The sequence below is a fragment of the Eschrichtius robustus genome, chromosome 4 (genome assembly GCF_028021215.1).
Source record: "Eschrichtius robustus isolate mEscRob2 chromosome 4, mEscRob2.pri, whole genome shotgun sequence".
Lineage (NCBI taxonomy): Eukaryota > Metazoa > Chordata > Mammalia > Artiodactyla > Eschrichtiidae > Eschrichtius > Eschrichtius robustus.
This window is the reverse complement of record NC_090827.1, coordinates 43,065,553-43,126,500: the sequence shown is the minus strand read 5'-3', so window position 1 is coordinate 43,126,500 and position 60,948 is coordinate 43,065,553. Positions and strand designations below refer to the sequence as shown.

Below are 60,948 nucleotides of genomic sequence, written 5' to 3'. Positions count from 1 at the left end.
CCCTATTTCGAGTGCTCAGCAGCCTATGTGGCTAATGGCTACTGTATCGGACCTCTCAGATTCAGAACATTTCCATCATGTCAGAAAGTTCTACCGGAGAGCGCTGCTCTAGACTCCAGGCAGCCCTGGAGGCTGACCTGGGGACTGAGGATCAATAAAATCACAAATCGAGACCCGACCCCCAGTCCCAGATTCTGAATGACATCTGAGCAACGGACACTGCTTCCACGGGGACAATGTCAAAAGATGGAGGCCCACGCGGGGCCGAGACGGAAAAGGGCTTGAGAGGCGTGTTAACTAAATCAATGCTTGAAGAGCAACTTCTCTTTGGCAATTCTTGCTGGTCTGACAGGCTCCTGCCGAATTACATCACTTCCTAAAAAACAGGCAAACACCTCTCCTTCAAGTCAGCACCGACCCAAACAAGCAGGAAACAGGAAACGTTCACGTTTCTGCGGGGCTGAAAGTGCGCGCGGCATCACGATGCCGGGGCGCGCGGATCCCGAGGCTCCCCGCGCCGCCCTCATCTTCGCCCTGCTCATCGCGTTCCTCCCCACCCGCCAGGCGCAGGGTAAGCACCCCTAGGCTTTCCACTCCAGGCGAGGAGGAAAATGAACGCTTGTCTCGTGCCGAGGCTACAGAACTCTGCCGGGGAGGGTAACATCCAGAAAACTCTAAGCCTTCCTGTGAAAAAAGTGGAGAAATGTCGAACTGTCTTTTTTGGGGGAAGGAGGGAGGAGGGACTTGGCTTCGTTTGCAGCCGGCTAATCCAGCTCCAGCTCACTCCCTGAATTTACCCTTCCCGCAGTCTTTGTTTTCTAAGATGTAATTTACCGGTCCCAGTCATTTACTGGCTTTAATGGGCATATTAAGAAAATGATCAACTCTTTGGCAGTTCCTGTAAAAGAACGTTTCAGTCAGCTGAAACAGAGAAATTATGAATTTACTTTTAATAATGTGGGCTGAGAAGTCTGCTGGTTCCAAAAATTCCTGGAAAACTGGGGTATGGAAATTTACTACTGGAAAGTAGACTAAAGAAACACCATAATTTAAAAAAAAAAAAAAAAGTAAACAGGAAATTATCTGAGGAATTACCAGGCATCCACTGTAACTTATTAAATCTTTCTTCTGCTTTCCTTTGATCTTGTTACTTTGGGAGAGATTTTCTTTGCATTGATTGCGACTAATGAAGCTTTGTTTTAAAAAGTAATGTGACTGTAGTGAATCAAAGGTACCAGAAAAGACAAAATATTAAATCTCATAATTCTGAGCTAAGAGCAGCAATTGATTTATACCCTGGCAACAAGTACAATCACCCTCCATTGCCTCTTACAGCTGTGTGGATTTGCCCTTGGGTAAATAAGCTAGTTGCCTGTGGTTCCTGTCAGTGGACACCGCCTGCTGCTAGTGTAGAGCTGTACTGGGGGTGCAGCTATACTGAGTGTACAGCTGTTCTGGGGGTGCAGATGAAGAAACTGAGGTGGAGGAAGGTGAGACCCACCGACAGTCAGCTCTCCTGATTTGGACTCCAGGGTCTCCCCTCTCGCCGCAGCGGATCGACCACGCCCCCTGCCTGGACCTCTGGACCATATTCCTTTCCGAGGGGCGTCCCTCAGCACCCACGGGAGCAGGGCCCAGCCATCCCTCTTCACCTCTTTTAACTCTCACAGCTACCACACTTGCCTCAAACACGCTCCTGAGAATGACATTTAACCTGCCTGAGTAGTTTCTTGAGCATCTGAAAATGATTGACTCAAAGTGTCTGCAATTCAGGAGGTGCAAAGGACTCAGTGAAAGGTGTCCGTCTGAGACCCGTATCTGATCAGTGACTCTTCCCCTGAAAGAGCTCCGGTGGGTCCTCATTTATGGCCCCTGGCCTCTCACTGCAACCTCCTTTCCACGGCATCTCCTTCTGTCTCCCTCCTGCTCCCCAGCTGCAGCCCCTCAGTCACGGTACAGAGCGTGTGCTCCAGGCTGCTGGGGCTCTGGCCACAAGTGATGACAAGTTTCCTTTTTTTCTACTGAATGGGTGCCTATGTAACCTTAAAAGGCTCAGACTGAATGTTACCTCTTCTTTGGTGTCTCTCTCACTGCCCCTTCCCTGGCACGCTGCCTGTTATACCCCCAGAGACCTAAACTTCTGTAAACCCAGCTAACCACCTGGAATCATAACTGTGTCTACGTCCATGCCTCCCACCAGGCTGTGAGCACCTCCAGGGAAAAGAAAATCCCCTTTTGTTCATCTTTGATTTCCCCAAATCTTGTAAAGGGTCAGCATAAATTAGGAACTCAGTTATTCTTGATAAGTACTAAAATCGTCCTAGAATGTATATGAGACTGATCACTAAAGACTGATGAGCTCCTGAGAGCAGGTAGTGTTAGGATGTCAGGAGAAGTGGAAGATGAAAAGCTGCATTTCAGGGGAGAACAGGGATTATCTGAATCATCCCACACACTCACCTGTCTCCATTCCCAGTGCCTGAAAATGCAAAAATGCCCACTTGCAAGCAGCTGTATAATCAAAGCCTATTACTTTGAGATTAGCCAAGGGAAAGGCTGTTCTAAATTAAGGATTGAATATATATTGTAAAATTAAGTAAGGTATATCCTTTTGAGCTAATGGTGCCTAAGACTTTAGGATGTGAGTTCGTTTAAAGGTGTCACAGTTGTATCTATTTCCTTGAATTCTTCAAAAAATACCTTGGAGATGTTTGGTAAAAGAATCCGATCTACTGAACAGCCTGATTCTCCTTTGCAAGCATAATCCAGGTTTATCTCAAGTCAAGCCTTTATTAACCACAAATAGGCAACATTATTTAATAACTGCAGTTACCTGAGACCAGCATCATTATGGTTGAGTCAGCATCTGTTTTGCTTTATGTAGATAGAGAGTCTGGTGCAGAACTGATTACTATCACAAGTGAAATAATCCACTTAGAAGTGAGAGAAATGAGAAAATAGCTTTTCTGGGATTTTGACAAAACAGATGAGAATAATTAAAGAGAAGCTCTGGGCCTAGGTATCTTGGCCAGTGTAGGATGCCAAGAAAGTTCAGACTCAAGGCAACATTCTGCCTGTGGAATGAAGGGCCACCTCATTCCTTACCCTGTGCCCTCTCAATGTCAGCTTAACACTATCAGAAAGCTAAAAGCAACTTCCAGATACCAGAAGCACAGGATTTATTAGCTGCTAAAAGCAGAACGGTCTGTAGAAAAAAGAGCAAAAAGTCACAAGGCAGAAATAAGCCCTCTGTAACTGTTTTGGTGACCAGAGTTAAACACTGAATTTGACAGAGAGGACTAGGAGGTTTTTCTGGGCTGTTTCAGAACAGTAAGGATCATATAATTATTGGACGAACCTTCAGAAGGAGAGAAAGAAGAAAATAATGGTTGCAAAGTTGAAACTGCATTTTCTGATACTGTTCTTATTTCAATGAATGTGACTACCACCTGCTATTTCCTGGGACAGTCCCCATTTCAAGTGGTAAAAATGCTGATGGCCAACATAGATAGTGCTCAGTATATGCCTGTTCTGAACACTTTATATCTACCAACTCATTTAATTCTCATAACAAACCTTATACAGTGGCTACTATTATTCCTATTTTACAGATGAGAAAACAGGCACAGAGGGGTTAACTGACTTGCCAAGGTCACACAGCTAAGTAGTGGATCTAAGTAAGATTCAGCCTCAGGAGTCCACGCTCTAACAATACACTGTGTTACCTCTGGGTGTTCAGGCTCTGCCAGGCTACGTGTCTAGTTTTAGGTTTGGAAAAGTATGCCTTCCTGACTGTGTAGGTGTATCACACAAACTCTTGGCTGGGCTGTAAGTTTATCACATGTTCATAAAGGAGCTGTATTTGTTTGATTGGGTCAGAGACTGGCTGACAGGAAAAGGGATAGTGGAGTTGGGTTAAACTTTGGCCTGTGGAGGGGAAGGGAGAGGCTGAAAGGTACAGAGTGAGCGACAGAGAATCTGGGGATTAGCATAGTTAAGACCAGAAAGCAGGAAAAACAGAATGTTGAAGTCACTGGGTAAGAGGCTTTGGGGTGTGGGAACCAGGGAGAGAAAGCCCAGCCTTCTGTCAGGCAGAGTCACACCGTGGGAGAGCCCTGCTGAGAACTGACCCCAAGGACCAAACAGCCCTCAGGGGCAAAAAGAAAAGAAAAAAAAAAACAAACAAGCAGAGAGGGTTTTATTAAGGCTTAAAGTTCTTCCGTGTCTAAAAGGCTGACCCAGGAAAACAGAAGAGGGCAGGACTTTGGCTGGGATAGGCTCAGTTCTGTAAAGAAACAGTGCAACCTGTAATTTGCCTACCTGTGTATAGTTTGCACCTCCCTCAACTGTTGGCAAAGATGTGGAGAGACAGGAACCTGGCACCGCCCATGGGAGGGCAGATCAGTGCAATCCTCTAGTGTCTCCTGCCGCTGAACCCATGCACTGGGCTTTGAATTTAAGTTACCATATTTTTCATTTCTAGAAAATCCTAGAATACAGAATATCGTACAATATATAGAGAGAGTCTTGGTTTTATTTTTCCTTATTTGTTCCTTCTTTTATGTCTTTAAGCATACTATTCACTATTTGATAATTTTTATCTGAAGTTTATGTAGATCGAATCTTGTTGCTTCTTGTATCTGTCACCTCCCATCATGATAAAAATCTTGGGGGAATTAGGGCCAAACCCAGCACACAGAGCATGGCCCACCCTATTTAACAGAACCCCAAATTTTCTGATCCTGTCACCAAGCTACTGTAAATACTTTCCCAGTGCAGCCTCAGTCCTGTCACCACAAAATAGGCTTTGGAAGAAACTCAGATAGGGGTGTGCTCTGGGCTTGAGGAGAGCAGGTGCTTGGACCTCAGGCTTAAACCCCAGCCTTGGGATGGGGAGAGGGAGACCTCAGGGATCAGCCTCCAAGAGCTGCGTGAGGTACCAAAACTTCATTAGAGGTGCAGGCCAGCAGAGGCAAGCCGGTAACCAGAAGCAGGTGACCAAAGAGACCAAAGTGACTGCCAAGGAGAAAGAAGCAGACAAAACCAAATTCAAAACCAGGCCGTGGGTCAGGGGCCCACAGTGTCAGGATGATGATGAGGTCAGCCTGGGGGAAGTGCACCTGACTTTGAACTTTGCCAGAATCATTGCAGCTGCTTTTCTTTTTTCTTTCTTTCTTTTTTAAAACCATGAACCGGTGTTTTAACTTTCACTTGTGACCCAGTAGGTGGACAGGAACGCCTGAAAGTACTATATAGCTTCTCATATCCTGTGGGATTCGGGCAATTCCCCATAGGTGGGTAGGTATGGCTCTGAATTTAAATTTCCTCTACAAGTTTTTTTTTTTCTTTCTCCATATTTTCTGGGCCCTGGGGATTTCCTTGCTTTTTTGTGATTTCTTTATACATTTAAGAAGTTGTTTCTTCTATTTCATCTAATATTTCTAGGTGCTGCATACTGGGTGAATTTTTCAGATTACTAACTATATGAGGTTATTGGAAAAGGAATATTTTTTGATACAACCATTCTGGAGAACAATCTGGAAATATTTAGTCAACTGGAGATGTTCATACCCTACAACTACAACAATTCACTGTCAGATCACTCACAAATGTACGACGGCAAAGAGTCATGGCCAAGGATGTGGATTGTAGCACTGTTTGTAAAAATGGGAAAAATAGAAACAATCTAAATATCTATTAACAAAAGAAAAATACATGAAACTTGGTATAGTCACAGAATGAGATATCATAGAGCAGGTAAACTTAATGAACTACAGCCAAATGTATTAAGATAAATCAGTCTCAAATGTAATGTTGACCAAAAAACCAGTGGAAGATTATTATGCGCAGAATAATTACATTTATTTAAAGTTTTTAAAACACTCCAAATTCTGCTTCTATTGCTTAGGGACACGGGCGTATTTGGAAAGTGTGGGACTGATACGTGCTAATTGAGAAGAGCGGTTAACTTGAAAGAGATTGGGGGAAGGAGGGCTTCAGCTGTATTTACAATGTTGTGTTTCTTTCAGAAAAAAACATGGTGGTCCAGGGTCAGCAAACCAAGAATCATGGGCCAAACTCAGCCAGCTTCCTGCTTTTTTCCAACACTTGAGCTAAGAATGGTTTTTATATTTTTAATGGTTACATAAAAACAGATAATAGCCTGTATTTTGCCTCTTGGCCCACAAGATCTAAAACAGTTACTCTCTGGCCTGTTAAGAAAAAGTTTGCCAACCCCTGCTCTAGTCATTATGGGGAAATAGAAGATAATTAGGGTGGGTCCCCTGTTATTTGTTACATTCGTCTCTATTCCCTTTGGTAGGTATACGTTCATAATGAAAAGTGAGGGAGCCTGTGAGTTCTTTTCCAGCTCTCCTGAGTCCCCGCGAGCTCTCCTCCCTCTTCCCTTTCTATAACTCCCAGTCTCTTTGAAAGACAGCCAACACATCTTCATTTTCACTCGCCGTTCACTTCTCAACCCCCTGCGATCTGGCTGCCGTGTCAAGCACGGCACTCAAATGGCTCTGTCTGGGTCACCAGTGCCTTCTAATAGCCGAACCCAAAGGACCCATTACCGTCTTTATCTTCTGTTTTTCTCTGTAGCACTTAACATAATCAATTATTGAAACCCTCCTCTTCCTTGGGTCTTATGAGGCCATTTTCTTCTTGGTCTCCTATGACTCTGATTGTTCCTTTCCAGTTTGGGGTTATGAATCTTTCTCTTCCACCTGTTCCTTTTGTATTTATCTTTTCTTTTCTCACTCCTTACATCATCTCAGGGTCATGACACACTTTCATCGTTTCTATCTCCCTCCTAGGCTGACGGTTCCCCAAATCACTCCAATCAGGGATGTCTGCCTAGCTCTAGCCCTACATATTCATCGTCTGTCCTCCTAGGAGACGTCCCAGGGGCCCTGGGCTCAGCCTGGCCAAAACGGAACTCTTTCCCTGCTCCCTACTGGTTTAGGCCCTTCTTAGCTCTCACCTAGGTTACTTCATTAACTTCTTAACTAGTCTCTTTGCCTTTAGTCTCCTCTCCAACCCAATTTCACATAACCTCCAGAGTGATGGTTCTCTAACAAAACTGTGATTATTTTTCTCTTGTTTTCACCCCTTCAGTGGTTTTTCATTTCCTTCGGATAGATTCCAGCCCCCTCAGCCTCATTACGAGGCCCCTCGTAAGCTTGTGCTGTGTTCCTTTCCTACTAGACACTTCCCACCATGCATCCTATGATAAGTACTTGAATGTGCCAACCTCTGTCGGGCCACGGAGCTTTCCATAGCTGTGCTTCAGCTGCAGTGCCTTCCTTGCCATCGTTGCTTGACGAAGTCCTGAGATTCAATTCAGTGGTCACCTCCTCTGGGAAGTTCTCCTGAATCCTCCACCCCGGATGCAATGAATGCCTTCCCCTCCCATGTCTTCATGATGCTCTGTGCCCAAACATATTATGACTTTTATGAAACTGTAATGTAATTATTGATTTGTATGCCATTGTCCCTACTTACCAGTCACTTCCCAGGGAGGTTGGGGCCTGGTCTCATTCACCCTTATGTCTCTAGAATAGTTCCTGGTACATGACAGGCACACAACTCACTGACTAAAGGAATGAATGACATGAAATTTATTCTATAGCCCAAGACTTACTTGTGTTTGTGACAAAATTATAATCATTTCAATAATGCAATGAAACTGTGGTGATACCTGGATAAATATGATTTTTCATTAATCCAGTTTTATTTTGTTCTGAAATGTTAAAAGTCTCCCAGATCATTTTGTGTGTGAATAGTTCAGTTCTGGCTCCTCAAACCAAACAGGAAACAGCTATATCTCGCTCTCTTGTAGAGAAAGCTACATGGCTGCACCTATGAGTAGTTCTGAGAGAGCCTTCTGTCCATCTCCCTCTCAGAATATAAAGGGAAGTTCAGACCCAGAAGATAGGCATTGAGCAGCATGACAATTTGCAGAAAAGCCAGGTAGTTACAGACATTTTGGGGAAGTACTTTTTTTTTTTTTTACATATTTATTTATTTGGCCATGCCCCGCGGCATGCTGGATCTTAATTCCCCGACCAGGGATTGAACATGTGTCCCCTGCAATGGAAGCACAGGGTCCTTACCACTGAACCACCAGGGAAGTCCCTGGGGAAGTATTTTTGAAAAAAAAAAAGGGGAATATAAGTTTCATAGACATGAAATTTCAAGCCAGTAAGAGCTGATTTGAAAACTTGAAAAAAAAGTTATGTAACATAAAAAGAATAGAAAAGTCTGCCTCTGGTGCTAAAGACAGCATAGAAGCATTTCCTGAGAAATTAGAGGAGGTGGTTGGAAAGGAGAGCTATCCACCACAGCAGGATCTGATGGGTGGTGGTGTTTTGTGTTTGCTTCCTTAAAACAAAACCAGCAAATCTAGGTTTTTTTTTTGCAATCTGTATTTTTTTCTATGTTTCTATATTTTATATGAGTTAAAATGATCTTTATTATTTCTTATTTCCCCACCCCATTGTGGCTTTCAGAAACAGGAGCCCAGTTGTTAGGAGGGTTTGTTGACACTTTTTTCCCCTGACAACACTGTTTATTAATTTAAAAATCTATTTATTGTTTTCTAAAAATTATGCTTATTTATTTGTCTATGATTCAGATGGCCGGATTTAGCAAATAATATAAAACACTCAGATAAATGTAAATTTCCAATAAACCAAAATTTTTTAGTATAACTATTGTACATCCCATGCAATTTAATGTAAGTATACATAAAATATTGCATGGGATACATTTATACTAAAACATTATTTGTGGTTTACCTGATACTCAAATTTAACAGGTGTCCTGTATTTTATCTAGTAACTCTATTTATGATTATGATGACCTTTTGCCAGGCAAAGACCATCCCTGTATTGGTGCATCACTAAGACCAGAGACATTTTGGCTATGTAGCCAGTTAACAAATATTAGAATATTTAAGTTGAGTCCTAAATCAGTCATTCAAATAACAAGGAATTATCACTAAAAAATAAACAAACAAACAAACCCCTGGTGATTAAGTAGACTAAAACTAGGAATCCAAGAGTGGATCAACTTTAGAGAATCTATTCATGTAATTTGTCACATCAAAAACTAAATGAGAGGGACTTCCCTGGTGGCGCAGTGGTTAAGAATCTGCCTGCCAATGCAGGGGACACGGGTTCGATCCCTGGTCCAGGAAGATCCCATGTGCCACGGAGCAGCTGAGCCCGTGCACCACAACTACTGAAGTCCACGTGCCTAGAGCCCGTGCTCCGCGGCAAGGGAAGCCACCACAATGAGAAGCCCACACATCGCGACCGAGAGTAGCCCCCGCTCAGCTCACCGCAACTAGAGAAAGCCCATGCGCAGCAACCAAGACCCAACACAGCCAAAAATAAAATTAATTAATTAATTAATTAATTTAAAAAAACTAAATGGGAAAAAAGTCATGGGATTGTATTAATAAACGCAGAAAAGAGGTTGACAAAAGAGAGTGAGAATAGCTCATCAGAAGCTCAAGCTGCGATACTGAAATTCTGAGGACTTGGATGGATGGGCAAGGATCTTGGATGGAAGGGCAGGACTGATTCTCTTTGGAGGTAAAATACGATCACAAGCCAGGCCAGACTTAGAGACCTGCTAAGTGGCTTTGCTGACCCTAGAAAATCCCATCCACCATTTTCTCCCCTCAGATGCCACTTGGAAGACCTCACGAACTTGCTTCCTTCTTGAGCCTCCTGTAAGAAAACTTCCAACAGCAAACACACTCTGGCCCTCTGCTGCCCCAAAGGCTGGCATGGAGAACTTTTGGTTATACCCTCCCCCCTGCCCTCCTGCAGCTCCTTGTGAAGGCACATCAGCCACTGAGCTGGGCGCCCACATCTCCTTCCCCTGCCTTCCTCTTCTCTGATGATCACAGGCATACATCTACCGCTTAGGTTTTGGTTTGTCTCTCCTGCAGTGGCTTCAGGTAACTCTGAGCTTGTGCTGACCTGAGCAAGGAGGCCAGGCCAGCACAGAGACCTGTGTGACCTGCACCAGAGTTTCCCTCATTTATCCACCCAGAGGGAGGCTGACACAGCAGCCAGGGAGGGCAGGACAGGTCGAGGAGCATTTGTTTTCATGTTACTCTTTTACATTGTAATTTTGAAATTGGCTTCAAAAGAGAGGTAGAAATATAATAAAAGCAGTAATTATCATTGCTAACCTGAATAATTTTCTATCACTTAATAATCTTTCTTTTTTCATTTTAAAGTATTTTTCACACTACTATATATAAAATAATCAACAAGGACCTACTGTATAGCACAGGGAACTGTACTCAATACTCTGTAATAACCTATATGGGAAAGAATCTGAAAAAGAATAGATATATGTGTATGTATAACTGAACCACTTTGCTCTACACCTGAAACTAACACAACACTGTAAATCAACTATACTCCAATATAAAATAAAAATTAAGAAAAATAAAGTACTTTTGTATCTATCATCCCACTGATGGTAGGAAGAAATTTTAAATGTTAAAAGTGTATTCTGTGTCATAAAAATATATACATTTCTTAAAACTGCCAGGTACTGACAGGCCAAGATAGGATTCCAGTGTTTGAAAACGTACTCAGATGGTCAAAAATGCAGCTTCCCCAGGTGAGTAACTTCAAACCAGAGACAGCCTTAGGGTCTGGGCAAGTCTGCTTAGAAACAAGCAAGCTTTCTCTGAAAAAGACACCAAATAAAAAGTATAAAATGAAAAATGCATCTGAGCATTGTGGGCCTCCATGGTGGGACATGTTTTCCTTCCTTTTCTTTGTTTTTAATGTTATTGGAGTATAGTTGATTTAAAATGTTGTGTCAATTTCAGGTGTACAGCAAAGTGATTCAGTTATACCTAAACATATATCCAGTCTTTTTAAGATTCTTTTCCCATATATGTTATTACAGAGTATTGAGTAGAGTTCCCTGTGCTATACAGTAGGTCCTTGTTGGTTATCTACTTCATATATAGTAGTATGTGTATGTTAATCCCAAGCTCCTGATTTCTCCCTCCCCACCACGTTTCCCCTTTGGTAACCATAAGTTTGTTTTCAGTATCTGTAAGTCTGTTTCTGTTTTGTAAATAAGTTCATTTGTATCATTTTTAAAAATTAGATTCCACATATGAGTGATATCATATGATAGGCATGTTGTAATCTGATAGTAAATTGCAATTGCAGGGTGCTTCTCAAGGCAATGGGGTAAAACACAATGGTGCTTCACAGGTGCTTTCCAGAGCAGACTATTGTATGAAAGCCTTTTATCAGATGACCCTGCTCAAAATAAGCAAAAGAGACATTTCTTAATAATCTTTCTACATAAGGCATTGTCACCTTTCGTCATCTGATGGCTGAAGAGAAAGGGTATATGAAACACAGGCACCACTTTACCTAAACTGCCCTTCAGTGCTTACCATCTGCCACTAACCTTTGCTGATTTTGCACTGAGCCTGTTCCCCCAACTATTTATTCGTCTTCAAGTATAATGTCAGAGAGAACGTACTAAGTGAACATATTCACTAAATAAAAAAGGTCAGCTGCATAGTACACCAGAGCTTACAGAGGAAACAGCAGTCCCTCCACCCCGGCTAGTCCTGCTCCCCAGAGAGAGTTCAGGTGCCTGGGCTATACACGTGGGGAGCCCTGTGACACACCTGATTCCAAAACCGAAACCAAAACCAGCAAACAGAAAGAAAACCCAAAAAGCTAGAAACGTGAAATTTCATCATTAGAGATGCTTATCTTTTCACTAAACAATTCCTCTCATTTCCCAGTGTTTTCTTTAAAATTCAGATAAGTTTTTGAGAAAACCACCGTAGATCCCTTTTCTCTCCGTGACTAAGAACACACGGTGTGTGTTCCTGGAAGGGGGTTCGGTTGCCTGAGGGAGGAAGATATCGGTCTCTTGATAGAAAGGCGAGAGGCCTATCTAGCCCTTTACCTCTGGCTCATCTGGCCTTTTTCCTAAATAGCTGTCCAGTGAAGAGCAACCGTACAGCAGACACGGTTCCCGGGGCTGGAGATAGATACAGAGCAGAGCAAAGGAGGACACAGGCAATAAGCAAATAGGTACAGGGAGGAAATCATGTCAGGTAATTAACAGCTCATAGTACTGTTTCAAAACCAAGTAAACTAGAGAAAGCGCAGAACCCTTCAGAGCTCCCCCTGTGCCTTACGCAGGATGGTGTCCCAGTGGCACCGTCTGGTCCACGCCAGCACCCCAGCGCCGAGGAGGTGGTCCATCCCCTCGGCGTTAGTGCCCCCTGCATCAGCACAGTCATCCTCCTGCAGCCCAGCTGGGGCCTGGGGGGTCGGGTAACGTCATGCGTTCCTGTTGTATTCCTGGCTTACCCCTGGCCACATCACAGTCAGGTGTCACAGATACTGAACAACCGATTTTTTAAAAAAGATGTCAGAGTTGAAGAGATAGACTACTTGACAGGTACATGCACCTATTTTTGTTGTTGTTGTTGTTAAAGTATACTTGATTTACATTATTATATTAGTTTCAGGTGTACAGCATAATGATTCAGTATTTTTGTAGATTATACTCCATTACAAGTTATTACAAGATAATGGCTATAATTCCCCGTGTTGTACAATATATCTTTGCTGCTTATCTATTTTATACATAGTGGTTTTCATCTCTTAATCCCATATCCCTAATTTGCCCCTCCCCCCTTCCTTCTCCTCACTGGTAACCACTAGTTTGTTTTCTGTATCTGTGAGTCTGTTTCTGTTTTGCATGTAGATTCATTTGTATTATTTTTTAGATTCCACATATAAGTGATCTCATACAGTATTTGTCTTTCTCTGTCTGACTTATTTCACTAAGCATAATATTGTCTAGGTGATTCCATGTTGCTGCAAATGGCAGAATTTCATTCTTTTTTATGGCTGAGTAGTATTCCATTGTATATATTGGGTGGGCCAAAAACTGCCTTCAGTTTTTTAAGTAAAAACAAAAGACACATTTTTCATTTTCACCAAGAACTTTATTGAACAATGTATTTACCCTTTTGTTCCACTACCTTCTGCCATTTTCCAGGCAACTTCATAATTCCATCTTCCCAAAACTTTTTATCTTTTTGAGCAAAGAACTGTTCCTGGTGCCTTTTACAGTCTTCCAGGGAATTGAAATTTTTTCCATTCAAAGAATTTTGTAAAGACTGAAATAAATGGAAATCCGAAGGTGCGATGTCTGATGAATATGGTGGATGAATCAGAACTTCCCAGCCAAGCTGTAACAGTTTTCACCTGGTCATCAAACAAACATGCGGTCTTGCATTATCCTGATGGAAGATTTTGCGTTTTCTGTTGACTAATTCTGGACGCTTTTCATCGAGTGCTGCTTTCAGTTGGTCTAATTGGGAGTAGCACTTACTGGAATTAATCATTTGGTTTTCCAGAAGGAGTTCATAATAGAGGACTCCCTTCCAGTCCCACCATACACACAACATCACCTTCTTTGGATGAAGATCGGCCTTTGGTGTGGTTGGTGGTTGTTCATTTTGCTTGCCCCACAATCTCTTCCATTCCACGTTATTGTTCAGTATCCACTTTTCATCGCCCAGCACAACTTGTTTTAAAAACAGAACGTTTTCATTACTTTTCAGTGGAGAATCGCATGCGGAAACATGGTCAAGAAGGTTTTCTTCGCTTCACTTATGTGGAACCCAAACATCAAAGGAATTCACATAACCAAGCTGGTGCAAATGATTTTCAATGCTTGATTTGGATATTTTGAGTATATCAGCTATCTCCTGCGTGGTATAACGTTGATTGTTGTTAATCATTGTTTTGATTTGATCGCTGTCAACTTCAACTGGTCTACCCAACCGTGGAGCATTGTCCAGCAACAAATCTCTAGCATGAAACTTTGCAAACCACTTATGACATGTTCGATCAGTCACAGCACTTTCTGCATACACCGCACAAATCTTTTTGTGTGTTTCAGTTACATTTTTACCTTTCTTGAAATAATAAAGCATAATATGCCGAAAATGTTGCTTTTTTCTTCCATCTTCAATATTAAAATGGCTACACAAAAATTCACCAATTTTGATAAGTCTTTTTTTAAATGCACGCTGATATGACAGCTGTCACTATACAATCTAACAAAATTGTTGCGAATGAAGTTAAAGACATCCAAGTGCTACTAGAGCCATGTTGAGGAAAAATCTGAATGAACCTTTTGGCCCCCCCAATATATACCACACCTTCTTTATCCATTCATCTGTTGATGGACACTTGGGTTGCTTCCCTATCTTGGCTATTGTAAAATAGTGCTGCTGTGAAGATTGGGATACATGTATCTTTTTGAATTAGGATTTTCATTTTTTCTGGATACATACCCAGGATTGGAATTGCTGGATCATGTGGTAGTTCTATTTTTAGTTTTTTGAGAAACCTCCAGACTGTTTTCCACAGTGGCTGTACCAATTTACATTCTCACCAATAGTGTAGGAGGGTTCCCTTTTCTCTACACCCTCTTCAACATTTGTTATTTGTAGACTTTTTGATGATGGCCATCTGACAGGTGTGAGGTGATATCTCATTGTGATTTTGATTTGCATTTCTCTAATAATTAGTGATATTGAGCATCTTTTCATGTGCCTGTTGGCCATGTCTATGTCTTCTTTGGAAAAATGTCTGTTCAGGTCCTCTGCCCATTTTTGGACTGGGTTATTTGCTTTTTGATATTGAGTTGTATGAGCTGTTTATGTATTTTGGATATTAACCACTTGTCATCCATATCATTTGCAAATACTTTCTCCCATTCCATAGGTTGTGCTTTCGTTTTGTAGGTGGTTTCCTTTGCTGTGCAAAAGCTTTTTGTAATTAGGTCCCATTTGTTTATTTTTGCTTTTATTTCTTTTGTATTAGGAGACAGATCTAAAAATATATTGCTATAATTTATGTCAAACAGTATTCTGCCTATGTTCTCTCCTAGGACTTTTACGGTTTTAGGTCTTACATTTAGGTCTTTAAACCATTTTGACCTTATTTTTGTATATGATGTGAGGGAATGTTTTAATTTCATTCTTTTACATGTAGCTGTCCAGTTTTCCCAGCACCACTTATTGAAGAGACTGTCTTTTCTCCATGGTATATTCTTGCCTCCTCATAGATTAATTGACCATAGGTGCTTGGGTTTATTTCTAGGCTCTCTATTCTCTTCCACTGATCTATGTGTCTCTTTTTGTGCCAATACTATGTTTCTATTATTCTGGCTTTGTAGTATAGTCTGAAGTCTGGGAGGGTTATGCTTCCAGCTTTGTTCTTTTTCTTCAGGATTGCTTTGGCAATTCTGGGTCTTTTCTGGTTCCATATGAATTGTAGGATTAGTTGTTCTAGTTCTGTGAAAAATGTCACGGGTATTTTGAGAGGGATTGCATTAAACCTGTAGATTGCTTTAGGCAGTATTAATTCTTCCAATCCAAGAGGATGGGATATCTTTCCATTTCTTTGTATCATCTTCAATTTCCTTCATCAATGTTTTATAGTTTTCAGAGTATAGGTCTTTCACCTCCTTGGTTAAGTTTATTCTGAGGTATTTTCTTCTTTCTGACGCAATTTTAAACAGCATTTTTAAAAACTTTCTCTTTCTGATAGTTCATTATTAATGTATAGAAATGTAACAGATTTCTGTATATTAATCTTGTATCCTGCAACTTTGCTGAATTCATTTATTAGTTCTAATAGTCTGGGGGTGGAGACTTTAGGGTTTTCTATATAAAGTATCATGTGATCTGCAAATAGTGACAGTTTTACTCTTTACTTCCAATTTCAATGCCAAAATACACCTTATTAATTTTGCTCCCAAATGCTTCTTTCTGTGTAGGATTCTCCAGTCATCTTTGAAGCTAATAGGACTATCTTCATGAATAACAGCAAATTAAAGTCCATTGAATTATGATTTAACTCAGTAATTTTCAACCCAGCATAAATACTTAATGGAATCATCTAGGGAGATTTAAAAACATCCTGTTGCTCAGGGCCACAACCTCGGATGTCCTCAAGTAACTGATTTGGGTGGAGCTTAAAAAACCAGATGATGCTGGTGCACAGTAAGTGCCGTGAACAACAATAGGTATGACTGATAATTAAACACAACTCCATGAGATTGTTTGGGCCTCTCAAACCCATGGTTCTCCAGGTATAGCCCCCAGACCAGCAGCATCAGCATTTTGTTAGAAGTGAAAGTTCTTGGCCTCATCCTAGACCTGCTAAATCAGAAGCTCTGGGGGTGGCGCCCAGCCATGTGTGTGGGAGGAGCCCTCCCGATGATTCTGGAACACACTAATGCGGGTGGACTGCTGGTTCAGACCTCTAAGCCGTTCTGCCAGCAGTGACCTTTGCTGGAGATGTGGTTTTTAAGTTCCAGCACAATCTCTCTTATTAATAAGTCTCTTATTCAAACTTATTCGAATAATAAGGCACGACTGTCACAGCCCTCTCTCAATATATCCCGGCCAGAGGCTCTCAGGGGTTCAAGGCTTCAGTGATGATTTTTAAACGATTGTGTTCTTGTGATAGAGTGGGCAGCTGCTGGGAGATGGGATCCAAATCCCTGGCCTGATTCTCCTCCAGTTCACCAAGAAGGAACAGAGAGAAAGAGGGGTAGACAGGGGAGGGCCAGGAGTGGGCAGGGTCTGGAGCCCTGGTTCTCAACCTTGGCTGCACACTGAACTCTGTAAAAGATACTGAGGCCTGGGTTCACCCCAGGTATTCAGATGTAATGGTTTGGGTGTGTGCCCTGGGCATTGGGAGGGTTGAAAGGGCCCTGGGTGACTCTAATGTACGGCCAAGGCTGAGAAGCACAGGAGGACTTCTTGGTTTGGTTTGATCTCTTTCTTCTAACATGAATCTGACTCTTTGCTGTAGACAGAGGTACGGGGGAATGGAAAGTGGGCAGGCTTCTTGGGTTTGGTTTCTTGAACATCCTGAAATCCATATTAAATCCAGTTTCTCCACCGAGCAGGACAGCATTTGAATACCTGACGCCTGCCGTGTTTTCTTCGTTTCACTACCTGAATTATAAGATGGTTTCAACAATCTGTGTATGGAGTCGACATAACAAGTGAAAGAATGGAGCATCTGATTGAGGTCCAATGTGCTTCCTGATATTCTGAGTTTAATAACATTCTCTCCTCATTGTTTTATTTTACACTGTAATATCAGTGTGGCAACCTTGCAGTTGCTCTATAAGACTTTTATTTTAACTTTAAGAACTAGAGCTTGGTCGCACATTTGTTCCATTTTCAAAAAGAGAAGTCAGCTAGTTTGCTTCACCGAGAAACAGAGTCACTTCCACTGGGGGACGATGCTTGGAGCGGTGACAGAGGGGCGAGGTGCCCACCCAGTTGCTGAGCTGCCAGGCTCACCTCAAGCATTTTCCCTCTTTTCCCACTTATGAGGATCCCTCCCAGGGTCCCCGCCAGATGTGTGAAATACGCATCCCAGCTGTGTTTGCATGGATATTGTCAATAGTCGTTTCTAAGTGACTCTCTACACTGTGCAGTTAATTATCTGGCCATTTTAGGATTTTAGGATTAAAAGTAAAGGGAAGTGTTGCAGCTTAATTTCATCGCTCACATGACCACTCCCATTATCTCCTATTAATGCTCCATTTTCTGAGCATAGAGAGAGAGCGTGAAAGGGAGAATCCCGGGAGGTTTGCACTGGGGTCACTGGAGAGAGCGTGACTAAGGCCCCTGGAGGGAAGAGGGGTTCCGGCAGACTCGCCCTCAAGCCCCTACACCAGTGCAGGCAGGGTTCAAAGCCACGCCCGCTGCCCTTCACACAGCCCTTCTGCTTTCAACGATGGTCCTCCTTCTTTCTTCTGCTTCTTCTCTTGTGCACTTCGCTGGCTGCTGCCCCTCTCTCCACTCTCACGCTTGGTCCTCTCTCTATTTCTGCAGCTTCTTCAGTTTTACCACCCCCTAACCCCTGGCTGCACCCCTTTTTCCATGAAATATGTCCACATTTAGATAAGAAGACAAAATGAAGAAGTTATACCGGACAGATTAGTCTCCTGGGCAACAGAGAATAGATCAGTCTAGAGATGGGGAAACAGAGTGGGCAGAGGACGGAGGAAATAGCAAACTACCAACACCAGGCATGAGCGTGGGCCTTTGTAGAACACACAGCATTTTCACAGCTGGAATTCCCGTCCCCCTGGCGACTCACTCCTGGTTAGAGATGCTTGGCCTGCCCTGGTTTTCCGGCTCCCCCTTTGATGACATTTGATGCTCTTCGCACAAACTCTTGGGCTGATCCCCAACATTTTCAACTTTTCCATCACAGACCCCCTGCGTACCCAGCCCTTCTCCAACTTAGTTTCTGCCGATTCTCATTGCACAGGGACTGGCTGGAGTTGTCTTGGAGCAGTTGTGAGGGCAGACCCCCCAAAAGCAGTTTGGTGCTGCACCCAACCTCCTCTCCCCAGTCTGGAGATACACTGCAGATGTGCAAGCTGACAGGTGTGCAGGGGCGATTGTGGCAGCATCATGGGAAACACAAAACAAATAACCTACAAATACGAATACAAAAGAAATAACCTAAGTCCCCATCAATAGGAATAGGTTGTGATATATACAAATAATGGAAGGAAAAGGCAGCTCTCTGTATACAGACAAGGAATAATCTTCAAGATCTAATTTTAAGTGAAAAAAGCAAGGGGCAGCACAGTATATAAATTTTGCTACCATTTGTGTTCAAAAAGGAAACAGGAAATGATACTTACACTTGTACATGCAGAGAGTTTTCTGGCAGAAACAGTGGTTACCTCTGGGGAGGAAAACTGAGTGGCTGGGGAAAGGGTGTAGTGAAATGTCCTCTCTGAGCTTAGTGCCATGTGTGTAGTGCCTGTTCAAAAAGTCTAATTAAAAACAAGATAAATGCTTTAGAACCAACATAGAGATGTGGAAATAGATGGGATCTTGGGTCTCATTCCTTAGTTGTACAGATTAGAACATTGAGCCCAAATTTCCATAACCACTAAGTGACTAGAACCCTCACCGTCACTGGCACCTATGCTCAAGGGAACACAGCTTCAAAACCCTACATATCACATGCACTCCTATGTTCACAGCAGCACTATTCACAATAGCCAAGATATGGAAGCAACCTCAATGTCTATCAACAGATGAATAGATAAAGGCAATGTGGCATATATATACAATGGAATACTACTCAGCCATAAACAAGAATGAAATGCCATTTGCAGCAACATAGATGGACGTAGAGATTATCATATTAAGCGAAATAAGTCAGAAAAAGACAAATATCACATGATATCACTTATATATGGAATCTAAAATACGGCACAAATGGGCTTATCTACAAAACAGAAACAGACTCACAGACATAGAGAACAGACTTGTGGTTGCCAAGGGGGAGGAGAGTGGGGGAGGGAAGTATTGGGATCTTGGGATTAGCAGATGCCAACTATTATATATAGGATGGATAAACAACAAAAGGAAAGGGAGGGTTGGAGGCGAGAGAGGCTCTTCCCAGGTCACTGTATAGCACAAGGAACTATACTGAATATCCTGTGATAAACCATAATGGGAAAGAATATGAAAAGAATATATATATATATTATATGTGTGTGTGTATATATATATCTGAGTCACTTCGCTGTACAGCAGAAATAAACAACATTACAAATCAACTGTACTTCAATAAAATTTAAAAAGAACTCTATGTATCAGTAGAGCTGACAGAGTAAATATCGGGGTTGTACCACAGGGCGAGACATTTGAGACTGTTTCTTTATTTGTATTGTGAACAATGAACTTGTTGTGAAGATAGTTAGATGGTGCATGTTTATCCTAGTACCTAGCATATACTATCAGCATCTGATAAATGACTGTTATTTGTTATTTGGAGCTATTATGGTCTTGTTTGGGAAGGGAGGGATGTGAGGAAGGATGTCACAGGAGTGTCTGGAGATGAAGGCTTGCAGAATAAAGAAAAATAAAACACACACAGAGAACCCTTGACTCTCATTTATTTAAATAGTCACTAGAGAATCAGAGAGAGTAAATGATGGTTAACATGGAAAACATATGTTAGGGTGTGTGTAAGAGGGATATTGTGGAGAAAATTTCCAGTCCTTTTCACTCCAAAATGCCACTAAGAGCCACCTGTGACCAGCATTGTCCCTTGTACTGAGAAATAAATGTGCACAACCCAGGACCATCTGTGTGCTTCTCCCCATTTCTCTTTCATGCCTGATTGTCCAAACACCCTCATTATTCTTGCTAGCTTATTTCCTTTCCCATTTTCTCCTCTTCTGGGGCAACAGGTCAAGTGTGACTCAGAGCTCTGAGTGTTCTACTGGGAAATTGTTCATCTTCCGTGGAGAGGCTGGAAAGATCCTGTTGTTCTGGGCAGCTCTGCTCACAGCTGCCTGGGCTGAGGAGCTTAGCAAGAGTCCAATGAGAGCCCCTCATTGCCTTTGTGCCAGAAATCCACCTTCCTGTAGGCTGAGGGGCAAGAACACAAGTTTCCCTCTCTTGGTTACCAGTTCATGATTTGTAATCATTCCATTCCTGCCTGATGGGAAGGAAAATATTGTGTGAGTTTCCAAGCTCAGGTTCTGCAATCATCCCTCCTGGGTTTAAATCTTCACTCCCCTGTGATAGCTTTGTGGTTGTGTGCTAGTTGTATAAGCTCCCTGCCCAGTTTCTATCTGAAAAAATGGTGGGGACAAAATGAGATAATCTGGGTACAAGGCAGAGCACAGGGCTTGGCTCTTAGTAAATTATCTGAAAAGGTAACTTGAAATCATAGCAGCAGCTATAGCAGTAGCAGAAGTAAATAAACAGAAGAAATAAAAAGGAGGTCTGGTTATTGGAGGAAGATCCATCAGCACTGACTTCAAGGAACAGGGCCATTGTCACCAACTGCATTTGTGTGTGTGCCACTGCTCCCACTGCCCACCCGTCCCCCCCAAATGTATCCAGTCTTTGCTGGCCTGGGTTACCAGTGAAGAATGCTGTTTGGTCTCAGTAGTTCTGCAAGCAGGGTGATTTTAAGGAGGAGATTGTCCTGGTGGACAAATATCTTTTCCTGGTCCAGGGTGATACATGATATATCAAAGTTTTTAACAAGTATGTGAATACGTTATTGACTTACCTTATTTCAAAGACATAAATATAGGGCAAAGTCACTTAACCCTGAAGGCAGAGGTCAATAAGTGGTAGATTTTTTTTAAATACATTTTTAAAAAATTAATTAATTAATTTATCTTTGGCTGTGTCGGGTCTTCGTTTCTGTGTGAGGGCTTTCTCTAGTTGCAGCAAGCGGGGGCCACTCTTCATCGCGGTGCGCGGGCCTCTCACTATCGCGGCCTCTCTTGTTGCGGAGCACAGGCTCCAGACGCGCAGGCTCAGTAGTTGTGGCTCACGGGCTTAGTTGCTCCGCGGCATGTAGGATCTTCCCAGACCAGGGCTCGAACCCGTGTCCCCTGCATTGGCAGGCAGATTCCTAACCACTGCGCCACCAGGGAAGCCCCTAGTGGTAGATATTTTTAAATCCTGCTTTCAGTATATACACGAGAAGAACACCAGTTACTTAGACTCTGCAGTTTGTAATTGATTCTGAGGGTTTGGGGTGGCATTGACAGATGTGATTACCAAGTGGATCCCCTGGTCCTTGGAGAAATTGAAGTGTTTATGTAACTGAAAAGTTAGACTGTGATCAAAGGAATACTTTTATAAATCATTGTCATGCAGTCATGTGGAGAGCTAAGGACTGAATTGACCCTGCCGTACCCAGTCGGTCACCCTCTGGGTGGTGGCCTAACGTGCCTGAACATGGCTTCAGGAAGTGGACATCTTCCTTTGCAGAGTAGCTTTCACCTTAGAAAGAACTTTCACATAAATTATTCCATTGGATAAGTTGTCTGTAGCCTCAGCTCATATGCTGGTTTTCTCATTGGACCCCACCTGAATGATAGGCAACACTGTACCACGATGGGAAGAAAACCTGCGCTCTCCTGACCACGGTCACTGCAGAGCCAGGTGAGGAAAGATTTTTCAAATAATCATCTAGCTACTAGTCTTTTCCTATCCTGTGATGAGCCACGGATGTTTTCCAACACAGTCTGAAGTCCCAACAGAATAAACCTGCGTATAGCTTATTAATAAGGAAAGTTCTAAAGATGCATGTTATTCAATAAATTTAAATATTGGTGCAGTTGCCTTAGTTTCTAAGGGAACTTCCCCTTGAGAATTTCACTTTACAAATGAGATACACATTATATTTTTATTTAGAGTCCAGGAAGATTTCTGTAGGATCATTTCAGAGGCGACTTAGTTCTCTGCAGAACTGAGGCCTGACACTGACATCTGATCAGTCACCCTGATTTCAAAGAATTCTTTTCCATTGGTAGGTTAACTTTTATAAAAAAAAAAAAAAATTAGGACATAGTGCAATCCTTTTACCTAAAAGTGTTACGTGGCAAGTGCTTAACTCTCAGTAAAAGGGAATTTAGATTTATTCAGAAATGTTATTAAAATACCCTATAGGATAACCTGGAATATCGCCCTTGACACAATAAAGCTTCTCAACGCCCTTGGCTTAAGTGCGTCTAAACTGCCTGCCTTTGTGGGAGGTTTATCTCTGGGCTCTGATCCATGTTCAATATACTCCCAGGTTGAGCTCCATTTATGTTCGATCAATAATATTCTGTGTCACACTGAACTGGAAGACCAAAGCCAGTGGATCAAGTTTATCACTGGATGCATGTAGGATAAATTTCAAATCATTGAAAACATACCATACTAACTTTGTCTCCATGACAGTCTCAATTTTGTGTGTGTTCCCACAGAAATGGAGGAAACAGAACTGTCAGCAGAAATGTCCGGAGACATGCAAACCCTGGAGGAAGAGGCTACGACTCCAAGCACATCTGCTGCGGTGACCACAGAAATATTCACTGCCAGTATGACTTCTACCGTTATTGATGAAGATGCAGGCCAATTAGAGTTTATATTAATGGTGTTGATCCCGTTGATTGTATTGGCCGTCCTACTTTTATCCGTGATACTCTTTGTAATATACCATAAAAGAAAAAGGAATAAACAAGGTAAATATTTTGCCTGTTCCCATTTCCAGACAACTGCTTCATATGTTAATGAATAACTGATAAAACACAATACTTTTTGCTTCCACACAGAGCCCTCTAGCCAAGGATCGCAGAGTGCTTTACAGACACGTAAGTATTATCCTAACACCTGCCTGGAGCTGGGATGGTATGGGAAAAGAAACCGAGAGGTTTTTAAGTGAAGCAACTACATAAAATAATACGTGATGAATGACTTGTTTCAATGAAGTTTTCCAGAGTTTAGAAATGCCATATTCCTTCCTATTTAAAAAAAAAAAAAGAAGAGAGAATGCTTTCAGCCTAAATTGAAAATTAAAATACACAGCTGCCATCTCTGTATCTAATCTAGATGAGGGCCCTGTGTAATTTTGGCCAATAGGTCAACGTAACATTTCCCAACCATTGGAGGAAACGGTTAGGCTGGTGAAGCTGTGGGTCAGATTGGGGGCAGGGTGGGAAGGCTGCAGTCCTTGGGCTCTTCGCCACAAGAAGAGGATTCTTCCATCTGTGCTTTGTCACAGATACTGTTTTCTCCCCCATGCCCCATGCCCCATCCCCATTTAATCTTGAAAAGGCCTGGGTGAAGCATGGTTCCTATTCCTATTAAAGCTATGCTAACTTTTAGAATGAAATTCCTGATTGGCTAAAGATGACTATCATCAATGGAAAACTAATCTGATAGAACATTCCCGGGGTCAGAGATACACTCTTGAGAGGATTCACTTCCAATGCCAGGACTATCAAATACTAGGTGTCAGGATAGTTCTGAGTCCAAAGCAGACTTGGTTTCTTTTGGCCTGTGCTGGTAAAAGTGACTCCAATTAGATTTTCAAGTTGAAGCCTTTAGGCATTCCAAAAATCACTCAAGGGTGATAAGATACATATTTATATGTGCATACAAAACTCACTCTGTGTCCTTCACATCGGCTAACAGGGCACCTCTGGCTTTGAGATCATGCCCTTGGCCTGCGGGCCCCCTCACCATCCTTGTACCAGGAGAGGCTTTAAGCTCTCCTGGAGCTGTAAATGGTCATTTTCCATTATGCCAGCAGGTAGGGCAAATGCGAGCTGGGAAGGAAGCACTGAGGAGCAAGCATTACCTTTCATGGCAGGGTAGTAGATTCCAAGAAAGTAGAAAATACACATGTTTCTCCACTGCTTGCAATTTCAGGGTGACCTAATAACAGTCATCACGTGGGAGCTCCTTTGTAAGCTAGAGAAAGAGAAAAAGCAAACAGAGCTGCCTGGACCCATTTTTTTTAAAGTAGGGAAAGTAAGAATTTCCTGCCCAAACCCTAGCCTATAGCTGATCTTACCTAATGGAGTCATGGGGTCAGGGGGAGGTCGGGGCTGACTAGTCAAATGGTCATGCTCTGAAGCTCTAAATCCAGAAAGGGACTTTTCACTGAACTTTATTTGGAGAATCTCAAAATTCAAAAGCCATTCACAAGTGAGAACTGACCTCAGACACGGTCCAGGCAGTATTTGCTGTTCCCTTTCCTGATGCCTCCATGCCTGATTGATGCTATGTCTTCTGTCTGGAATTTCCTTCTTAGTTGCTTGGCAAACTGCCACCCCCTTCTTCAATGCCCAGTTCTAAAGTTTTTATGAAGAGTTGGGTAATCACACCCCAGGCAAAATTAATCACCACCTCTTGACTGTTCACACTTATTGTGCACAGTATTTACACTGGCATAAGTTGGTGACTTGCCTTTTTTTGGTCTCTCTTTCTTACTAGGTTATGTTCTCTTTAAGGTCCAAGAGAACTAAGAACTTGTCTTATTTATCTTGTTGAATAGTGTGGCGAGGACAGACTTTGGAATACTCTGCCTAGTTGGCTTTTGCCTTTCCTAGCTCTATGACCTCTGCTTCAGTTTCCTCATCTGTCAAATGGGCAAACTCAGCACCTACCTCATAGAGTTGTTGCATGAATTAAGTGGATTCATCTATTTAAAGCACTTAGAAAAAACAGTGCCCAACATATTGTGTCAGCTAATTATTATTACCCCTTTTATCTAACAGAATGGCTAGCTCAACACATATATTAGCTGCTCAATAAATGTGTTGCAGGAATGAGTTGATGAAAGAATGTGAGAACTTTTTTAGAGAACACATTCTCAGAGGTAAAAGTAAATTTGCACATTATTCTTAATAAAAATTGGCATATCATTTTTACTTTAAATATGCCTCACTTTAAGAAAACACAAATGGAAAACTTAGAATTTCAAAGCAACTGCTTATCACCAAAGTTTTTGGTAAGGAGCGCTTTATTGGAATATTTTCTTTTACTTGCCACTCCTTTAATATAGATTCAGATGGTTAACTGATGAATCTCTCTTCAGACAGACTGACAGCTAAAAGGTTCACAACCACTGCCCACTGAAGTCCCCCCATTCATATTTAGCATTACAATGCAAGTCAGTAAAAGGAAAATATATTTAAATTAATGGAATTTGATCTAAATATATTTTTAAATTATTTTTCCAGGAAAAATAAAACTGTCATACTGGGTCAGACCAGCATTTTGCTTGGAAAGTTCCCAAAGGAATGTTTTGTGGGAGGGCATGGGTGATGTCTCCGGTTAGGAATAGACACATTGTTTCTGTCCTCAGGTGAGTAGAGCCTGCTGTATTCTTCCACACCAAGAAATGTCTTTAAATTTGACAACTGGGGAGCACTTGGCCAATATTTGTAGAAAGAACACTTCACCTGTTTGGAAATTACCTTTTTTCTTTGGGCCTGTCCGTTCCTTGTCCAGGAAAGGGAAGGCTGTGTAGTGACTTAATGTGCTATTGTCCTTCTCCCTAGACTTTCAGGCATTAGATTTGCAGTTGTTATTATTTAACATTTATTAGGTGTCCTGATGTGCTGCATCTCTGGGAAAGAGCTGCAGGGGAAACAGCTGGCAGTAAAGCATCCCTTTAAACAGGCTTTAACTACAGGACACCTGGCTGGGCTCAATCTCCATAAAGACACTCTCTTGCTCACTGTTCAGCACAGAAACCAGATAAGCAAGCCGGTGTCCTGCTGGGTCCCCCGTCCCCACCCCTACCCTGCAATCCTACAGTCAAGTGCACCCGGGAGTCTAGCCCGCAGGAGGGCTTCGTGGGGCTAAGTGGGTGTCAGGGGGGAACTGAAGGAGGCGGAGGGAGTGGGGAGGCCGACAGGAAGTGGCAGGGCTGTGGGAGGGAAAATGGAATCAAGAGCGGGTCAGGGGTTGTGTGAGACCTGCGTCTGCCTCCCGGTGCAGAAGGAGTAGGTGGCTATTAATAAAGAGACAGAAGCCAGGTGGAGTGGAGCGGGCAGGGTCTGATCGCTGAGGACGGGTAATTGGTCTCCCTCCCAGTTTAATGCTCGGCTCCGGGGCGCTCTCCCAGATGTTTTCCCGTTGCCATGGCGACTGGGGCAGGGGTAATGGCCGTGGAGCAAGGGAGACGAGGCCACAGGAGGCTTTTTGCTCTCTTTGAATACTGATTACAGGAGCTTCGCGTTTGGTGCATCTGGAGCACTTTTGTAATGGGTTTTTAAACTTTTCTATCATCCGCATGCAGGGCTAGCTTTGGCTCACCGCGAAGCCTGCGGGCACCCAGATTAGAAAGATAAATCTCCCCCCCTCGACAGTAGGGCTGTGAGGGGTTATTAAGCAGGGAAAGAGGGAGGGGGAGGCGGGAGGGACAAAACAGGGGCATTTTTATGGGTCACCTGTAAGGGAGGTTCAGCTGTATAGGGGCTTTATTTATAGTAAAATCCCTTGAGGAAATAGCCTGTACATTTTAGATGAAAAATGCGTGGATATAAAATAAGATGAGCGTACTCCCCTTTCCCCAATTTAAGTGTCTGAGGAGTCTGGCACCTGCGGGAAGCTTCAGATTCCTACCGAGAGGCAGGAGGACACAACCTACAGCCCCTCGAAGGGAAGCAGTGATGGCATGAAACTGACATCTGAGCCCAACTTTCCTAGGTTAGCGGTGCCATTAAAGCTTGCCAACCCACAGGAAATTACAGCAGCTCCCGGCTGCCAGGAGCTCAGTTCCAGGTGCCTGCTGGTTGTGTCCCCTCGCTGAGGACCTGCACCTCTGCCTGCCAGACAAAGGAGGCCTCTGATGGCTAAGGATCGAGACCATTTGACTATTCGGTGGACCTCTACAAAGTGGTTTGCTTCTCAGTGGTTTTCACATCATAAAAGGTGCAGTGGGGCTGTGCTATCCACTCTCTGGCCATCATTGCCTCGTTTCTCTGGGTGCATTGGTTCCCCTGCCAAACAAAACAGAGTTTGAGCACTGGGCCCTAATTCTTGCCCGTGTTCATCTGGAGTCTGGTCAGCATTCGAGCCATTTTGCAAACTGTTACGTGACTCACCTCAACTAACAGCAACAGGCTTGTTGGAAGCAGGCTTGTTGGAAGTTTCACTATTATGAGAATGCTAAATCCAAAACATTGGGCACGAATTTAACCCCAGGGCTGGACAATCCAGATTAAGACCTATTCATTTATTCAATAAATATTTACGGGGTGTTTGTCAGGTACCGTGCAAGCTGGATGGGGTAGGGCTGGGGGACGCCACCATGAACAAGGCAGACATGATCCCCGCCCTTTGGCAGCTATGGTCTAGCGGGAGTGACAGACAAAAAAGAGCTAAACAGAGAAACTGATCAATGACAAATTGTGGCAGACACTATGAAGGAGCACACGAGGAGCTGAGCTGGGAAGCAGTAGGAAAGATGGGCCTTCCTTCAGACAGAGGAGGTAGGGGAGGCCTCTCTGAGGAAAGAGAGTATAAGCTGATGTAACTGGGCAAAGGGCTCGAGTGCCTGCGGTGCAGGAAGCCAGGCTCTGAAAGAGCAAAGGAAGCCAGAGTTTGCAGCAAAGGAAGGATTTATTGCAGGGCGCCAAGCAAGGGGGTGGGAGACAAGCCTCAGATCCACTCCAACTTGATCATTGAGTTAGGGGTGTTTTTAAAGAAGAACAAAGAAGCTGCGATTAATCATCGTCTTGTGACATTTCAGTGGCATTTCTTAATCGTGATTCTAGGAGTCAGGACGTTTCTGGTTTACGATTCTCTGGCCAGGTGGTCCATGGCTGGGGGTCTGTGAGCACCACTTGCCCTGGAGAAACAACCTGAGTTTGTGCTTTAATGATGAGATCTACAACAGCAATTTTAGTATATTAACGATGTTATCGATAACAGCAGTTTTAGTCATCTGACTCTGGTTGATTAGTGTTCAGTTAGCACAGGACTGAGGTCAGAGGGAACAAGAAGGGGGATGAAGATTTGGATAGAGAGATTAATCATAAACTTGGTAGGGGACCTTCTGTTTTAGGGGGGACTTGGTTTCAGTGAGACCAGAAGGGTGTGAGAGATCCACCCACACAAAGAGCAGGGTGAAAGGAGAGTTCCAGGGGGAGCCCGTGATTGATACCCCACGTCCTACTCCGGGACAAAGGGACAGTGTCACGTTTGGTTTGGTGTGTTGCAAGGAGATGAGACAGCAGTGGTTTGAACCGGCACATGTGGGGGCCCAGGAACAAGCCCTTTTTTCAACTCCTCCTTTCTCCCTCTTACCACTGTTTTCCTCTTCCTATGGATAAAAATAGTCAAGAGGTGTGGACATCCGCTGTGAAGTGAGCGCTCTCAGAGGACCACCAGATCTAAAAGAACAGATTTCACATGGATGGGACCACATTTCAATATGGCAGTCTGCCCTTGTTTGACATAGAGGTTAACTATTGCTCCTTTCAAAACGTTATCTACTTGAAGTCATTTCCTCTCTTTGTAGAGGAGATTTCAGCTGTTGTGGAAATAAAAAGTTGTTACACACACTGAACGCTAACATGACTTTCCTATTTACTCTCTTGCAGATCACCTGGGAAGTGAAAACATGAAAGTGTAAGTTCCCCACTGCGTCCAGTCCAGCTCGGGATGGGCCAGGATGTCGGGGGATGAACAGATTAGAGAGCCAGCTTTTCAAGAGTTTTGGGTTTGACACCCCTTGCGGGAACCTTTGGCTTCCCCAGCCCCAGGAGGATGTGCCAGAGTGCCCACACTTCACCCCAGGGGAGATCTGAGAGGAGGGCAAGGTCCTTTGTTCAGAAAAGAACTTTTTTTCTGACTGCTACTGATTCCATATGCATTGTTGGTTGAGTATGCTGACGCTGGGTGTATTTCAAGGACATCCGTTCATTTATTCTGATTAAAAATTTTATCTCCAGGGAAGAGACTTTAGCTGGTATTAAGGGAGGGGAGCCCTGGTAGAAGCCTGAGGTTTGTATGTTGAGAAGTAGAGCGTGGTGGGGAGAGGGGGCGAGAAGAGGAATGGAGGTGGCGGGAGGGGTGGAGGAGAGAGAGGAAGAGAGGATGCCACCCGGAGGAGCCTGGGGCGATGTCACCACCACCTCTGCCCCCCTCTCCCCGGTTGTTTGGACACTAGGCTGGCTTCCTCTGCAGGGTGGCGCCTATGCAGCGCAGTGGTCAGAGCAGGTGGTCCCCTCCCCCAACCCCACCTACATTAACCTGGGCTTCTCCCCTGAACTGCGCGCTGAGCCCCGGCCAGGGAGGACGGTGGATTTTTTAGCACAAGGGCTCCATTTCTTCAAGGCAGGAAAGCCTGGGAATGGAAGGGCGAGGTGATGAAAGTAGCCTGTTGACCGTGGCCTCTGGACCTGGAGCACTGATCAGAAACCCCCAAAGAAAGGGAAGTGAAATTGAGCAAGGCTAAAATGCTAAATGTGGCAACTCCCCGGAGGAGTCTCGGGCTTGGTATCTTCCGGGGGAGCAGAGTCTCCTGGGCTGCCTTTCAGCCCATCATCAGTAATGGATGAAGGTTTATTTTCGTTTTTGCCTTTTTTCCTATTAGAGTTTGGTCCTCTTGAATAGGGCAAACCCCCAGCCTACCCTGGAGTGTAAGACACTAAATCAAGTTCATCTTCCTTACAGTCAACGGTCAACGTCCTAGGCGCTCCTCAAACAAAATTCAGCACATCACACATGTTGGTTTTGTTTTTTGTTTTGTTTTTTCCAACAAGCTCTTTATTTTCTCTCTCCAGCCCTATTTTTGAGGAAGACACACCCTCTGTGATGGAAATAGAAATGGAAGAGCTTGATAAGTGGATGAACAGCATGAATAGAAATGGTATGTGGTGTGGAATAACCTAAGGTGGTTTTTTCTGTGCTCTCTGGTAAGAGAAGGCTGCTCCCGCTTTGTAACTATTCCATGAGTCCTGGAGGGACCCTGTGAGCCCACCCACATTACATCTGGCACATGCATGAAGTAAGCGGGGGGGTCTGACCATCCTTAAATATGCAGTTTAATTATTGCATCAATTGTTGCCACTCTTTTGTATTTTTGCACAAGTTTTTCAAATGGCCTCTTTCTTCTTGAAAATGATCTTATTTTTGAGCAAGGAAATCTCTTGAAACCAAACTGTCTGGAAAAATTTACCATCTGGCATTACCTGATATATTATAGAATCTAGAGATTTGTGATTTTAATCTGTATATAAATATAAAACTTTATCAAATATGGTTTACATAGATCTGTCTGTCTAGTAGGCACTAGCCATATATGTCTATTTAACTTAAAATTTAAAAAATTAAATGAAATTTAAAATTTTGTTCCTTACTCACTCCAGCCACATTTTGAGGGCTCAGTAGCCACCTGTGGCTAACAGCTATTATATCAGACAGTGCAAATCTAGAACACTCCCTTCACTGTAGAAAGTTCTACTGGACAGCACTAATAGAGATAGTAATATAAATATCCAATTATAACTTAATTTCCAATTGATATCTGGCAATAATTGTAGTATATGTCCCTTACTTTTCATTAAATCAATATTTAGATTTAAAAATGATGACAGCTGTTTTTTCTATTTTTTATTCCATTAAAAAATCAATCAAATTATTTTAATGCTCATGCTAAATTAATACAATCTACTATTTATATTATCATATCACTTGTATTTTTAACATTTATCTTAAAGAAAATACACTGGGAGCTGTCAGATTCAACAATCTACAATGGAGTTCTCAAATCCAGAGGCTTGGTGTTAGAATTTTTGTACCGGAGGCTCATCAAGATGAGCTTTCCAAAAGATGAGAACCATTTAACTAAACTGTACAATTTTGAACAGTTTTTCGTAGTCCAGTATTGAGGGAAGAATGGTTCTGTAAAGCATTTGAGGATAGGGGTGGGTCATTGAGATAACCCTTAAAGTAGTTTCATTTTGTTGTTTTTAGTTTATAAAAATAATATACATACACAGTAGAATTTGGAAAATGCAAAAAAAAAAAGAAGAAGAAGAAAAGTGTTCCACCACCCAGAACCAATCTCTCTTTATATTTTGGTGTATTTCCTTTTGTGACTGAGATAATTGTAATATAAAATCATGATCCTGTTACACTCACTAAAACCAGAAATCTGGAAAAAGGCATTTCCATTTGACAACTAAAGCAGAGAGTGGTTTTGACACATAGGTGATAGGTCCAATTGATATTTCTCCCCCTTGAAAACAGCAGTCGTGTAATAGGAGAGAATTCTGATGACTTTAAGAAGGTCGGCTGTTCCCCACTTTACCTGCTTCTTTCCTGTTGTGCCTCCGGACTGAAATCATTCTGCAGACACAACAGGACCTTGGGTGAAGCTGTTTTATTCCAGTGTCTACCCTGATCCATGCAGATTCTAGCCTTTGGAGCCCCAGTGGTGTTCTTCAGGGACTGAATAACCAAGCAGTGATGAATTGTGCCCTTTCCAACGGGGCCAGAGGCACGTTGAAGTCTTATGTCTGTGCTGTTAGTGCTTTTTCCATTTCAAGAGCCTTGCCGTCATTAATCTTTTAACCTCTGAAACTCCCTGGTGAGGCCATTTCTGCACAACTAACCATACAGATCAGAGAAATGTGATGCTCAACTGCACGAGTTTTGTGGATAAAAAACAGAATCTTAGTGACTAACAATGAGCTTGCTTTTATTCTGTCCTAGCCAACTATGAGTGTTTACCTACTTTAGAGGAAGAAAAGGAACCAAACCACAGCAACCCAAGGTACTTCTAATTTCTACCACAGATTATATATGGTTGGGAGGGGGAGATTGGAGACCACAGTTGAGGACTTTTGCTCACCTTCTCTGTGCCTATAATTTTTTTTTTAAGATTTCTTTATTATTCATTTATTTATTTTATTATTTTTGGCCGCGTCGGGTCTTAGTTGCCGGCACACGGGCTCTTTGTTGTGGTACGCGGGCTTCTCACTAGTTTTGGTATGCGGGTTTTCTCTTCTGTATTTCAGGGCACCAGCTCAGTAGTTGTGGCGTGCGGGCTTAGCTGCCCCGCGGCATGTGGGGATCTTAGTTCCCTGACCAGGGATGGAACCCACATCCCCTGCATTGGAAGGTGGATTCTTTACCACTGGACCACCAGGGAAGTCCCTGTGCCTATAAATTTTATGTGACAATTTTCATGGGTGTATGGAGAAACGGAAGTGTGAGTTATGGAAAATAGAAAGGTACAAAGTAAATATCCTAGTGACTCTTTATCTTTAGAAATAAATTAGTAGTGACATTTTTTTGCCCTTCTAAAGAGACACTGTTGAGTCGGCTTCTGTTTTAGTCCTAAAACTTTCTGATTATGACAAACTGTAGGTTTGTTTACCTTGGATGAGTAGCTGTTTGGTAAGGAAAACAGATGGAGGTGACAATCTCAAAGGAGTAACTGTAAACAAGAGTGAGTAAAATGAACATAAACAAAACAAAAGAAAACCCCGCCTGAATTGGATTGTTATATGAGAGAAATTAAATGAGAATTTTTAAAAACCTATATTCCATTCTACCACTAGGTGGCTCTGCTTAATAGAAAATTTTAGTGCGCTGGGGCCTGTGCGTCCTTTAGCCTTCCACAATCTTGTTTACATTATATTATCTTTTGTGAGGATAGAAATTACCGTGTCTGGGTGTTTTTGATCAGAGAATCCTTTGGTCAGGACTTGGGACATGCTCGCAGGAAATAGGATTGATGATTCAGTAAGTCAGGGACTTGCTCCACAGAGCACTGCTGTGATTTGGGGGGCACAGAATCGCTGATGGGGTGACTCCGAGATGACCAACGAGTAGGGAACTTGACTGAGCCTGTAACTGAGATATTACACTTCTGTCGGAATAAACAAAATAAACTTTCAAAGCAGGGTAAAGACCACCCACCGTCTCTCCTTCCAAGTTAACCAGAGGTCCTGCACCAGTCACCTTAAATGTTTCCAGAGTGCAGTCACTTGTCATAAGCAGTTCCTGAAGCCAGAGCATTGCAAGGAAAGACTGGTTATCAGACAGTGATTGGGGCAGTCAGATGTTTGTCTTCCGGACCCTTGTTCTGCTTCTTCCCCTAAGCCTTACCTAAGAAGTCATGCCACCACAATCTTACTGAGGTGAACCTCCGCTCTGATGCAGAATATGCATCTTATTGTAGATGTCAGTCATTGTTACCTCTGCAGGTACTTGCATGTTAGAATTCATCACTGGTTCAGAAAAGAGTCTATCCTATTTAAAGGAGATATCAGGCATTAACAAGCAGATGAAAGAAAAAAAGAATGCTAGTGGGAGTATCACAGAGGACATTACGAAGGAATTATTTCCTTTGCATTTTTACCTAAAAATGAACATCTATGTGTGTCCAGTTTAGGGCTCAGATCAACCCCCAAAACCTTATAAATATCTTATTACTGTATCTCTGATGTGCACCCTCAAAAGATGTGAGATGTCATTGGTTTTTATATACCTGCCTCTTTCTCCTTGAAATTATTGGCAACCTAGAAGAAGCTTAACATTATAGAATTGTATGGTGCTAAAAGCTTCTTAGAAATCATGTTTTTGAAATACTGAGAGGCTGGTCTCTGAAATAAGCTCTACCACATTTCTGCCTTTAAGGCAAAAAGCCTTAACCTATTTGGAGAGCTGCTTTATGCTAAATTATTGATTTTAAAGGGAATGTCTACATTCCTCTGTTGGTCTGGTTTTAATTCACAGGACAACTGTCAGGCTGTCACCTCATTCCCTCCTGATGAAGCCAGGACCAGGGTTATAGAACCAAGAGTGGCGAGTCCCCAGTCTTTGGTGCTGATGACACTGTCTGATTACTTCAAAGGGTATCATGATATTGCAGAGCAAATTTAATTTTTATTCACTGAAAACTCAGAAAAGTACAAAGCACTTAGAACAAATCCTGGTACAAAATTAACTCTCAGTAAGTATTAGTTATTTTTAATTATTATAAAAAGTTAGAATTGATATACATAAACTTATTGCCTTTTGGGTTAATGAGCCTGTGTCCTAAGGTCCAGGCACATCTAGTATGTGGAGCATTATTTTTGCTCCTGGTTTCCCTGGGGACTTCTTTTTGGAGCTTACCAATCCTGAGAAATCATGAATTTGTTTCATCCCCTAGTAATGATCTGGAGCTTTTAGGTTCCCCATCCATTACCAGCATAGGTAATATGCTGGTGATTTCAGAATAGTCCTCTTAGCCGTCTGGAATTTTTGAAACGGTACATAGTTTGGATTATCTTATAGTTTGCATAATCTTTTCTGTTGTGATTTTATTTATATTTCTGTCTCTTATTGTCTTAATTACATTGATAATTGATGAAACATTTACTTTGAATCTTGAATCCAGGACAGATAGAAGATTTTTTTTCTGAAAGCTTGTGAATCATTAGAGATACAAGTGGTGAGTGCAATGGTCACTGGGCTTAGAATCAGAAGACTGGTTTCAAGACCCGACTTGGATGATCATTTGTTCTTTGTACTAAGACAAGTCACTTTAACTCTATAAGCTTCAGTTTCCTCATCTTGTAAAATGGATATAATGCCACCTGTCCTTCTAGTTTAACAGGATTCCAAGAGAGAAAAAAAACTTTGTAAGTTTTAAAGCACCACACAAATGAAATGAATTCTTTTATGCTCTGGCAATAATTCTCGCCATCCTCTCCACCTGACTTTTTTTTTTTTTTCTAAGATTTTCTATTTTAGAGCAGTTTTAGGTTCACAGCAAAATCGAGCAGAAAGTACATAGAAGCCCCCCGTTACCCCTGGCTCCCACATGCACAGCCCTCCCCGCTGCTGACATCCCCCACCAGAGTGGGACCTACGTTACAATCAGTTAACCTGTTTTGACACATCATTACGTGCAAAGTTCCCCAGTGGTTTTGACCTCTGTGAATCATCCTTCCTCTACCGTCTAAGCAGTATACAGGTGACTCTAATGCTTCAGAAAATTTATAACAGTCACTGCAGATTGAACTTAGTGGAAAACACACTTCCCCATCCTGCTTGGATTAGCAGGAGGATGGGGAGATAAGACTTCTGGAATCCATTTACTTCTTGATGCTAGAAAGACACCGTGACATAGAGCTTCTGTTATCCATAAAGTCCACTCTGATCCTGGGAAAAACGAGGTGATCTGGTCACCATCCTACACTTAATGCACTACATTGTGTGCAGACGTCAACCCTTCACCTTCTCTTGTTCAGGTCCATAATCTCAGGTCTTTCCGGACTTTTCCCACACATCCCATTAGACAGCAGTTCCTCATTACTTTGCCTTGTCCTCACTGAGTGGACATTTTCCTTGAGCTGTGGAATCTGAAATTTAGCACAGGAATTTAATAAGGGCCGGGGATGTACAAAGTACCATGGGAAGTTTAAAGTATGGTTTTCATGTTTTCAAAAAATCAGTGGGAAAAGACAGCAAAGGAATGGTGGGGGAAGGGGAATTCTATATCCTTATTTCCCACCTTAGCATTTTTCCCTATAGTTCATACATGTTACGTGCCAGGCAACGTATGGGGTACTGGGAACAGTGTCAGTGGAACAGTGTCCAAGGGGTGGGCAGGGTGGAGCCGAGGTCTGCCCTAGAGTTGAAGAGAATTTCATCACTGACATTGTTCAGCCTTGCCAGCGTGTGTTGATAACAAAAAACAGATCCACTGAGTTGGTTTTATTATTGTTTAAATTATCTTGAAAGAATTCACTCCCTTATTGTCTACCCCCATCCTTACAATACTTTCTCGAATGCCACTCGACAGTGGCAAAAACAAGATGGAATTCCTTTCATCTTGGTGCTTACAGTCTGGGCAGTCTCTTCCTTCTTCCTGAGGCCTTTATAACTAGACAATTTCCTGAAAGCGTGGTGTTTCTGCCTCTGCAAGCTTAGGTGAATAACCACAGAAAAGGAATTGCAAATATTAACCAAGCGCACGTCTTCTTTCCCTTTATGCCTGTTGGCCACAGTGATGATTTTATGTTGAGTAACAGCATTGGGAAAGATTGGGGGAGAATTAGATTTCATCCAAGTCGATTTATAACTTTGAAAGTACAGTAATAAAAACAATAATAAGACATCTATTCTAGATGCCAGATACCTAGCTACTATTACCTAGGAAATTAACCAAGTCAGAGAAGGTAAGTAACAGTATACCTGTTCTGCTTTTGTAATAATTCCATTGTTCATTTTATGATTCATGTCTGAGCTCAATAATATTATAAAAATGTATCACTTTAGTATTTCTCAGGAAAATGCAGGTTAGCTTAATAGAGAATTTTTTGAATTTCTCCCTGTTTCTTCCCTTCTCTTTGTCTTTTTTTGGAGGAAGTATGATCGTCAATGTAGTTTTTCAAATATATTTATTGAGTGCCTAATATGTGCCTGGCATTGTCCACATCATGCCAAGACAACCAGCTAAAAATGAAACAATCCATCTGAGTAAACCTGGAACTCAGAGAGGTTAAGTGATTTGTCCAAGTTTGCACAGCAAGTTTTTGATGAAGCTCAATCTAGAGAAGCGTTTCTTTTAAAATTGGATTTTCATTTTCTTTGACTAATTAGTTAAAATAAAAGAGGTATTCCATAAATGAAAAGACAAGTTAGAAACTTTTAAAAAGAACCCTTAGTAGCAAGAAAGCCATCCACCATGAGGCCAACTATGAAAGTCTTCGGTGGCTGATGCAGTGCAGACATTGACAAGACTGAACCATGAATTGCAAGAAAACAGCAGTTTTGTGTGAACCGTTTTGGCCTCTCCACTCCAGTAAATCTCTGTGGCCACTTCCAATTACTTTATGAGTTTCCTTCCTCTTTTTCTCTCTAGTCCCTCAAGTCACTTAAAAGTCAACAAGTATTAAATATTAAGTATATTAAGTGCCAACTGATTTCCCTCAAATCCGAGCTAAGTATCATGAGGGATACAAAGTAACAGTTTATAATCCTGCAGGATGCTAACCTCAAATGAGATGGTAAACATGCAGGGGTGTGTGTATGTGTGTGTGTCTACGCCTGTGTGTGGTGGGTGAGGGAAGATGCACTAAATTCAATACACCACAGCCTTGCTTGAATACTAGCCCAGATTGTGTCTACACCGTGGGCATGATCTATGTGTCTTGGACCAATTCTGGGCCTGGCTCTGATGGCAGCCAGATTCTCGTCTCTATAATTCCACCTGGGCAGGCCTCTTACGGGAAAGAGAAGGGACATTCTATTGATGAAGAGGAAGAGAGCATGATCTAACTGTTCCGTGACTTTGTGCTAAGCTGAACTTTGCATTCCTCCCCAAACCAAGTTAGAGAGCATCATAATTAGAGAAAGGTTTAGCATAGGTTTATTACATCTTGGGAGACAGGCAACATTAGCTGTGGTCAGAAAGAGGGATTGTCACAAGGTAAACTGGTCAGAAGGACAAAGATGGCTTATCTGATCCTGACTGCAACCAAGGGGCAGTTATGAAACGAGGTGTTACAATTGCACCTCCTCATTTAACTGGTGGCGTTCCACTTGAATGCTTTCTTAAAAATCATCAGATGATGCTTTTTAATCAATTCAATTGGTTTTTTACAGTTTGGAGGCTTGTTACTATACAGCTTTTGGGAAAGCTACCCCACATTCTTAAAATATCTACATATAACACTCTGAGAAAAAATCACTCACTCATGCCACTGTCACAGATAAGTGACCAAAACTGTACGAATTAACGTCAAGGCAAGCAATAGAGGTTTGAAGCGGGATCGCTGATTTTATTTGTTGCAATTCTGTGGCAGTTTGCCAAGATATTTTTAACAGGGAACTCTAGGATTTGCCAGAGCTGGAAACGTCTGGGCTGATTTGATCATTTCACAGAGATGATAAATAGCCACAAAGATAGCAGGGAACACACCTAACTCAATAAAGGAATGAGCGTGAGGGAGAATAATGCCTCCAGGCTCGGGCATGGGTGGGGAGCCGGGTCCCGAGTTGCTGACTTGCTAACAGGCACGCTGGCCATCACACCACCGGTGAAAGTCGCGTGTGAGAGTTGCGACACTAGGAATGACCTGCTGACCCACTGCTGAAGCAACTTGTACCCACACTGGGACTGTCTCTGGTGTGGCAGGCCTGGCACGTTGTCAGTGCCCAGATCTCTAAGCACATAAGCTCCACACGTATCATGCGTGAGGTCCTGTGCTCTTTGATGCTTTAAATGAATGGGTTCTGGTTGGTGGACAGCGTCACACTCTAAGCCTTCATAATGTTTGTAGAGTGTTCTAAACAAACCGCATTTAGGTTACACTGTCCTCAGAAACTGAAAGTTTGTTTTGGAAGATGGTTTCTTAAAGGCTCTGGCTGTTTGAAGCAATGCTCAAGCTTGTGTTTAACTGAACATTTGCTAGCATAGAGTCTAGCAAAATCAGAATGCCCGTTCATGTGTCTGGAGGTCAGGCCCGTGGCATAGAGCTTCGCCTACATTTTCTCATTGATTTTTTCCAACAGCCTTCTAAGGCACATGGTATTATTATGCATGTTTTGCAGATGAGATGGGCTAAGAAATGTTAACTTGCTCAAGGTCACACAGCGAGAAAGTGGCTGAGCCCTGATTTAAGCTCTGCCCACCTGACCCTGTGCTCAAAAAGCCACCATGAGCACACGACAGCATTGGCTCAACCATAGAAGTAGCCCAAGAAGAGAAATACCTAGGCAAAAACTTAATCAAAAAATGTATGGATAATATAAAAAGAAATTGTTCAAATTTTTATGGAGGGACATCAAAGATATAAACAAGTGGAGAGAGGCATACTGTGTTTCTGAATGAAAGACTCAACCGTGTGAAAATTATCCTTTTAAATTCAACTTAGTCTTTTAAAGATCCCAATGAGCATTTCATCTGGAAGAATAATTGTGCACAGATAGTCAGGGTAATTCTAAAAGAAGGAAAGAGAACAATTGTGTGTGGGGAGGTGGATTTGCAGGGAACATGCTTCAATAATTAAAACTGTGTACACCCAGAACCAAATAAGTATTACTGGCATAGAATAGAATATTCAAAACAGCCTCAAGTACATGTAAACATTTAATATATTATAAAAGTAGCAATTCATAGCAAGTGGATTATTCAGTAAATAGTCTTAAGACAACTGACTAACATTTGGAGGGAAAATTTAGAACTCGACCTCACACTTTAGATTAAAATAGACTCCAGATAAGTTTATATGTGAAAAAGAAAGAAAAAAAAATCCAGAAAAATTAAAGGTAAATATTATAACTGTAAGGTGAGGTCTGGTTGAAAAGCATGACACACGGTCAGAAAGCATATCAGAAAAGGATAGACTTAACTACACTAAAAACTCAAATTTTTTATACTTCCAAAAACACAATATAAAATTAGGAGGGAAATGACAAATTGGGGGAAAGTCTGTGTGATATGTATGATGAACAAAGAATTATTATTCTTAATACATAAATCAATAAAAAGATAATGTCCCATATGAGCAAAGAATATTAATAAGCAGTTTGGCAAAAGAAGAAATTAAAATTACCAATAGAGCTTTGAAAAAAACTTTAGTCTTCCTAGTAACAAAAAAAAGTAACCCAAGAATATGTTAAGGTAAATATTAGATTATTTTCACCTATTGAATTTACAAAAGCTGAAAATAATAATATCCAGTATTAGAATGTTGGGGAAAGGATATTTCCCGAAAGGAAAGTGTCAAGAGAAGGTAAATTTCTAAGGAAGGGGGGTAATTCAACAATGGGCTGGTCAAGCTTTAAAATTGCATACATTTTAACCTAGCAATTCCTCTTCTAGATATTTATGCAAAGGTAACAACTGGAAGCATGCAAAGATGTAGCAATTTTTAGAATAAACAAAAATCATAAATTGGAAATAGCTTAAATGTTTAACAATAAGGATATGCCTAAAAATAATGTTCTTGGTATAGTGAGACAATGGTGTGCTCTATAGCCACTTAAAAAGATATGGTATATTTATTAGCCAGAAAAGAGGTCTATATATGAATGAGAGTGAGAAAAGCAGATTACAGCACAATATGCATAATTCCATTTTTGTACAAAAAGAATATATATCATTATCACAGAAAAAAGTTTGGAAGAATAAATACCAAAATGTTAACTCTAGTGAGGTTGTTAGTATTTTTATTTGGTTTATTTGTATTTTGTATTTTTTCAGCAATGAATATGGATTGGTTTTATAATAATTAACTTTAAAAATCACTTCTATTTTAACTGCTGGACACAGATTAGTGTTGTGGACAAAAGAGGGATTGTGCCCATTGCTGTACAGCCTTGTATTTTGGTCTGCTTAGAGTAGCTGAAATGTCAAGATAAGGCCACAAAAGGAAAACATGCACTTCAGAGACTTATGCTCCATAGAGATGAACTCCTGGATCTCAGAAATATTATCTTGCTACCACCCAATTTCCAAGAAAGGAAGCCTCCTTGCCCAGTTTAAGAGTTGTTCAGTGTGACTTATGAAACGGGTTGTTACGTTTGTTCTTCAGATAAAGAATGTCTTCATTTTCAGTCAGGTTTCCATTAAATAAGTTTTCCTACAGAAGTTGTCCTTTTGTCCATGTCTGCTTTCCCCTTTCTTTCCCATTGGTCATCCTTCCTGGTCACAGCTTCTTCCCCCTGTCTTCACAACACACAGACACACAAACACACACACAATGTCTCCCCTCCTCTTTCTTGGATAAATCTAGCTAGCTAGCTAGCTGGCTCTCTATCATCTAGCTAGCTAGCTAGCTGGCTCTCTATCATCTAGCTAGCTAGCTAGCTAGCTGGCTCTCTATCATTTAGCTAGCTAGCTGGCTCTCTATCATCTAGCTAGCTAGCTGGCTCTCTATCATCTAGCTAGCTAGCTAGCTGGCTCTCTATCATCTAGCTAGCTAGCTAGCTGGCTCTCTATCATCTAGCTAGCTAGCTAGCTGGCTCTCTATCATCTAGCTAGCTAGCTAGCTGGCTCTCTATCATCTAGCTAGCTAGCTAGCTGGCTCTCTATCATCTAGCTAGCTAGCTAGCTAGCTCTCTATCATCTAGCTGGCTAGCTGGCTCTCTATCATCTAGCTGGCTAGCTAGCTGTCTATCATCTATCAAGTTGTTTCAGAGACCTTCTGGAAACACCTGGTGTGTCACTGAGCAGGCGAGAACTGAAGGAGGAGTCAGAACAACATGGTCTATTGCAGCCTCTACGAGCCTCTGAGCTAAGGAGACACCAGGTCCTGTTGATGATCATCATTCAGGCACTTCCTTGGAAACACAGGTCACTTCAAGTAGAGACATGCTAGAATTTGGGTGAAAGGACACAAAATTTTTAAAAAGTAGGTGGAGGCAGGGGAGGTCAAGCAGTCTGCTTTCCAGGAGACTTGGGTGGAGACATGGTCTCACTGGGAAAGAGCTACAGAGCCAGATCTGTGCCTGAGAGAGCCAAGTGAGAAACAAAAGCAGAAATTAGCCCGCTAGCATGGTTATGTCCACACACCATGTCCAAAATTTATGTCTACTCACACCTCAAGATGCCTGATGATCGAATTCTAAATGACACTGAGAAGGCACTTCCAGATCCTCTGTGCATGGGGGGAAAATGGGCTTTTGAAAACACGCCAGGACCACAAACCCTTGAGAGAAAATAACATATTCGAAATTTTTTTTTAAGGAAAAAAAAAGGCAGTTTGGCATCTATTCATAGAGAATGGGATTCGATTTCTTTAAAGGGGGAACCCCGGCTCCATCTGGTTCTCTCCACATCAGCCCTGGGGAAGGATATTACAACTAGAGCTAGGGATTATTTCTTGGCTTTCCTAGATTTCCTCCTCAGGGTTCAGATATAAAATCCAAACTGAACTGACCTTTGTTTCAGAAATTGTAATCTGGACACCGTCAGCTCCCTGACTGCTTATGTTCTCCTGAGTCACCTCCATAGCCGAGTGACCAGCTCTCAGTAGCTTCTTGGAAATATACTATTGTTCTGTTTTTTGCAGTGACAATGAATCCTGAAACTGAATCGTGCTAATGTTTTCCAAGAGAAAGCAGCCCCGGAGGGAGCCTGCTGGGCCTGCCAGCAGAGGATGAAGAGGATCCGAATTTAATTAATTTCAAATCAACGTAAACACAAGAACCTTTTGCTGTTGCTTCCAGCGCCCACTCTTCCAACGCCCAGTGCATCACCTGTACTTGGAAGAATGCTCGATTGAGAAGTGCTAGGCAAAGGCGTGGCTGCTGAGGGTGGAGGAACCATAACATGCAGTCAGCGCTTATCAGTGGGTGTTCCCTCCGCTCAGCCAACCTCTAGATGACTGTACCATTACCCTGGCCACGCTCTCAAGTCCTTGTTACCTTTCTGCTTCATTCCTCAGGGTACAAATCAGGAAGCTGTCTATGGTTTCCTTCTGGGTCACCTTGCGACCTAGATAGCTTTGGATAATTTCCTCTCATGAGTTAAGTTCTCTGATAGGTCAATTACATTCAGTGGCAACTTTGCTCAAGGTGAGTTATGTCATGGAAAAGACAGCAAACAAAGCAAGTGTTTCAATGTGGACACCATCCCAGGGGGTGGGTAAGCTCATTTCCACCTGCCATGAGACACAGTGTGAGAGCCCACAGTCCTGAAGGGATGCTGTTTGGTGACGTGTTGACCCTGAGTTGGCCAGGTGATGGAGGAGTGGAATTCTCAGTGAAAGAGCAACTGTTTTCCTTCTCGGAGAAAATCAACTGCTTGTTCACATTTCCCCACGGCTCATCCCTGTCCTCACCACAACTCCCTTGCGTGTGATGTATGGATAGATGTGTGCAGCTGGGCCTCCTCTGCCACCTTCTGTGTCTCTGAGATCTTTAAGGTTGTTTGGAACAAGCAGAACAGCAATAGGCTCTGTCTGTGCCCGAGGCAGGTACCCTTCCTCACACTCAGGATCTTTCCTGCCAGCCGGACCAGGGCTCGTGTCCTCAACGCAGCTCCCAGGAGGCCACCACCGGTCATCAGAGATGACATTCTACGTGATATTTGTTGACATCCTCCTGCTAGAAGCAATGGTGCAAAATGCAGAAGGGCCTAGTTATCGCTCCCACTCACATAAAATCAATCTCCATTTAATCCTTAATTTTCCAATTCTGACCTTTAAAGCAATCTAGCAAATTAGGAGCCCTCAGCTCTTCCACGGCACCTGATGTTTTATTCCAGGAAAGAAACAAAGAATGAAAACTGTATCTTACTCCCCGCGTATAAACTGAGGGGGGGTTGAGGTTCACCAAATATTTGCTGCTGTTATTTGGGTTCTTGTGTTTGAAAGGCTGCCTTAATGCATAACGAAAACAGTCCTTTTTTTCAGAATCCCTTTAACCAGCACTTGCCTTCTGAACTATGCCCACAATTTTAAAGGCAGAGTTCCAAGCCAGGGAGGTCTTTCCACCGCAGTGAAAGATAGAACTATCTGGCTGTGTGTAACCACTGCTCTTATGCCATCCCGGGATTGCAAAGAGCTTTGGCAAAAGACAGTCTTCATGGTACAGAACCACAACAGATCTGTCTGTTGTATTCTCTTTAGCACATCCTAATATGGCATTTTTGTTTTCATTGCTATTTTGCATATTCATATTCAACTTGTGGTCCATAGTGACTCTCAAGATATTTATGCCAAAATTGCTACTTTCCAAATCATCATTTCTGGGTGTTTTGTTACTTTGTTTCTCATCCACATTTTGACTCTGTAAAGAGTCTCTTCTTTCTCTAGGTAGCTAAGATTTTTGCTTAACTTTTAGGCCTGTAAGCGTCATCCAATCCTATCAAATAGTGGACTTCAGCAGTTCAGAGAAGGATAGGAGGTCTTGGAGTCTCACTTTGATGAAGTTATATTTTATGATATGGTAAATATATTCTCATTCAGTATTTGAAATGACTTCAAATTCCAGAAGAAGCAAGCTTCAGCAATATGTCATTGTGTTTATATCTGGAAAATGTACTAACCTCTATAGTTGCATAATGTGCAAAGCACTTTAAAAAAAGAGTTTATTCTGGCAAGATATATGACATTAGTATGAGTCAAAACAGCCAAAGTTCAATTCTAGTGCTCTGTATCTTTTTATTACTGTCCAGTCAAGAGGCATCATAGATTATGATCATTCCAAGAATTGTTTTTAAACCCAAACTTAATTTTTATGTTTCAGATTATTGTTAGTAAAAATCTTAATAATTTGCCCTAATTGGGTAGCCAGTCAGAGCAAAATCTGACTTTAGAATATTTTCAAGTTGTGTAAATTTTATTGCATTTTTGTACGTATTAAGTAAGCTAAGTTAGCAACATTGCCTTGTTGAACTCCTCAGGAAACTTGTTGTAATAAAGATGTGAAAACCTCAGTCTTAACTCAGTGATGTGACTCCTCTTTCTGGGAAGGTCATTGTCATCCAAACAGCGAGCACATAGCATGGATCGATCTTGACATCCATGGGGTGACAGATGCTTCTGATCACCCTTGTAGCTCTAGCAACGTAAACAGGCGCTTTAAAAAATACTTTTGTCTGTTCATTTGCTTTTGTTGCTTAAACTATCAGTTTTCACCATCTCTGTAAGAAGGCCCTTATGTTGAGTAAACATAAAGTGTACACATTAGTTTCAACTTCTGTCAGAATTAGTACAAATTCTGAATATAGTAGAGCAATAAGACATGGCTCACACTGGGAAGACATGGCTGAAATTCTCACTGTGAGGAAGACATTGACATTTTCTACTGAATTAAATTTACACATGCTGCTTTTTCACACGCAGGATGAATTCTGGCCTGTCTATTTAATATCTACAATAGGTGGTCCAGAGTAGCTTCATTCATAGATTACATTTCTTTGCTCTTACAATAACCAGAAGATCACCGTATATTAGTGTGGTGTGGAAGTAGTCAAATTGGTTATTAATAATTGCATAACCCAAATACCCAATTGCCTGAATTATTTATTTTTTTGCACATCTCTTTCACATTGCCTTGATACTGTCTTGTCTGGTAACCAAATTTTATTTTCCTCTTAGTCCTTTTGTAGATATCTGGTGGGATTTGTATTGTTTTTTGCCCTATTATCTTTTCTAAATAATACGTCATGTTCATGAGACAGCAATCCATACAATATATAAAATAAAACTTTTAAAATCACCTCTATGGATACTCTAAGCCATTTCTGAAATGATATTTTAAGAAGTTAAATTCTTAAACCAAAGTACTTACCGTAACATAAGGACTTTAATCTCATTGCTGTACAAGATTAGAAATATATGTTGAACTGCTTAAGACAACCAAAGGTGGATGGGGTCCCATGCCAATTGGTCTTCAGGTGCAGAAGGCTCAGTTAATCATCCTCCTTCGTTGCCGTCATATTATTATCACTGGCCTTTGGTGGGTTATAAATAAATAATTAGACTTTTACAAAAAGCCTATTCTTCACATTTTTCACTTCTTTTGTCTGCATGGAAAGGAATAAGTTAATGATCTCTAGATACTACAAACAGTAGGTGACATCTTTTCCAGTGTATAGATCAGTTGACTGAACCTTCAAGATGGTGGACGAGTAAGACGTGGAGATCACCTTCCTCCCCACAAATACATCAGAAATACATCTACATGTGGAACAACTCCTACAAAACACCTACTGAACGCTGGCAGAAGACCTCAGACCTCAGACCTCAGTTTCTTCCCAAAAGGCAAGAAACTCCCCACGTACCTGGGTAGGGCAAAAGAAAAAAGAAAAAACAGAGGCAAAAGAATAGGGACGGGACCTGCACCTCTAGGAGGGAACGTGAAGGAGGAAAAGCATCCACACACTAGGAAGCCCCTACACTGGCAGAGACAGGTGGGGGGGAAGCTTCAGAGCCACGGAGGAGAGCGCAGCAACGGGGTGCAGAGGGCAAAGAGGAGAGATTCCCGCACAGAGGATCGGTGCCGAGCAGCACTCACCAGCCCGAGTGGCTTGTCTGCTCCCCCGCCGGGGCAGGCGGGGGCTGGGAGCTGAGCTCAGGCTTCGGAGGTCGGATCCCAGGGAGAGGACTGGGGTTGGCTGCGTGAACACAGCCTGAAGGGGGCTAGTGTGCCATGGCTAGCCGGGAGGGAGTCCCAGAAAATGTCTGGAGATGCGGAAGAGGCAAGAGACTTTTCTTGCCTCTGTGTTTCCTGGTGCGCGAGGAGAGGGGATTCAGAGAACTGCCTAAACGAGCTCCAGAGACAGGAGTGAGAAGCGGCTATCAGCGTGGACCCCAGAGACGGGCATGAGACGCTAAGGCTGCTGCTGCTGCAGCCACCAAGAAGCCTGTGTGCGAGCACAGGTCACTATCCACACCGCCCCTCCCAGGAGCCGGTGCAGCCCGCCACTGCCAGGCTCCCGTGATCCGGGGACAACTTCCCCGGGAGAACGCATGGCGCGCCTCAGGCTGCTGCAATGTCACTCCCACCTCTGCCACCGCAGGCTCGCCCCGCATCCGTACCCTTCCCTCCCCCACGCCTGAGTGAGCCAGAGCCCCCGAATCAGCTGCTCCTTTAACCCCGTCCTGTCTGGGCGAAGAACAGACGCCCTCAGGCGACCTACACGCAGAGGCGGGGCCAAATCCAAAGCTGAACCCCAGGAGCTGTGCGAACAAAGAAGAGAGAGGGAAATCTCTCCCAGCAGCCTCAGGAACAGCAGATTAAATCTCCACAATCAACTTGATGTACCCTGCATCTGTGGAATACCTGAATAGACAACGAATCATCCCAAAATTGAGGCAGTGGACTTTGGGAGCAACTGTAGACTTGGGGTTTGCTGTATGTGACTGACTGGTTTCTGGGTTTATGTTTATCTTAGTTTAGTATTTAGAGTTTATTATCATTGGTAGATTTGTATATTGATTTGGTTGCTCTCTTCCTTTTTTTTGTAATATATAGATATATTTTTTTTCCTTTTTCTCTTTTTGTGAGTGTGTATATGTATGCTTCTTTGTGTGATTTTGTCTGTATAGCTTTGCTTTTACCATTTGTCCTAGGGTTCTGTCTGTCCGTTTATTTATTTATTTATTTTTTTAGTATAGTTTTCAGTGCTTGTTATCATTGGTGGATTTGTTTTTTGGTCTGGTTGCTCTCTTCTTTTTTTTTTTTCTTTTTTTAAAATTACTTTAAAATTTTTTTATTTTTAATAATTAAAGTTTTTTTTATTTTAATAAGTTTATTTCTTTTTATTTTATTTTTTTTCTTTCTTTCTTTCTTTTTTCTCCCTTTTCTTCTGAACCGTATGTCTGACAGGGTTTTGGTGCTCTGGCCGGGTGTCAGGCCTGTGCCTCTGAGGTGGGAGAGCTGAGTACTGGACGTTGGTCCACAAGAGACCTCCCAGCTCCATGTAATATCAAATGAAAAAAGCTCTCCCAGAGATCTCCATCTTACCGTTAAGACTCAGCTCCACTCAACAACCAGGAAGCTACAGTGCTGGACACCCTATGCCAAACAACTAGCAAGACAGGAACACAACCACACCCATTAGCAGAGAGGCTACCTAAAATCATAATAAGTTCACAGACACCCAAAACACACCACCAGATGTGGTCCTCCCCACTAGAAAGACAAGATCCAGCCTCATCCACCAGAACACAGGCACCAGTCCCCTCCACCAGGAAGCCTACACAACGCACTGAACCAACTTTAGCCACTGGGGGCAGACACCAAAAACAACGGGAACTACGAACCTGCAGCCTGCAAAAGGAGACCCCAAACACAGTAAGTTAAGCAAAATGAGAAGACAGAGAAACACACAGAAGATGAAGGAGCAACGTAAAACCCACCAGACCAAAAAATGAAGAGGAAATAGGCAGTCTACCTGAAAAAGTATTCAGAATAATGATAGTAAAGATGATCCAAAATCTTGGAAATAGAATGGAGAATATACAAGAAACGTTTAACAAGGACCTAGAAGAACTAAAGAGCAAACAAACAATGATGAACAACACAATAAATGAATTAAAAATTCTCTAGAAGGAATCAATAGCAGAATAACTGAGGCAGAAGAACGGATAAGTGACCTGGAAGATAAAATAGTGGAAATAACTACCACAGAGCAGAATAAAGAAAAAAGAATGAAAAGAACTGAGGACAGTCTTAGAGACCTCTGGGACAACATGAAACGCCCCAACATTCGAATTATAGGGGTCCCAGAAGAAGAAGAGAAAAAGAAAGGTACTGAGAAAATATTTGAAGAGATTATAGTTGTAAACTTCCCTAATATGGGAAAGGAAATAGTCAAGTCCAGGAAGTGCAGAGAGTCCCATACAGGATAGATCCAAGGAGAAACACACCAAGACACATATTAATCAAACTATTAAAACTTAAATACAAAGAAAAAATATTAAAAGCAGCAAGGGAAAAACAACAAATAACATACAAGGGAATCCCCATAAGATTAAGAGCTGATCTTTCAGCAGAAACTGTGAAAGCCAGAAGGGAGTAGCAGGACATATTTAAAGTGAAGAAAGGGAAAAACCTACAACCAAATTACTCTACCCAGCAAGGATCTCATTCAGATCTGACAGAGAAATTAAAAGCTTTACAGAGAAGCAAAAGCTAAGAGAATTCAGCACCACAAACCAGCTTTATAACAAATGCTAAAGGAACTTCTCTAGGCAGGAAACACAAGAGGAGGAAAAGACCTACAATAACAAACCCAAAACAATCAAGAAAATGGTAATAGGAACATACATATTGATAACTACCTTAAACGTAGATGGATTAAATGCTCCAACCAAAAGACACAGGCTCACTGAATGGATACAAAAACAAGACCCATATATATGCTGTCTACAAGAGACCCACTTCAGACCTAGGGACACATACAGACTGAAAGTGAGGGAATGGAAAAAGATATTCCATGCAAATGGAAATCAAAAGAAAGCTGGAGTAGCAATTCTCATATCAGACAAAATAGACTTTAAAATAAAGACAATTAAAAGAGACAAAGAAGGACACTACATAATGATCAAGGGATCAATCCAAGAAGAAGATATAGCAATTGTAAATATTTATGCATCCAACATAGGAGCACCTCAATACATAAGGCAAATGCTAACAGCCATAAAAGGGGAAATCAACAGTAACACAATCATAGTAGGGGACATTAACACCCCACTTTCACCAATGGACAGATCATCCAAAATGAAAATAAATAAGGAAACACAAGCTTTAAATGATACATGAAACAAGATGGACTTTTAATTGATATTTACAGGACATTTCATCCAAAAACAACAGAATACACTTTCTTCTCAAGTGCTCATGGAACACTCTCCAGGATAGATTATACCTTGGGTCAGAAATCAAGCCTTGGTAAATTTAAGAAAATTGAAATCGTATCAAGGATGTTTTCCGACCACAATGCTATGAGACTAGATATCAATTCCAGGGAAAAAAAATCTGTAAAAATGCAAACACATGGAGGCTAAACAATACACTACTTAATAACCAAGATATCACTGAAGAAATCAAAGAGGAGATCAAAAAAATACCTAGAAACAAATGACAATGAAAACACGACGACCCAAAACCTATGGGATGCAGCAAAAGCAGTTCTAAGAGGGAAGTTTCTAGCAACACAATCCTACCTCAAGAAACAAGAAACATCTCAAATAAACAACCTAACCTTAAACCTAAAGCAATTAGAGAAAGAAGAACAAAAAAAAACCCAAAGTTAGCAGAAGGAAAAAAATCATAAAGATCAGATCAGAAATAAATGGAAAAGAAATGAAGGAAATGATAGCAAAGATCAATAAAGCTAAAAGCTGGTTCTTTGAGAATATAAACAAAATTGATAAACCATTAGCCAGACTCATCAAGAAAAAAAGGGAGAAGACTCAAATCAATAGAATTAGAATGGAAAAAGGAGAAGTAACAACTGACACTGCAGAAATACAAAGCATCATGAGAGATTACTACAAGCAACTATATGCCAATAAAATGGACAACCTGGAAGAAATGGACAAATTCTTAGAAAAGTACAATCTTCAGAGACTGAACCAGGAAGAAATAGAAAATATGAACAGACCAATCACAAGCACTGAAACTGAAAGCAGGATTAAAAATCTTCCAACAAACAAAAGCCCAGGACCAGATGGCTTTACAGGCGAATTCTATCAAACATTTAGAGAAGAGCTAACACCTATCCTTCTCAAACTCTTCCAAAATATAACAGAGGGAGGAACACTCCCAAACTCATTCTACGAAGCCACCATCACCCGGATACCAAAACCAGACAAAGATGTCACAAAGAAAGAAAACTACAGGCCAATATCACTGACGAACATAGATGCAAAAATCCTCAACGAAATACTAGCAAACAAAATCCAACAGCACATTTAAAGGATAATACACCATGATCAACTGGGGTTTATCCCAGGAATGCAAGGATTCTTTAATATATGCAAATCAATCAATGTGATAAACCATATTAACAAATTGAAGGAGAAAAATCATATGATCATCTCAATAGATGCAGTAAAAGCTTTTGACAAAATTCAACACCCACTTATGATAAAAAACCCTCCAGAAAGTAGGCATAGAGGGAACTTTCCTCAACATAATAAAGGCCATATATGACAAACCCACAGCCAACATCACTCTCAATGGTGAAAAACTGAAACCATTTCCACTAAGATCACGAACAAGACAAGGTTGCACACTCTCACCACTATTATTCAACATAGTTTTGGAAGTTTTAGCCACAGCAATCCGAGAAGAAAAAGAAATAAAAGGAATCCAAATCAGAAAGGAAGAAGTAAAGCTGTGACTGTTTGCAGATGACATGATACTATACATAGAGAATCCTAAAGATACTACCAGAAAACTACTAGAGCTAATCAATGAATCTGGTAAAGTAGCAGGGTACAAAATTATTGCACAAAAATCTCTTGCATTCCTATACACTAACGATGAAAAATCTGAAAGAGAAATTAAGGAAACACTCCCATTTACCATTGCAACAAAAAGAATAAAATATCTAGGAATAAACCTACCTAAGGAGACAAAAGAACTGTATGCAGAAAATTATAAGACACTGATGAAAGATATTAAAGATGATACCAACAGATGGAGATATATACCATGTTCTTGGATTGGAAGAATCAACATTGTGAAAATGACTATGCTACCCAAAGCAATCTACAGATTCAATGCAATCCCTATCAAACTACCACTGGCATTTTTCACAGAACTAGAACAGAAAATTTCACAATTTGTATTGAAACACAGAAGACCCCAAAGAGCCGAAGCAATCTTGAGAAAGAAAAACAGAGCTGGAGGAATCAGGTTCCCTGACTTCAGACTATACTACAAAGCTACAGTAATCAAGACAGTATGGTACTGGCACAAAAACAGAAATAGAGATCAATGGAACAGGATAGAAAGCCCAGAGATAAACCCACACACCTATAGTCACCTTATTTTTGACAAAGGAGGCAAGGATATACAGTGGAGAAAAGACAGCCTCTTCAATAAGTGGTGCTGGGAAAACTGGACAGCTACATGTAAAAGAATGAAATTAGAACACTCCCTGACACCATACACAAAAATAAACTCAAAATGGATTAAAGACCTAAATGTAAGGCCAGACACCATCAAGCTCTTAGAGGAAAACATAGGCAGAACACTCTATGACATAAATCACAGCAAGATCCTTTTTGGCCCACCTCCTAGAGAAATGGAAATAAGAACAAAAATAAACAAATGGGACCTAATGAAACTTAAAAGCTTTTGCACAGCAAAGGAAACCATAAACAAGATGAAAAGACAACCCTCAGAATAGGAGAAAATATTTGCAAATGAAGCAACTGACAAAGGATTAATCTCCAAAACATACAAACAACTCATGCAACTCAATATCAAAAAAGCAAACAACCCAATCCAAAAATGGGCAGAAGACCTAAATAGACATTTCTCCAAAGAAGATATACAGATTGCAAACAAACACATGAAAGGATGCTCAACATCACTAATCATTAGAGAAATGCAAATCAAAACTACAATGAGGTATCACCTCACACCAGTCAGAATGACCATCATCAAAAAATCTAGAAACAATAAATGCTGGAGAGGGTGTGGAGAAAAGGGAACCCTCTTGCACTGTTGGTGGGAATGTAAGTTGATACAGCCACTATGGAGAACAATATGGAGGTTCCTTAAAAAACTACAAATAGAACTACCATACGACCCAGCAATCCCACTACTGGGCATATACCCTGAGAAAACCATAACTCAAAAAGAGTCATGTACCACAATGTTCATTGCAGCTCTATTTACAATAGCCAGGACATGGAAACAACCTAAGTATCCATCGACAGATGAATGGATAAAGAAGATGTGGCACATATATACAATGGAACATTGTGTATATATATATATAATAATAATATTATACTACAGCCATAAAAAGAAACAAAATTGAGTTATTTGTAGTGAGATGGATGGACCTAGAGACTGTCATACAGAGTGAAGTAAGTCAGAAAGAGAAAAATAAATGCTGTATGCTAACACACATATATGGAACCAAAAAAAAAAAAATGGTTCTGAAGAACCTAGGGGCAGGACAAGAATAAAGACGCAGATGTGGAGAATGGGCTTGAGGACACGGGGAGGGGGAAGGGTAAGGTGTGACGAAGTGAGAGAGTGGTATGGACTTATATATACTACCAAATATAAAATAGATAGCTGGGGGAAGCAGCCGCATAGCACAGGGAGATCAGCTTGGTGCTTTGTGACCACCTAGAGGGGTGGGATAGGGAGGATGGGATGGAGACACAAGAGGGTGGACATATGGGGATTTATGTATACGTATAGCTGATTCACTTTGTTATACAGCAGAAACTAACACAACATTGTAAAGCAATTATACTCCAATAAAGATGTTAAAAAAAAAAAGATCAGTTGAGAGTAATCACTGTATTAGTCTGACTTAGGTGAAACCCCTGAAATTATAAATAACATAAGGAACATGGGAAAACTGCATGTTTAATAAATGTCAGCTTTCAGAAAGAGCAAGAATTGTAGTGATTCAACAAGTTAAAAAACAATCTGATACATCAACAATAATTTAGTATATGTATATCTTGCTTTTAAAGTTAAAAGTGAGATTAATGTAAAAAAATACTGTGTTAGATGCTCTCATTTTACAAGCAATGTAAAGTATTTCCTCAGGAGGTCAGTAAGATCATCAGATGTCATATTTATCACTTGGCTTTTGTCCCACCAACGTATACATTCTACCTTGTAAGCCTCATACAAGAAATGGTCCCATTGCTGCTGATTGGAACTGATTTGCAAAACTATCAAAGTTTTAAGAGTGATTGAAGGTTTCCGGTTTTTTCTCCTACCTTGCATGCTGAGAATGATATATATAATAATATTTTTTCTTTATGACTTATGGCTTCATAAATGTCAGGTATACATGTATAAATATATGTATGTATAGATTATTCTATTCTCAGCTGCATGGTTTTTGGTACATGTTTATATGCCAAATTGCTCATTCAGCAGTGATAGACTGAAAAGCATTTCTAAATTTAATTGAAAAAGCTCTACAAGATAGGAGAAAAGAAATCTTTTGCGTTAATTTGCAGGTAATTAATGTATACCAATATTTAGAATAAATGTTTATTTGAAAATAAGATATTTGTTTACTAAAGTGTTGATGACTTAGTGTAAAGAGGTGAATTATGCATCTTTCTAAAGGAAAATCCTTTTAATTTAACTTCCATGACTATTAAAAAGGATTGTTACCTTCATAGTCGTACTCTTTTGATCCATATACATCTTTAAAATAAATGAAGCAATATCAATGCAAAAAATTCTCATAGAATTGAACCTGCTTTATGCAAAATTGTTGACACGAAAAATTAATTGGATTATCTGCATATCAAAAAGGTATTATTACCCATTCTTGTCTTTTTCTTTCTTTTTAAGTTGAGGAATAAAATTTTAATTGTCTATGGGAATGTAATTAAAAAAAATATTTTTAGTAAAAATGGAAAAATCTTAGAGATAAAATCTTCTCTTTTTCCTGATTACTCACTTTTCTTCATGCCTTTAATTCTAATCTCATTTTCCACACCTTGACATTGTAACAGTTACAGCAAGGCCGACTGGCAGGTCCGTGACGTAGAAAACACGAAGACTTCTTTGAATGGGGATGCATTCTTGCAGGTCACAAAAACTAGTCAGTACATTGACAAAGGATGAGCAGAAAGATTCCTCCTCATGGTCCCAATTAAAGTAAAACTAGTCAGGGACTTCTCTGGTGGTCCAGTGGCTAAGACTCAACACTCCCAATGCAGGGGGCCCGGGTTCGATCCCTGGTCAAGGAACTAGATCCCGCATGCTGCAACTAAGAGTTCACATGCCGCAACTAAAGATCCCACATGTGGCAAAAAAGATCCTGCATGCTGCAACTAAGACCCAGTGCAGCCAAATTAAAAAATATATATATATATATTTTTAAGCAGTACCAACTGTTTAAATAAATAAATAAATAAAGTAAACCTGGTCAGTTATGGCATCGATAGGCCTCTAGAGTCTGCTGCAGTGTGGATTTCCTTCTTATTTTAACTGGAATGACCGAGCAACTGAAGTGATGGGACTGATCTGCCTGGAGATGACTTGGCCCCAAAGAGCACACAGTTTCCACAGTTTCACAGAGTTAGGGAAATGATGCCTAGAGAGAACAATAATTTCGACTAGCATTTATTATGTGTATCAGATATGGATTAAGTTCAGCCTCTAATAAAATTGTTTTTGACAAGATGGTTTTTCTCTCACACATGAAGGAGTAGAGAGGTAAGCTGGTATGGTAACTCCATGGTCATCTGGGACCCGGGCTTCTGCTGACTCTCCCCCGTGTCCATCAGTGCTGAGCTTCCATCCACGGGGTCACCATGTGATCAAAGATGGTTGCCCCAGCTCCAGCATGATATTCACAAGAAGGGGAGTGAGGGAACCAGGGCAAGGGTGAGGCTCCAAACTAGGTCAGCCACTTTTCCCCACCAGCCCAATGAAACAACTCGGCCTGCATCTCGTTGGCCAACCCATCTGGAAGGCAGCAGGGAACTGTAGTCTCTATGGTTGGAACCTATCACACCCAACAGTGAGGGTTCTGTTTCACAAAGCAGTGAAAGAATATGGGGCATTTGATGGAGTAGCAATCCTGGCCATAGGTTATAAACACTTAATATGTCATCTCATTTTAATGCTCACAGTATACTTTTCAGGTCTCCCCAACTGCAAAGCACATGCTTTAGACCACTGTTTGACACTGCCCCCCCCCCCATTAAAAGCAATAGGAGAATGTTTCAGAAGGTGTTAATCATTGTCAAGGAGGCCTGAAGGTGGGCACTGCCTGAGATAAATAACAGAAGCTGCAGCATGACAGTAAAGGCAGGACCCTGGAGCCAGTGGAAATGGTGTATCATGCTGAGAAAAAAGGCCAGGTCTTAGAATAGGGGTGAAAAGGAAAAAGCCTAGTTTCTGGACCCAGGTACTGGTAAGGGTTTGGTCACCTGGGAAAAAAATTTCCCACTTGCTGAGGTCAGCAGGATAGCAGGTATACTCTTGAAGGCTGCAATGGAGAGGCGTGCCCAGATACTCTCAAGATGGGTGTTGGTGGTTTCCCCGGTGGTGGAGTGGTTAAGAATCTGCCTGCCAATGCCTGGGACACGGGTTCAAGCCCTGGTCCAGGAAGATCCCACATTTCTCAGAGCAACTAAGCCCGTGAGCCACAACTACTGAGCCCACGTGCCACAACTACCGAAGCCCGCGTGCCTACAGCCCGTGCTCCACAACAAGAGAAGCCACCACAATGAGAAGCCCGCACACTGCAACAAAGAGTAGCCCCTACTCACTGCAACTAGAGAAAGCCCGCGCAGCAAAGAAGACCCAATGCAGCCAAAAATAAATAAATAAAATAAATTTAAGAATGGGTGTTGGTGTTAGAGTTTGAAAGAATTTAAAATAGCATGAAATATCACCTCTTTCACAGTCACAGTCATCCTGGCTTTCAGAATAGCCAAGCATTGGAACTTCCCTGGCGGCACAGTGGTTAAGACTCCACACTCCCAACACAGGGGGCCTGCGCTCGATCCCTGTTCAGTGAAGTAGATCCCACATGCATGCCGCAACTAAGAATTCCAATGCCACAACTAAGGAGCCCACGTGCCACAACTATGGAACCCATGAGCTGCAACTAAGGAGCCCGCCTGCCGCAACTAAGACCCAGCACAACCAAATAAATAAATAAATAAATATAAAAAAAAAAAAAAGAATAGCCAAGCATAACGTATACATAAGACTTGTGTAGAAGAGGAAAAGCAGCATTGTTTGGGATTCAGCCTGAGTTCAAGGGGCCCACCTCTGGATGCATTCATACTTCCCAAGAGAGAAAATCTGATTGGATTGGTGCTCTGGCCATCTGTTGCTGCCGAGCAAACCAGCTCAAAACTTAGTAGCTTAAAATAGCAACATTCATTAATTTCGCTCATGCATCTGCAACTTGGGTGATGCTCAGTGGGAATGGCTTATCTCTGTTCTGCATGGCATCAGCTGGGGCTGGGGTATCCACTCTCAGATGGCTCACTCACATGGCTGGCAAGTTGGTGCCAGCTGTTGTATTGGAGCTCAGCCAGGTCTGTGGGCCAGGGGCCTTGGTTCCCATGGTAGGGGCCTCTCCGTGGATTTCTTTTTTTTTTTTTTTTTTTAATTTTTTTTTTTTTTTTGGCTGTGTTGGGTCTTCGTTTCTGTGCGAGGGCTTTCTCTAGTTGTGGTGAGCGGGGGCCACTCTTCATCACGGTACGCGGGCCTCTCACTGTCGCGGCCTCTCCCGTTGCGGAGCACAGGCTCCAGACGCGCAGGCTCAGTAGTTGTGGCTCACGGGCCCAGTTGCTCCATGGCATGTGGGATCTTCCCAGACCAGGGCTCGAACCCATGTCCCCTGCATTGGCAGGCAGATTCTCAACCACTGCACCACCAGGGAAGCCCCTCCATGGATTTCTTGGGCTTCCACACAGCATGGTAGCTGAGCTAGTCCAAGAGCTAGTCTCCCTAGAGACCAAAGTGGAAGTACATGGCATTTTTATAAGCTGGACTCAGAAGTCACATCCCATCACTTCTGCCATACTGTTATTTGAGACAGTAAAGAGTTCAACGTGGAGAGGACATACACTCTACCCCTCAATGGGAGGGTTGTCAAGGTCACATTGTGAGAAGACAAGTGAGATAAGCGATATGCTGTAGGCATCTTTGGAAAATACGATCTGCCCAAATTGGTGTAGCCCTAAGCATTACAGAGGAAATATGTTAGGCAGTCTCACATCAAGTGTCCTCAGGAATATATGACATCTCTTGAGGCCAGTGCCCCTATGGCTGTCTTTGGCTTAGACATACATCCCTGGTCTAATAATTTTTGGTAGGTGGTAGAACTGGTTTCACCCACTTCATGAGGCATGAGCTGTGGCACAGAACAGATTGTGGGTGGGTCAGACACATAGAAATTTATGACTATTCTCAGTTCATAAGGTTATGACGGGACCGGATTGGTTGTGAGCACCTTGAGGATAGATGTTGAAAAGTCTCAGGCAAGTGTATCCCAAACAGTGTTTTGCACTAGTAGATGCTCAATAATCATGGAAAAACCAAACACCTACTGAGCTAAGAGTCACTGTACCACCCTTACTCTGATACCTAGTCAGTCTTTATCAGCAGAGAGAGCAGAACCCAAAGAATTACTCAATTTCCATCATCATTTTCTCTCCAAGTTTCCCAGTTTGTGTTCTTTCTCACCTTCCATCTAGTGGATTCTGATATCACTTTTAATCTTTATTTGAAATTGTCCTATTGTATGTGTGTTTTATTTTTAGCTACCTTAAATCCATTCTGGAAGGAGGCTGAGAACAATCATAATTGAACTAACAAGCAAGTGGAGCTGGAGGAGATAAAGTGGCCCCAATTTGGAGGGTGAAGGAATCCTGGGGAAGGAGCCCAGAAGATCATTAAGATCCTCTCCACAGTTCTTTCTGCCTCAGCTCTGGGCTTCTCTTCTTTGCCCTCTGGAGGGTCCATGGAGAAAAGAAATAGAGGTTTTATTAATCAAAGAGTAAATAATCTATTTAAGGTGATGATACAAGCACAAGATATGGGTTGTTTCTTCTCTGGGCAGGAAGACAGATTAACTAGATAAGAGGTGCTATACATTCTTGCCGAGATGTTCTCCAGCCAGCGCCGGATGTCGGTGAAGGCAGCCAAGCCAGTTGACAGGGCGAGATAGTAAACTAGGAGACCCATTTATTTCACACTTCCATGAATCTGGACAGAAATGTCTCCATCTTGTTCCAAGTGGTGACTGATCAATTTTTACCTGGTGTGAATGTATCCCCACCCCTGTTCATTCCAGATGGACCTCCATCCTTCCTCTGTGCTTATACTACCCAACTTCCATCTTCAGGGAGTTGGGATAGATCTACCTGAGGAAGCAGCCACATGGATTAATGTCAGGATTTGTGTTCTCAGTGGGGCTGGGAAGTGAGCAAGGAGAACTTATTGGGCTGGGGGTTGGGGGAGAACGTGAGAAAAAATTCTTAAGGAGTTCTCTGGTTAAACAGGAGAAACCAGGATTAGTTGTGAAGATCAAAAAAGGGCAGGAGAGGAGTCAAAACCTGGGACACAGATTAGAGGCAGGAGTTAGAAGCGGGCTAGAAAGGGATGGGAGTGGGATGAGGGGGCTCTGGGTGATTCCACAGTGGAGCCGAGATGTCCACAGCCTGCCTCTATTGGCCCCTGGACGCACAGGGAGCGGTAGTCAGCCTGGCCTAATGGTGGGAGGGTGGGAAAGACACCGAAGAGCCAGTGCTTTCTCTTCGCCAGAGTTGCACACCCTCCCTGTCAAGTGGGGAACCCCAGCTCCAGGGAGACAGCATGAACAGCAGACCCTGGGCTAGGACGAGTGTCCGCACAGCACAGGGCACATACCCCGACTCCTGTCAGAGCTGACAGGGCCACCTGAGGGAGGGGGCAGGCCACCTACGTCTCTGGCCAGATCCAGAGCGGTGACATGAGGTGTGGACAGGGCAAGGCCCAATGATTTCCTTTGAATAAACAAAAAAATTACCCTTAATAAACATACTTCTCCTAATTTTTTTTTTCTTAAATGTCGGTGTGTTTGTTTAAACAAGACTCTTGTTTCCAGTAAGAAAATGTCCCACTCAAATTGGCCCAGGCCAAGAAACTTAGGGACTCCTGGGCCCAAACTGGGGAAAGGCAGGAAGACAGCCAGTACCAGGAGTGTCTGGAACGAGGGACGCCAGCCCGGTGACTCCAACACAACCAGGCTTCCAGTTTTCTCTCTATCTTTCATTCTGAGACCAACCTTCTCCACAGGGCTATGACGATTGCAGCTAGTAGCTCCAGGGAGCTCATCTTTCCATCTTGTCCATCAGAGTAGAAGGGAATCTCTTTCCTTGCATCAAATTAAGAAAAGTCCCCCAGAAGGAAGTAGATTAGACCATCTGGGTTTTATGTCTAACCCCGTGAAAATGGGGATTGGGACTGACTGCGATGGACATTTCTTTCTCTTGCCACAGGTTGAAGTCTGTGCATGTGTGTGCATGCACTGGTTGGATGGTTGGATGGGTGGATGGATGGGTGGGTGGATGGGTAGGTGGGTGGTTGACTAGTTGGTTGGTTGGTTAGTTGGTTGGTCGAGGAGAAGAGGATGCGGGGGAAGCAGTTTCCAAGGGGAATCAGAGCGTGGCAACCAGATGAAGGGCATTTGGGCCCAGCCAAGTACACAGTTATTCACTACTAGGTATGCTCCTCTTTCCCATTCCACTCATTTACCCATGCAGAGAGTCAGAGCTCCAGAACCATCCAGGTTCTCAGGATGGTGGATTTACCCATGCTTTTCACATCCTTCTTTGTGCATTTAAAGTATTTTCTAAATGTTCTGCAGTAAATATCTGTTGCCTTTGTAGCATAAGTTTTTTTAAAAAAGAACAGAGTGGGTAAGTTTTCATTAACCAAGGCAGAACTATTAGGAACCAAAACATAGAAAAATCCTAATTTTAGGTCTGATATTCTTGCAGCATAAATGTCTTTTGAAACTTAGTTGCAAAGCTGACTGACTATATTTAGGTGTACATGACCAGGACCATTTTTTGTAGGTAGGAAAAAGGATACTGAAAAAAAAAAAAAAAAGGTAAGAGGGCTTCAAAAACTTGCTCCATAAGGCAGAATATATAGATTTTTCTACATGCTCTCCTGTAAGCCAGGCAGTTTGCCTCTTTCTCTTCGGAGACTATGGGAGAAGCAGGGCAGTTTCTAGAACTCTGTATATACCCTGTGCATGAAGTCACTGTTTAGGACAGGAGCGGAGGAGGCTAAGGCGATTGTCAGGACCCTGAGAAGCTAAGCAAGACTAAGGCAGACCAGGAAAGATGTTCTCTCCCCACAATGCATAATATCTAATCACTAGGGTTCTT

General features: G+C 42.0%; 1 protein-coding gene across 1 annotated transcript; it reads left to right on the top strand.

Annotated features, from left to right (window-relative positions):
* Positions 1–442: 442 nt before the first annotated feature.
* On the top strand, positions 443–44,570 carry TMEM154 (transmembrane protein 154). The gene is made up of 7 exons (XM_068542083.1): positions 443–571; positions 22,879–23,136; positions 23,227–23,265; positions 29,014–29,041; positions 30,199–30,284; positions 32,132–32,192; positions 42,436–44,570. The coding sequence occupies exons 1-7, from the start codon at positions 484–486 to the stop codon at positions 42,449–42,451; spliced, it is 576 nt and encodes a 191-aa protein (XP_068398184.1). The 5' UTR covers positions 443–483; the 3' UTR covers positions 42,452–44,570.
* Positions 44,571–60,948: the final 16,378 nt, after the last annotated feature.

Coding starts and splice junctions, on each gene's coding strand:
- TMEM154 (XM_068542083.1), top strand. CDS start 484: ATGCCGGGGCGCGCGGATCCCGAGGCTCCCCGCGCCGCCCTCATCTTC. Junction 29,042..30,198: donor GGAAGTGAAAACATGAAAGT/GTAAGTTCCCCA, acceptor TTCTCTCTCCAG/CCCTATTTTTGAGGAAGACA. Junction 30,285..32,131: donor GAACAGCATGAATAGAAATG/GTATGTGGTGTG, acceptor ATTCTGTCCTAG/CCAACTATGAGTGTTTACCT.